This window comes from Peromyscus californicus, unplaced genomic scaffold (genome assembly GCF_007827085.1).
Source record: "Peromyscus californicus insignis strain IS unplaced genomic scaffold, ASM782708v3 Scaffold_14__1_contigs__length_90479793_seg_2, whole genome shotgun sequence".
Classification (NCBI taxonomy): Eukaryota; Metazoa; Chordata; class Mammalia; order Rodentia; family Cricetidae; genus Peromyscus; species Peromyscus californicus.
The window spans coordinates 57,190,786-57,245,498 of NW_026294436.1; the positions used below are offsets into that span (position 1 = coordinate 57,190,786).

The 54,713-nt window shown below is 41.7% G+C and overlaps 1 protein-coding gene across 2 annotated transcripts; it reads left to right on the top strand.

Annotated features, from left to right (window-relative positions):
* The first annotated feature begins 1,741 nt into the window (after window positions 1-1,741).
* Cd84 (CD84 molecule) lies at window positions 1,742-43,755 on the top strand. 2 transcript variants are annotated; one of them, XM_052737636.1, is made up of 8 exons: window positions 1,742-1,841; window positions 20,792-21,130; window positions 33,567-33,818; window positions 34,164-34,298; window positions 38,916-39,007; window positions 39,907-39,969; window positions 40,516-40,581; window positions 41,804-43,755. In XM_052737636.1, exons 1-7 carry the CDS (start codon window positions 1,796-1,798, stop codon window positions 40,579-40,581), a joined length of 993 nt encoding a protein of 330 aa, XP_052593596.1. In that variant the 5' UTR covers window positions 1,742-1,795; the 3' UTR covers window positions 41,804-43,755. The 2 variants fall into 2 exon arrangements, with proteins under 2 accessions (XP_052593596.1, XP_052593595.1); XM_052737635.1 differs by having other exon boundaries at window positions 40,516-43,755.
* The last annotated feature ends 10,958 nt before the right edge of the window (window positions 43,756-54,713 follow it).

A 54,713-nucleotide genomic window follows, 5' to 3' on the forward strand; every position in this document is an offset into this window, starting at 1 on the left:
AAACACCAGTCATTAACTTTGACTTACCATCTCAATTCCTTACTGTGCCTCCAATCCCTGCCACTCTCTCTGCCCCCGGGATCGATAGTTGGCGAGGCTTTCCACTGCATTATTTATTTCACTCAAGTTTGTCATTTCCAGCATCATTTCAGTTTGGCTTTTCTATCTCTTTCTTTAATCCCACTTTCATATCTGACATTAGCTTCCTTATTTCCTTAAGCTATTTATTTATGTCTACTTTCATTTCTTTAAATAGGTTTTCACTTCTTTGAATATGTCAAGGAAATGAGAACATATTCATAATGATTCTATTAAAAATTATTTCTAAGTCACTTTGATCAGGAGTCACTACTCTGGGGTGTATAGTTTAAAGAAGAAACAGGATTTTTGCCCCTTATTTTCTAGGTATGTGTGTGTGTGTGTGTGTGTGTGTGTGTGTGTGTGTGTGTGTGTGTGTGTGCGCGCGCGCGTGTGTGTGTGCATCACATGTGTGCACTGCCTTCAGAGGCCAAAGGACAGTGTTTGATCCCCTGAAATAGGAGTTACAGACAGTTGTAGGTTCTGGGAATCAAACACAGATCCTCTGGAAGAGCAGGCAGCCCTAACCACTGAGCCATCTCTCCAGCAAGAGATAAGTTGTCTTGATTTTTCATGTTATTGGTGATTTTGCACTGGAGCTTCCAGGTCCAGTGTCAGACTTAATTTCTCTTAGGTCACTTTTCTTGTTTTAATGAGTGTTTGCAGTGTTCCAGAGGGATTAGGTTATAGTAAAGTTATTGTTTCCCTCTGTGCTTAGGGTACTAAGCTCTGTCTCTCTGATCCTATTCTGAAAGTGGGATACCATCTTCAATAATAGTTACTACAAGGAGTAGGTCCATTTATTGTTGGAGATGACCGGTCATCTCTCGTGTTCCTTTCCTGGTTCCTAGAAACCTGTCTTGCAGCTTGGAGTTCCTCGGGCACTGAGCATTCCTTCCTGTGCTCTCTAATGGTGAGCACCTGTCTGGACCAGCTCTGGGGTTGAATCTGTTTACACTCTGGCTCTGGCTTCTACTCTAGATCTTGTTTGGCTCTGGCTGACTTTAGATCTAGCCTTGGCTCTAACTCTGGCTTGCCATCTGGAAATGTGTGTCTGCCTTTTGGAATGAGTTTGGCACACCTACACTGAGCGTTTAGACTGGGCCTTGGTGTTCTGTCAGCTTAGCTGGTCTTGTCTCACTAAGTGCTACATGTAATTCAGTCTGAGAGACAATTGATGCCCATTCATGAGTTCGGGAGTTAACTTACCTGGGTGATGGTGGGTCAGTGGGAGGGATACAGTGCTTATGGACAATTTATTCTTGTGATTCAAAATATAATTAACCCTTTGACTAATACTGCTAATTCATTCTGCATATTTGTCTCAGCTAAATTGTCAATTCCTTTCAGAAATCTCTACCTCACCCCAGCCTGGAGTAGGGGCCTCCAGTCTCAAAGGTCCTTGTTTTTCTTGCTGCTGCAACACATATCACCATTTATTGAAATTTCCTGTGTAATTATCGATCCCTCTAAAAAGGAAAAAAAAAACCCACAAAAGGAAAGCAGTCAATTACATTATTACTGTTGAATAATTAATTAATTAACAGCTAATAGGCTAGTGGGCACTGGAGTCATGCAGTGGAAAACACTAGTAAGCAGAGCAAGAGCAAACGCCTCTTAATCAGCTCACACTTCCTCTCTCAAGCTTCCGGAAACACCATACGTGAAATAAAGAGTCTCCTAGACTTCTCCTCGAGAAGACTCCAGCCTGCCGGAGATGGCTCAGCACCCCCTGTGGATCTGGTTCCTTTGCCTGCAAACCTGTAAGTTCTGAACCTTGTTAGAATTAACTCCTCCTTTCCCCATAAAATTTTAGAAAGTATGCTTGAGAAGGCATTGACATGTGCCTTTGATCTATTTTCAGCAGCACATCCTGAGTTGCTGCTTGTATTATACTCACAACATTTAACTACAGGAAGAACTTAAGATCCAAACTATGTGCTTTATTTCATTAAACCAATAAACCAATCACCTTCCACTTGATAGTTCAGTTCCTAACTATGTCTTCGACTCCTGATACTCTCTCCTCCTCCCCATGATCCAATTTGTTGGTGAGGCTTTCCACCAAACTGTTTATTTGACGTAAGTCTTTCATTTCCAGTGTCATTTCAGTTTGATTTTTCTTTTGCATTTCCATCTCTTTATTTAATCCTCTCACCTTAGCTGGCCTTGTCTCCATAAAATGTCTGGGACGTAGTAGGCAGTTAATAAATGTTTTGTTGGATAGTTAATTAGTTAATGCTAGGCACCAGAATCATATAATGGAACGCTATAGCAAGTAGGATAAGAACCAATGCTTCTTGTTTTTTTATTAAGAAATTTTATTATTCATTTTACATACCAATCACAGATTCCCCCTATTCTCTCCTCCCACCCCTCCAGCCTTCCATCCCACTCCCCATTCCCTCCTATAAGAAGGTAAGGCCTCCCTGGTACATTCAGTAGAGGCAGGTCCAAGCCCCTGCCCCTGCATCAAAGCTGTACAAGGTGTCCTACAGCAGGTAGTGGGCTCCAAAAGGCCAGCTCATGCACCAGAGATGGGTCCTGATCCTACTGCCAGGGGGCCCCTTATGCAGATCAAGCTACACACAGTCTCGCTTATGCAGAGGGCCTAGTCCAGTCCCATGCAGGCTCCACAGCTGTTGGTCTAAATTTCATGAGTTCCCACTAGTTTGCTTTGGTTGTCTCTGTAGGTTTCCCCATCATGATCTTGATATCCCTTGCTCATAGAATCCCTCTTCTCTCTCTTCAACTGGACTCCCGGAGCTCAGCCTGGTGTTTGGCTGTGGATCTCTGCATCTACTTCCATCAGTTACTGGAGAACCAATGCTTCTTTTTATTTTCTTTTTTTCCCATTTATTGAAAATAGATGCTTTGCTCATACAATATGTCCTGATTACAGTTTCCCCTCTCTAAACTCCTTCCAGTTCCTCCCTGACTCCCCTCCCCTCCAGATCCACTCCCTTTTTGTCTCTCGTGAGAAAAGGCCAGGCTTCTAAAGATAGCAAACAAACATTACAAAATAAAATATAATAGGAGGAAACAAAAGCCATCACACTGAGGCCGGACAATGCAATCCAAGAGAAGGGAAAGAGCCCAAGAGCAGACATAAGAATCAGATCCATTAGTTCAACACACAGGAGTCCTGTAAAAAAGACTAAGCTGAAAGCTAGAGAATCTACGCAGAGGACTCGGTGCGGCCCCATGAAGACCCTGTGCTCGCCGCATCAGTCTCTGTGAGCTCCTATGAGCCTTGCTGAGTTGACTCCGAGAGCCTTGTTCTCCTGGTGTCCTCTGTCACCTCTGTCACTTATACTCTTTCTGCCTCCTATTCCGAGGGGTTCCCTGTGCTCCCAGGGGAGGGATTTGATGGAGACTTCCCATTTAGAACTGTGTGTGTGTTCCAAGGACTCTCTCTCCTCATAATGTCTGGCTGTGGGTCTCTGCCTCTGTTCCTGTCTGCCACAGGAGGAAGCTTATCTGATGAAGGTTAAGAAAGGCACTTATCTATGAGTAGAGCAGAATATCATTAAGAGTCATTTTATTGTGTGTGTGTGTGTGTGTGTGTGTGTGTTTTAAGACAAGTAGTGTTTGGTTTTACCCTAGGTCTCTGGGCTATCTAGTTTCTGGGTCACACAAGCAGTGGTCAGTATGGGCTCCATCTCATGGAGTGTGCTTTAAGTCAAGTCAGACATTGGTTGGCTACTCCCACAAGTTCTCTGCCACCATTGCCCTGGCACATCTTTCATGCAGGACAGATTGTAGGCCAAAGGTTTTGAGGCTGTGTCAGTGTTTACTTTCTCTTTTGGTAGCCTGCAGAGTCCCTTCCAATACCAGAGACACTAGAATATAGGGGTAAAGGCTCAACATAGGCACCAGCTAGGTTTCTCCTAGCTGAGTTGTGTTGGTGTTATCCTCCAAAATGGGGCCCCACTATCAGTTTGTGGAGAGCAAACCCTTGTCTTAACAATAGCCTGGGTCATTTGGGGATTTCCATGGGACTCTCTAGTCCAACAACTCAACTAAAGGAAACCCAGTCATAGTACTGGAAGCCACATTTGGTGACAAGAGATGGCCAGTTGGGACCCTGTCTCCCCAGTTATCAGGAGGCCTCATTAGGATTACCTTCATACATTTTAGAAAGTTTCCACTGCACTATATTTCCATGTTATCCCTCAAATGCCCCTCAGTTCTAGCTATCTCTCCCTGCATTCCCTTCCTCAACCCTATCTCCCTTCCCCCTTCCCAATGGATCCTCCTCTCCTGTTTCTGTCCCAACTCTGTACCCAGTCCACCCATAAAATCTATTTTATTTTCCTCCTCCCAGAGAGATTCATGTGTCCCACTCTTTTACCTTCCTCTGTACCTAACCTCTCTGGGTCTGTCAATTGTAGGTTGGTAATCATTTATTTAATGACTAATATCCACATATAAGTGAATGCATACCTTATATCTTTCTGGGTTACCTCACTCAGAATGACTTTTTTCTAGTTCCATCCATTTGTATATAAATTTCATGAAGTCAAGTTTTTTTAAAAGCTAAGAAATACTCCATTGTGAAAATGTACCACAATTTCTTTATTCATTTTTCTGTTAAGGGACATCTAGGTGGTTTCTAGTTTTGGGCTATTATGAATAGAACAGCAATAAACATGGTTGAGCAGGTATCCCTGTAATAATATGAAGCATCTTTTGGGTATATGACCAAGAGCAGTACAAATGGATCTTGAGGTAGATAGATTCCCAACTTTCTGAAGAGCTGCCATGTTGATTTCCATAATGGCTGTATAAGTTGGCACTCCCACCAGCAATGGATGAGCATTCCCTTTATTCCATATCCTCTCCAACAAGAGCTGTCACTAGTATTATTGATCTTAGTCATTCTGACAGATGTAAGGTGGAATCTCAAAGTAGTTTTGATTTGCATTTTACTGATGGCTAAGGATATTGAACAATTCTTTAAGAGGTTTTTCAGTCATTTGAGTTTTCTCTATGGAGAATTCCCTGTTTAGATCTGTAGCCCATTTTTTAAACTGGATTATTTGGTTTTCTGATATCTGGTTTCTTGAGTTCTTTATATATTTTAGGTATTAGTTCTCTATTAAATGATAAGTTGCTGAAAGTCTTTTCCCACACTATAACATGAATTGCTAAACAGTCTTACTAATAAAAAACTCAGAGCAAGATATTGAGGTGAAAGCTGAAAGATCAGTGGGACAGAACAAGCCAACTACAAGTTCTTACCGCTAGGAAATCCTCAGCACAAGCAAGCTACTTCCTGTGTACTCACGCCTATATAACTTTCTGTGCCCTGACATCTTACTTCTTCTCTCCACCCAGCTACATCATTTCCTCTTTCTGCCAAGCACTATCACTTCTTGTCTGTCTGTACAGACCTCTAGACCTCTATGGTTAACTAGTGCTAGGATTAAAGGAGTGTGCCACCAAGCCTGGCTCTGTTCCCAGTGTGGCCTTGAACTCACAGAGATCTGGAATAATCTCTGCCTCCTGAATGCTAGGATTAAAGGCAGATGCTACCACTACCTGATCTCTATGTTTAATATAGTGGCTGGCATTTTCCTCTGATCCCCAGGCAAGCTTTGTTAGAGCACAAATAAAATATGACCACACCATTCTGTAGGCTGCCATTTTGTTTGAATGAAAGTGTCTTTACAGAAACGTCTCAGTTTCATAAAGTCCCATTTATTAATTGTTGATCTTAGTGCCTACATTATCCATGTTCCATTCAAGAAGTCTTCTCCTGTGCCAATGAGTACAAGGTTATCCCCAACTTTCTCTTCCATCAGTTCAGTATATCTGATTTTTATGTTGAAGTCTTTGATCCACTTGGACTTGAGTTTTGTGCAGGGTGATAAGTATGGAGTTATTTGCATTCTTCTAAATACAGACATCCAGTTAGACCAGAACCATTTGTTGACTATTCTTTCTTTTTTCCATTGTATAATTTTAGTTTCTTTTTCAAAAATCACATATCCATAGGTCTGTGGATTTATGTCTGGGTCTTCAATTCAATTTCATTGATCAACACGTCTTTTTTATGCCAATACCATGCTATTTTTATTACTATATCTTTGTAGTATTACTTGAAATCAGGAATGGTCAGACCTCACAAATTTCTTTTACTGTTCAGGATTGTTTTAGATATCCTGGTTTTTTGTTTGTTTGTTTGTTTTTCCATATGAAGTTGAGAATCGTCCTTCTGTCAAGTTCTGTTGAGAATTGTGTTGGAATTTTGATGAGGGTTGCATTGAATCTTTAGACTGCTTTTTGTAGAATGTTAATTTTACTATGTTAACCCTACTGATCCATAACCATGGGAGATTTTTCCATCTTCTGATATTTTTATCTATTTCTTTCTTCAACATCTTACAGTTTTTAATCATACAAGTCTTTTACTTGCTTGGTTAGAGTTAACCCAAGAAGATATTTTATATTTTTTGAGGCTATAGTGAAAGATACTGTTTCCCTGATTTCTATAGGAAGGCTACAGATTTTTATGAGTTAATTCTGTATCCAGCTACTTTGCTGAAAGTGTTTATTACCTGTAGGAGTTCCCTAGTGGAATTTCTAGTGTCACTTATGTATACTACTATATCATCTGCAAATAAAGATACTGTGACTTCTTCCTTTCCAATTTATATGCCCTTGAACTCCTTTAGGTGTTACTGCCCAGGGGTGGAGAAGTAGACAAGCTTGTCTTGTTTCTGATTTTAGTTGAAATCCTTTGAGATTCTCTCCATTTAATTTGATATTGCCTGTGGTGAAAACTGCTTTTATTATGTTTAGATATGTCCCTTGTATCTCTACTCTCTCCAGGATCATGAAGGGGTATTGGACTTTACCAAAGGCCTATTCTGCATGTAATGAGATAATCATGAGGTGTTTTTTTTTTTCTTTCAGTTTGTTTATATGGTGGATTACATTTATTGGTTTTTGTATATTGAACCATCCCTGAATTTCCAGGATGAAGCCTACTTGATTGTGGTAGATGATCTTTTTTGATATGTTCTTGGGTTCAGTTTGCAAGTATTTTATTGAGTATTTTCTACAAGTTTCTTAAGAATATACTTTTGATTATCTGGAGTTCCTCAGGTGTCTGTTTTTATGCTTCCCGTTTTCATTTCTGATTTTGTTAATTTGAATATTCTAGCTCTGCCTTTTATTTTGAATAAGTGCTTGTCTATCTTGTTGATTGTCTCAAAGAATCAACTCTGATTCATTGATTTTTTGAATTGTTCTCTTTGTTTCTATTTTATTGATTTCAGCCCTAAGTTTATTTCTTGCCATCTACTCCTCTTGTGGGTGATTACCTCTTTTTGTTCTAGCACTTTTAGGTTGCTGTTAAATTGCTAATATGAGATCTCTACAGGTGTTTGTTTGTTTGTTTTTAGGCCTTTTAGAGCCACTTTCAATTGTGTCCCTTAAGTTTGGTTATGTTGTGTATTCATTTTTCTTTCTTTTGTTGTTTTTTTTTTTTGTATATTTTTGTTGTTGTTTTTTTGAGACAGGGTTTCTCTGTGTAGCTTTGCGCCTTTCCTAGAACTCACTCTATAGCCCAGGCTGGCCTTGAACTCACAGAGATCTGCCTGGCTCTGCCTCCTGAGTGCTGGGATTAAAGGCATGCACCACCACTGCCTGTATTCATTTTCCATTGGAATCTAGAAAGTCTTTCTTAATTTCTGTCTTGGTCTATTTTTCATTCAGTAAACAGTTGTTCAGTTTCCATAAGTTTGTAAGCTTTCTGTTGCTTCTGGGTTTGGTTGGTTGGTTTGGTTGGTTGTTGTTTTTCTATATCCAGCTTTAATCTATGGTGATATGATAGGATATGGGGAGTTATTTCAATTTTCTTGTATCTATTGGGACTTGCTTTATATCCAAGTATGTGGACAAAGCTCCATGAGGTGCAGAGAAGTAGGTGTATTCTTTTGGGTGAAATTTATTGTAAATATCTGTTAGGTCCATTTGGTTTATAATGTGTTAGTGCTATCATTTCTCTGATTAGTTTTTGTCTGGATGACCTGTCTGTTTGTGAGAGTTGGGTATTAAGGTCTCGCACTATCAGTTTTTGAGGGTCAATGTGTGACTCAAGCTGTAGTAGTGTTTCTTTTACAAACTTGGGTACCCTTGTGTTTGGGCATCGTTGTTAACAATTGCAATGTCCTCTTGGTGGATTTTTCCTTTAATGAGTATGTATTGTCCTTCCCTATCTCTTTTGATTAGTTTTCATTTGAAGTCTAATTTTTCTGATACTAAAATGACTACACCAGCTTGTTTCTTAGGTCCATCTTCTTGGAATATCTTTTTCCATCCCTTTAACCTAAGATAATGTCTATTTTTGACATTGGGGTGTTTTTCTTGGATGCAGCAGCAGGATGGATCCTGTTTTCATATCCATTCTGTTAGTCTGTATCCTTTTATTGAGGAAATGAGATCACTGATATGAGAGATGTCAGTGACAAATTATTGTTGATTCCTATTCTATTGTTGTTGGTAGTGATGGTAATGGCGGTGGTGGTGATGGTGTGTGTGTATGTGTGTGTGTGTGTGTGTGTGTGTGTGTGTGTGTGTGTGTGTGTGTGTCTGAATATGCTTGAAAAATTAGCCAAGTATGGTGGTATACATCTTTAATTCCAGCATTTGGGAGACAGAGGCAGGGGAATTCTAGGCCATTCTGGTCTACATATTGAGTTCCAGGCCAGTCCTCTATACATAGTGAGACAATGTCTCAAAATCATGTATATGTTAGCTAATCCTGTTGCTGTGTTTTATACTTGTGTTTCACGCTTTTTAAGAAGGGTCTGAGTTCTGTTGTACAGAGATCCTGGACAGGACTTGGTTATTTGTGGGATGGTTCAAGGAAGCTAAACAGGAAGAAAAATGGTAGCAGTTTGAGCTTGAGTACAGGGTATTGGGGTTCTGTAAAGGAAACCAGGGATGAGATATTCATTTTATCAGGGATACTTAAAAAAAAAAGTGAGGCCTTGTTTTCAAAAAAGTCAGGTACGGATCACCCTAAGTGTACCTATGTTTCCCCTCTTATGGTTATTTCACAGATACTTCCTGAGGGCAAGATATGTTCTAGATTCCTCCTGCTGCTGTCCCTGGTAGAGTGGTCCCTTCTATTCAGTGTTGGGCATGGTCCTGCTTTTCTGCCCTTCCCCAGCAATCAGAGCAATGAGACAGCCAAGGGCTGAAGGAGAAATGCATGTAGACATCTCCATTTTCCCTGGAATCACTGGTTCAAGGAAGTTGGAGACAGTGAATCATGACTTCTTTGTGCTGGAGAAGCTTTTTCAAAACGAAGACTTCCAGTCTTATGCTCTGATTCCATATTCTCATTGCTTAGTGAACTCTGTGACTGATTGTCCTCCATGTGTCCTGGAGCTACTTAGTCAACCTCCAGGGACAGACCATTTTACAGAAGAGTCCACCACCTTGCTTCTTGCTCATTCTCTCTACAGGTCTTTTCTGTATTGATTTGATCATTTTCCTTTCTCCTCTCATTTTTTATCTATTTGTTCAACCCTTCCCCTCTGATTTTTCTCCTATCTCCCATCAATAAGAGCAAACATTAACCGTGTATGAGGCAATCACTATATGTCTGACATAATTTTAAGTCCGCTACAATTATTACTTTGTTCAATCCTACGATACCCTATAAGATGGAGAGTACTAATAAGCCCATTTTCAGATGACAACATTGATACATAGACACTCAGAGGTACTTTGGTCCAAAAGTGAGGAATTTTCTTTTATGCAAAGTTTAAGTATGTGCTAATAGGAAAAGTACTAGTAAAGCAATGGATGGCCATGTCCCCACCTGTTTGAGATTTGTGTTTGATTTAGATTGTTAAAGTATTGATTCAGAGTAACCTAAATCTTAATAAAGATGACATAAAGTAAAAACCTCTGGGGAAAAAATGGTATACTGCTGTGCAGGTTGTAGGTGTCTTTAAAAAAAAACTGTGACATAAGAATTTCTATAGTTATGAAGAGTGACATAGGATTTCTGCTGTCCAGTCCTTTCCTGCCTCATTGCTCTCAGCATCTCTTGACTTATTTTGACTAATTATAACTGACTCTTATCTGAGTGTTGTATACTCACGCTGTGTCTGTTCATCCTCCCAGGTCTCAAATATAGAGGGAGCTAGTCACACTGTTAACTCTGGAATGGAGAACAAAGAAAAAAAGAGAGTTTAGTTACTGCCCCACCCCCGAAACAAGAACAAGAAATGCTTACTTAAAGAGCCACGAAGAAGCAATGGGTGGCAATGAATGTTAAGCAATATTCAACTGTCCCTACTTCCTCTAACATAACCTCCCACCTCACCCCAATGTCACCAAACTAAAGTATTATTTTAGTCCCTTCAACAATGATTATTTGTTTGGTGATATTTATGAGTGGTGTGTGTGTGTGTGTGTGTGTGTGTGTGTGTGTGTGTGTGTGTGTGTGTATGCATGAGTATATCTGCCCATGGACACAAGTGCATATGTGTACCTGCATGAGGAGGTCAAAGGTCAACACACAATGTCTCTCTTGATTCCATTCCACCTCACTTTTTAAGACAGGTTCTCTAATTGAACCTGGAGTTCACTGATTCAGCTAGATTGGCTGGCCAATGAGCTTCCAGGGATCTGCCCGTCTCTTCCCCGCTCCCCCATGGTGCTGGAGTAACAGATGTGCTGGAGATCTGAATTCAGGGCCTCATGCTTACAAAGCAGTTGCTTGACAGACTGAGTCATCCCTCCAGCCTCTCATTTGTTTCGCATTTAATAAGCAATACAGTGGTCAGGATATGCCAGCCCACAGATACCAGCTTGTTTAGCTCTCATGACCCTTCTTTATTAATTAATTTATTTATTTTACATCCCAACTGCAGCTTCCCCTCTCTTCTCCTCCCACTCCTTCCCCCTACCTCCCCTTCACCACCACCCCTTCAACCCACTCCTCCTCTGTATTCGCTCAGAAAGGGGTAGGCCTCCCATGGGCATCAGCAAAGCATCTCCTGACACTTTTATGAGGTCAGTGTTATTCCTAGTGCCATAGTAAAACTGAGGAAACTGAGGCATGAAGGAGTTGCTAAGTTTTCCTAGGACTGATGACTAGTATCACATAACACTGGTAGTCACATCCAGGAAGTTATGTTCTTAAACAGTAGGTCAACAGTGACTTACAAAGGGGCAGGCCAAGGAGGCTCCTCAAGGCAAGACCTCCTGAGGGTCTCTGAATTCTTCCCCATTAGTACACAAACTGGAGAGATCTGTCACATTATCTAGTCCTCCAAGTACCTCGAAATGACAGCTCTGCTTAGTTTCATTTACCAGCTAGGACCCTGAGACTTAGCTGTTCAGTACATTCTTGGGTGTCTAGCTAGTCAGCAATGAAGGGGGCAGACAAAGGCACCTTGGCCTAAGAACTGCCATTTTCAGATTCCATTTTACCTGCAGGGTGAAATAGAGTTCAGGTTCCCAAGCCCTAAGGGAGCGGAGAACTTTCCAATGGCTGACCAATAGCCTCCTGAGATGACAAATAGTCTGCTATGTCCCTTAGTTCTCTAAAAACATTATGGCTATTCCTAACAACAGAAAGAACACATGAGTCTGATTGGTTGGAATGAAAAGCCCCCGTTGTGTGTCAGTTGACAGTGATGGAACACACAAGGAAAGTCCCTGATCTTTGACTTCTGATTGAGAAAATTCTATCTGTAACTTGGCAGCAAATATTTGTGATTTTTGTGCTTACAAACCCTGCTTCTGCCCCTGTTTGGGGCTGCCAGGAGAAGCAAGGTTCCCGAGGCCCTGTCCTGAAGCCCTGGTTGATCAGTGACTGTTTTATGTAGTGACTTATTAAAGTCTTTGGAACCCATAAGTGCCGTCTCTCTCCTTCCTCGTGGATCATGAGGGACTGGGTGTAACCAGCAATAGAGCCTGGCATGGAATATGTTTCTTAATCTGCAGTTTGCGGCACTCTTGCTAACTCGTGGGTCCCCATTCTATAGTTTTCTATGTGGATTTTCCTTTCAAACAGAGCAGATGTTCCAGTAGAAGAAAGCTACAATTAGCTAACTGACCTTTCTTATTAATCAGTTTAAACTCTGACCAAGACCGAGAGACCAGTGAAGAGTTTTCAGTTTTGCTGTCAGATTTTCTATCTTGTTTTATCTCATATTTCTATTGACAAACGAGAGGGTGATTGTACCTATAGGAAGAAAAGGTATTCATGTTTATTCTCCACCCTCCCCACAAGAAATACTTAAAAACCATCCACTGGTTATAGGAGAAATATTAGTGATGAAAGCAAAGACTATGCATTAAACGAGGCTGTGTCCAGGGAAGGAGGGGTGATGATAAATTAATATACATATTTGAGACTTCAGTAGGGTTGTCTGGCACAAAAACAAAACACAAGGAGTGGGCTGCTTGAGCACTGGTGGTCAGGTGTCAGAACACAGTCCATGAGTGAAGCTGTGTGAGAAGAATTATGAGTGCTTGTGAGAAAACGCCAAGAAAACAGCACAAGAGTTTTGTGACGTCAGTCCTCCAAAGCACAGGATTGTTCTTGGAATGTGCTCTTGTGCCCCTCCTAGGTGTAGCAAATGGGAGTGGGTTTGCTTCCAATTACCCATTGCATTGACTGTAGCTTGTCCTTGTAATTATATGTAGCCTGGACTTGTGTGAGCCTTGCTTACATGATGGCCTTGCTTAAAGCTCAGAACAAAAATTATCTGAGGCTCTAAATAAACTTAACTATTGCATGAGACGTTAGTCTGTCTCATTATTAGACTCCATTATTCCATGTCCCAGTGCTGTTAGGTGACGGTCAGGAAATCTCCTTCTGATGGGAGGATGTTAGAGTCAAGACCTACATAAGATGAAGGAGTGCTGGAGAGTCAGCTAAGAGAAGAGAAGAGAGCATCCACATGCTCGGAGATGAAGTGCTCCTGGCCTATATGGCTGTTGGGGGAGAGAAAGGATGGAGGTGAGTGACTGAGGTCTGATCTGGCAGGGACCAGACAATGGTGAAGTGTGTGAAAGGAAACTAAGTGATTTCACAAGCCCACCAGACATGGTGTAAGTTCCTCATAGAACTTAAGACGATCCACAAGGAGACAGTCTAGCCCATCAAGTTCTCAAACTCTTTTTTTTGTTTATTCTTTTTCAAATGTCTTTTCTCACCATCTCTGTCATCTACTTCCAGTAGCAGCTTTTGGCAGCTACATATTCATGAAATGTGCATTTGTAAAGTCCACCCACAGACACAGAATATATCATCCAATGAAACACAGGTCACTGTCTAACCAAACCCATGAAATGATCTGTCACAACAGGAGAAGTACTCCAGCCTAAAGAAAGAGCAGAAGGAGAGGAAGGCTGCCTTTTACAGAGGGTCTGTCCACAGTGCTCTGACCATGCTGGTGTCATCCCATGATCTCTGCTCCAGATTCCCTCTTCCCCAGAGCTACCTAAAGGATCACTGCAAACAGACTTTTACTGTGTGTTGTAGTTTGAATATGCAATATCTGCCCCCCAGCCCCCAAATCTCATATGTTGAAGCCTTAGTTTTAATCTGTAGGGCTTTGGGAAGTGATCGTATTACAAGGGTTCTAACTTCACTTATGGGTTAATCCTTTGATATATTCTAAATCTGATGACAGTGTTGGGAAGTGATAGAAACTAGGAGATGGGGTCTTATTAGGGAACATTGATTACTGGAAGTTATGCCCTAGAAAGGGAGACCTTGTTTCCAGACTCTTCTGTTCTTTCTCTGGTTACTGGGTACCATGAGAAGAAAATCTAGCCTCTGCCACATGCTCCTTGCTGTGATATTCCACCTTGCCTCAGCTTGTAACAGTGGAAGCAAGTAACTATGAACTAAAAACTATGAACTTGGAGCCAAAATAAATCTGCCCTCCTCTGATGTATGTTATAGGTTCTCTCACTATGGAATCTGAACAGACATCATTCAAACCTGCCTCAGTGGTAGCCTTTTCTAGTCCTTTCTTCTTTGTGGTCTGTCACTCACTCTTTCCTTTTGTGATCTACTATATGAAAGTTTGAAAATGAATCTGGTCAGCTGATGTTGTAGCTGTAGTCTTTACACTTCTTCACTTGGATCCCAGGGTTTCTGAAACCATTTAGCCTGTTTCATCAATCTCTTGTAGGCTTATAAGACCATGTCTCAAAGTTTTCCCATCAAAATAATTGAAACTACCATTTATATGTACCACCCAAACATTGTGCTAAGTGTTATTTCATCATACATTATTAAATAGTTATCCACATCTAGAAATGAAAAGTTGAGGATCATTGGATTTCAATAATTTTTTTTTAAATTATACTAATTGGTTCAAATATATCTAAATTCAAAACATGTACCTATTGTCAGACTTCCTAACAAGTTTGACCCTGGTCTCCTTATTCTTAGCAGCTGGTCTCACCTTCTACATGACTGAAGGGGTGAAACCATCAAGAATGATTATCTTTCAATTTGTTCATCTACACTAAATGTTTACTGTTTTAAGCATCTTCTGTGTGCTATGATAACAGTTCTATGAAACAGACTTTATTACAGTCCATATTGTAGTCAACTTTAAAAAGGGGCTCATCAAATGAACACAGACCCAGCTGGCTCAAACCCCTGTCCCTTCCACCTCCCCAAGAAGGATAATATGGCTTCCCATTGGATTGTCTCACATGCTTTCCAATCTTAAAGATCATCGATACACTTCTGTCTTGTTAGGGTTTTTATTGCTGTGAAGAAACACCATGACCATGGCAACTCATATAAAGAAAATATTAAATTGGAGTGGCTCACTTACAGTTTTAGAGGTTAGTCTATTATCATCATGATGGGGAGCATGGAGGCATGCAGGCAGACTCCTGCTGAGAGTGCTACATCTTGCAGGCAATAGGAAGTGGACTGACTCACTGGGCAGTATTTTGAGCATAGGAAACCTCAAGGCCCACCCCCACAGTGACACACTTCCTCCAACAAGGCCACACCTCCTAGTAGTGCCACTCTCTTTGGGATCCATTTTCTTTCAAACTACCACACCTTCCAATACATAAATTTAAAAGCTGTTTTCAGCCTTTGAACACTCTGAATCATTATATCACAGACAACCCCTTCTTGAGACTATAGTAGGTTCCCTGCTGATGATGCTCTTGCCATTTGGCCTGCTTGTTTGTTTTGTTGTTGTTTTGATAATTCTTCTATAACTGTGGACACTTCTCACAGGCTCAGCTCCAGACTTTTATCTTTCTATATCACCAACCTCAATAATTGGTTTTCTCATTATGATTCCTAACATTTCTCAGGGGCCCAGCTACCATGACAAAATAAAGCATAAAGAAAAAGAGATGGAGAGAACATTTTCCTTCTTCTAAAAGACATTGGAGGCATATATAGTACCTTTACTTATATTTTATATTCAGTTGGCCAGAACTTAGTGGCATGATGACACTTCACTAGCAGAAAACAGGATAATATAGGCTATTCTGGTGGTTATCTACCCTTTTAACCATCAGGGATTCTATCACTATGATGAAGGAGAGAACAAATATTGGAAAATAGCTAGCAGGTGTAATAAGTCTTTTTCTGTCCCACCAACCAACTCCCAAATAATGACACAGAAACTTCTTATTAATTATGAAAGCTCAGCCTATAGCTTAGGCTTGCTCCTAACTAGCTCTTACAACTTAAATTAACCCATTTATATTAATGTTGTTGGAATTTCTAAAGGTCTTTTAATGAAAAACCTGGAGCCAGATATTGGGGTAAATACTGAAAAATCAGAGAGACAAAGGAACCAGCAACTGCCACATCTTACCTCTAGAACTTCTCAGCCTGAAAAGCCTCAGCTGAATAGCCTCTAGTTCCTGTCTCCTCAAGCCTTATATACCTTCTCCATTCAGCCATATCATTTCCTATCTCAACTTTCCTAAGGCTGGGATTAAAGACGTGTGACTCCCAAGTATTGGAATTAAAGGTGTGTGCCACCACTGCCTGACTCTGTTTCTCTCCTAGACTGACTCAATCTCATGTAGTTCAGGGTGGCTTTGAACTCAGAGATCCAGAAGGATCTCTGCCTCCTGAGAGCTAGGATTAAAGGTATGTGCCACCATTGTCTGGACTCTTATGTTTAATCTAGTAGCTTGTTCTGTTCTCTGGTCTTTAGGCAAATTTTATTAGGGTACACAATATATCACCACATATTAATCTATATTCTATCGTGTGGTGTTACCCCTCTTCCATCTTGCACTTCCTGTTTCCTGTCTGTGTCTCTTGGCATCTCCTTCACACCTAGATTCCTCCTCCTCTACCTTTCTCTACCCAGAAATCCCACCTATACCTCCTGTTTGGCTATTGGATGTTCAGCTCTTTATTACACCGATTACAACAATATGTCTTTATACAGTATACAAATATCCCATGACAAGCAGGTTCTGTTGCCACTCTCTTCCATCCAACAATACCTCTAGACCATACTTTCTCCTATCATCTTTCCTTCCAACTGCTTACTTAGGTAGTCCAATCTCATCTCAGATGTAGCACTTCTAACACTAGCCTTGTCTTTTCCCTTTGACATCTTTCCTGCATATCTGTTTCCTAACATTAGGTTTTCACTGACAGAAAGCAAAAACTAAAAATAAATAGCAGAACAAGTGAATTTTATTAGGTGCCTATTTCTTCATTTCCCTTCCTTGCACTATCTCTCAAACTTAGCCCTTCCTTTCCTTCCCTATTATAACTCCCTTGGTTCATGCCCTGATGGCTACATTAGCCTCTTAAAGTTCTCTCTAGTTTATTTACAGCATATCTATTTCCTCTATTACCAAAGCTTCTTTTTCTTTCTATACATCATTAGTATTTTAAATTACCCCAACATATTATCTTAATCTTAATCCTTAAAAACTTTAATAGATCCCTCTACCTATTGGATAAACTCAAATTTAAGAGTGTCCCAAATCCAAACATAATTTATGTTTCTAATGTTCTTCCCCCCTCTCTCATCACCTCCCCTATCATGAAAATCTGGACTCAATTGACATCAAAACTTGTGAACGGGGATTCAGAACCCAAAGACCTGAGACACCTTTCCTTCTCTATATCTTTCCAATAAGTTTTTTTTAACAGCCACAGTTCAAAGTACTCTTTCTCTTTTTTGAGTTTTGACTGAAATTGCCATTGATGAATGTCATTCATTTGCCTGACATTTCCCACTTCACATTGCAAAGGAAAGTTGTGTGTGTGTGTGTGTGTGTGTGTGTGTGTGTGTGTGTGTGTGTGTGTGTGTCATCACCCCAACTTGGTATTAATTCCCCTGAGGCTCAAACGTGGGGCCTCATACAGGACATGCACATCTCAGCCCCCTTTCAAGACATTTTTGTGCCACAAGTTCTCTCCAAAATTGAATTTTGCTGAGATTCCCTGCAGTGATATTATACTATTGGAGTCTCTGTGGCATGTAGAAAAATAAATATTGGAGTTGATTGGCAGACAATTCCTTTCTTTGAAAACTGAAGTGTTTTAAGAGCAGATTGAGATCCGCCAAGTAGAGCAGTTAAAAGCATCCAGATGAGCTTTACTTGAACTATACCACAAACCTGTTTAAGGGAGATCCAATATGGCCTCAGCATCACTGAGCCCTCATAGAGAGGGGCCATGCAATCTTGAAGATGCATGTACCACTTGCTCGTGGTCAACACCAGGAATAACCCACATTAGTTTCACGTGGACAGTTAGCAAAGCACCTCTGCTCACATTGCACTGTTTGCTGCTCACTGGTTGTGGTTGGTTGCTTTGGCTCTTTTGGAAGGCCCGCCACCCAGCTCCCAAAGAAGTCACACATGGAGGATTGTTTTTAATTATAAATGTCCAGTGTTAGCTTTTCTTAAATTATCTCATCTACCTTTTGCCTCTGGGCTTTTTCCTTTTCTTACTTCTATATATCTTACTTTCACTCTTACTCCATGGCTGAGTGGGTGGCTGGGTGGCTGGGTGGCTGGGTGGCTGGGTGGCTGAATGGCTGGGTGGCTGGCCCCTGGCATCCTCCTCTCCTTGTTCTCTTGCTCTTTCTTCTTTTTTTTTCTCCCAGATTTCTCCTAATTACTCTCCCTGCCCGACAGCCCTGCCTGTCCTTTCTCCTGCCTCGCTATTGGCCATTCAGCTCTTTATGAGACCATCAAGTGTTCCAGACAGGCAAAGTAACACAGCTTCACAGAGTTAAACAAATGCAACATAAAAGAATGCCACACATATTTGCACCATTAAACAAATATTTCGCAGCATAAACAAATGTAACACATCTTAAAATAATATTCTACAACACTGAGTAGATGGGGCCAATGTTACAGCTATTTTAGACTGAGAAAGGTTTTGTAACTGTGTTGAGTTTGCCCCATTTGGAAGCGGTGCCCAGTCTGGAGCCTGTCTCATATATTTTTCAGCTACTTGCTGCAGCCCCAAAGCTACCTCTCTTGGAGCAGTTGTGTGCCTCTAAAGGCAGCAGAAAAGTCAGTTCACACCTATTCAAACTCTTTGGTTTTTTCTCCGAGAGCTCGAGGTCTTGCAACAACATCAGCAGTGCAAAGAGCTGCAGTATTTCCCCTACAGTGTCACCTACACATCACCCTCCCCGCTCCATTGCTCTTTGAGAGCCTGGCATCATTTCCTGAATGATGTGGGGAGTGGAGCATAGCTTAACACAAACACCACATTCAACCACTTGTGATTGCATGACTGCTCTAATACCAAGAAGTTCTCAGCCCTAGCAGATGGCCCCCATGTTTCAGAAGGCGATAATGGAATATAGCCAGAATTAGATATAATATATCTGATTCATCTCATACCTAACTTAAACCCAAAGAGTCAAATGACAGTTAAGCCATAGGACGTCAATTCAAAAAAGCCTTGAGACATGTAGGAGATCTGAGACAGGGCTTGGCTATGGCATTTGCAGGACCCAATGCCAAACTCTGGGGCCCTCTGTTTGAAACGCATTGAGCATTTGGAAGTCACACAGCAGGAGAAAACAAGTTCAATATCCTTTGAGCCTAGCTTCTGGCATCCATACCTGAGACAGAAGCTAAGGTGTTCCAAGTGCCCTCTGTGAACCCTATCAGCCCAGTAAGATAATTGATCTGGTGACAGTTGGTGTTGGGGATTTCTGCAAAGTGTGGCTGCCACAGACAGCATTAGCCTAACTTTATGTCCTCTGTATGTTTTCTTCCTGTCATCCTTTCCCTTTGGCACTCATCATGTTAGCCTTTGTATTCCCTGGGCTCCTCAGGGCTGTAATGGTTTCCTATTATCCCTGTGGTCCTAACATAGCATGGATGCGTAGGTAGTACGTAATAAATGTTGGTAGGTGAAGTGTCCCTACTTTCCTCCTGTCCCATCCTTCCTTGCTGTAGTGCCCTAAAACATATTGACTTGGCTTTCCTATTCCAACTAAGTCACCAGTACATTCCTCGTGATGGAAAACCTTCCACTGACCCAAACGGAAAGAGATTCATGTTAGCAGTCCTGGGATCCTGCAGTAGCTACTGAGCTGAAGGGCAAAGGTGGCCATCAGTGAGAGCACCACCAGGTTAAGAAATCCTTTCATTTTAGTGATTTGCATTCTCAAAAGACCCTCTGTATAGCAAGCCCTATGCCAAATTTAGGGTTAACCAGAACCCACTTATGTGGAAATCATGGCTTGGCCATTGGGGCTTACACATTACCAGTTCACATCAAAACAGCTCGGCTAGTTGTTCAGGATTAACACCATTTCTGGCTGCTCAGTTCCCATGTCATATCCATTATTGCATACTTCATGTATCATCGATGCCAATCTCAAACACTACTAATCATTAAAGAATCCCCAATAAGAGATCTGTTATATTAAAAACATGTTTTCCTAGATGCATAAATTCTGAAGGCTAGAAGGCATTCAAGGAAAAAAGACCAGAAACCTTCATTAGGTCCAAGATATCAAGTGCATCCCTTTTCTGATCCTTCTGCACAATAATGGAAGAATTTTGGATGAGTTCCGGGAGTATGTGGGTTACTGCTTTTTTTGTTTGTTTTTTGTTTTTTACTGTGGTCCTCAAAAAAAACACGTAACATTTTTTCTTTTATCCTTAGAAGACACAGGCAAAGATTTCTGGCAAAATTATTCCCTAAATTCACACTTACAGAGTGAATTAAGTATTGGAATTCACTCTTGTGCTGCATAGACTGTCTTGAAGCAACTTACAAAATAGGCTAAATTCATTTCTTCATTCATTCATCTATGAAGGAACACATGTATTTCTTCAGGGACAGTTTTGTTTCAGACAAATTTGCAGGTATTTAGCTAAATTTTGGTTGCCATAGCACATTAAACATACCTAGATTAAGCTGGGCAGTGGTGTTGTATGCCTTTAATCCCAGCACTCTGGAGGCATAGGCAGGCAAAACTCTTTGAGTTCGAGGCCAGCCTGATCTACAGAGCGTGTTCCAGGACATCCAGGCCTACACACACACACACACACACACACACACACACACACACACACACACACACAAACACCTAGAATGAAAGAAGAAATCCTCAAGACACAGGATGAACAGTGTCTGAGGAAGTTCCTCAGTGATTCTCAAGAAAGAAGGAACACAAGTGGTTCAACAGTCCGATGGTTTATGATTTTCTATTTATATCCTCAGGGTCTGAAGCAGCAGGAAGAGGAACAGATTCATTCGTGGTGAATGGGATTCTTGGGGAGTCGGTTACTTTCCCCTTAAATATTCAAGAGCCACAGAAAGTTAAGATCATTGCCTGGACTTCTAAATCATCCATTGCTTTTGTACAACCCGGACTCGAAGGAGCACCACCTGATGTTACTGTGACCCGGGATGTTTATGAAGGACGAGTAGGTGTCATAGGTCAGAACTATGACCTAGTCATTAGAGACCTGAGGATGGAGGATGCAGGAACTTACAAAGCCGACATAAATGAAGAGAATATCCCCACCACCACGAAGCACTACCACCTCCATATCTACCGTAAGTTATGGGAGAACAGAGGGCAGACTTTACTTTTGCTTTGGAGATTTCTGACCTAAAGCACACCCATATTTCTGAGAATGGTTTCATAACTCTTTCATACTCATAACTGTATATCAGCACCTCGAAAGGTCTAACTTTAGTGCTGGCCAGCACAGACTTTAGCTGCATTATTTTTCCAACAGAATTTGTCCTTGGATCTTCATTTTCCTATCTTACACAATGTCAGCAATCATACTATTCAATTCACAAGAGTTATTATGACAATCTAGTAAGATACTATCTGCAAAGTGGTCTTTACAGAGCTTCTTGTTTCAAAATAATTGCAGAATGCATAGGAAAGTTCAAAGAACCATGAAAGGGGGTGCTGTGTGCCCTCCATTTCCCCTCTTCTGTTCCTTTAGATCCAACAACCCACCCGTCTGATCCCCAGTGCTATAGCAGACCCTCTGGGGTGACATCTCTCCACTATCTTCCTGATTCCAAGGAGATGAAATGCACAAGTGCTGGTTGAACACTTTCCTCCAGTAAGAGTTAATACTTACAAAGCTGCAGTTCAGTGTGCAAAACAGGAAGTTGATGTTAGCGCAGTTTGCAGAGCTTACTTAGAAGGCTCCACCTGTATCTGCGCTTATTTATGAATGGAATCCCTTGTAGTCCTATAGAACTTAAGTGTGTAGCACTGGAAACCACCATCAAGGTAGTTAAGTGCACCATCCCAAGATTCCCTTGCCTCAGCTTGGAGGGTGGAGATCTGTCAGCCCTGACTCTGGTTTTCTCTGCTCAGCAGCTTTGTGCAGATAACATCTCTGTTCCTGTTGAGAAAATGAAATGAGATTTTAGTTTCACCATTATGACTGCACTAATACCCTCTACACACACACACACACACACACACACACACACACACACACACACACACACACACACACACAATCTCCCTGAAAATAGATGAATATGTATAGTTTTCACCACTATGACTATACCAACACACACATGTCGCTGGCTCTGGAGCGGGGGTCCTGATGTCTCTGATCCCCAGGGCAGAGGGTGAGCAGACCCACAGTCAACAACACAGACTCCTGGAGGTTTGCAAGCAAGTTCTCATTTATTAAACAAAGGGCTGAGGTTTATATATGTGGTTTTTGGTGGGCTCTGCTCCTAGCTACGGTGACGTTTCTTGGTTGGCTCTAGGGCTGCATGTCATCACCATCCAGTTTGGAGTTTATGGGTCAGATTTCCTCTGGTCAGAGTGCTCTCTGCGCATGTCACAGCTCTTTGTTTGCTTAAGGCATGACCCAGTGCTTTCGGCCTCAACAACCACACACACACACACACACACACACACACACACACACACACGCGTGTGCACATGTGCACACACACACAAACAAACATAAAGTCTCTCTAAAAATAGGTAAATATGGTCTTTTGCTTGGGCTTCAGCTATGGTGGAGTATTCAGGGTCTGCTGTGGTAGGGTTGCTGGGATGCAGTGGAGACATATTACCCTGCCTGTTATTGACTGTGCTTTGATGCTGGCATCTAGGCATCTGAGATTGGAATAATTATAAGTCTAGGTGCTGATTTAGGGATTTGTCTTTGTTAGGTGGGTGTTTTGTTCCTTATTTTTATTTCCTCTCTGGATTTTCAGAGACTATGATGGATATGTGTTGTCTGGTAGGAAATTTTCTTTGGAATTGATAGTTGTGACCACTGGGGGTTTCAGGTAAAATGTGTTTTTGGGTATTGGGAACTGACAATTAGGACCTGGGATAGGCTAGGGGTCTGAAGAGATTCACAGAAGGGAGGAGAGGAGAGGAGAGGAGAGGGGAGGGGAGGGGAGGGGAGGGGAGGGGAGGGGAGGAGAGTGTTCAACCAGCATCTGCTTATTTCATCTCCTTGGAATGGGGGACTCAGTAGAGAGAGGTCACCCCAGAGGATCTGCTATATCACTGAGGACAAGACTAGGGGATTGGATCTAGAGGAACAGAAGAAGATGGGAAGATCTACAGACAGCCTACCTGCTTCCCCGGCAGGAGTGGCCTGTGGATTAGCAGGAAGTGCCTGCTGGAGTTGGGGGCTGGGATAAAGCAACAAGTGGGGAGAGGGAGGGTGGAGCAGAAGGTCTGTGGGAGCCACAAGATATGTGGGTGGGAAGTTAGAAGGAAGCAGGTGTTCCGTTGTGGACCTGGGGTTGAGACTGGGGTATTGGGTTTGGAAGAGAGGAGGGACTGGTGAAGGTCTTCAGTTAGCTTACCTGTTTTCCTGGCCTGCTCAACTGGTATGTTTGCAAGGAATGCCTGCTGGTGTTTTCTGGAATGCCTATTGGAGGATGGGGTACTAGGATAAGTTGGGGAAAGGAATGTTGGAGGAGAAGATAGAGGTCTTCAAAGAGGAAATTAACAAATTCCTTAAAGACGTGCATAAAACCACAAACTAACAGTAGAAAGAAATGAATAAAATTATTCAAGACCTGAAAAGAGAAATAGAATCAATAAAGAGAAAACCCAAACTAAGGGGAATTCTGAAGAGGAAAAATTTAGGAATTTGAACAGGAAGTACAGAGGCAAATTTCACCAACAAATATGAGAGATGGAAGAGAGACTATCAGGTGTTGAAGATATTATAGAGAAAATGGATAAATCAGTCAAAGAAAATGTTAAATAGAAAAAGTTCCTGACAAAAAAAAATGTGTAGTGGTATTGTGTTCCCCAAAATATTGTGCACCCTAATGAGCTTATCTGGGGTCAGAGAATAGAACAGCCACAATATTAAACATAGAGGACAGGCAGTGGTAGCACACACCTTTAATCCTAGCACCCCAGAGGCAGAAATCCCTCTGGATCTCTATGAGTTCAAGGCCACATTGGAAACAGCCAGGCCTTTAATCCCAAGAAGTGAGCCTTTAATCCCAGGGAGTGATGGCAGAAAGCAGAAAGGTATATAAGGCGTGAAGACCAGGAACTAGAAGCATTTGGCTGGTTAAGCTTCAGGCTTTCGAGCAGCAGTTCAGCTGAGAGCCATTGGGATGAGGACACAGAAGCTTCCAATCTGAGGAAACAGGATCAGCTGAGGAACTGTCGAGGTGACGAAGCTGTGGCTTGTTCTGCTTCTCTGATCTTCCAGCATTCACCCCAATAACTGGCCTCAGGTTTGATTTTATTAATAAGACCGTCTAAGATTCCTGCTACAAAAAAGGGGCAAGAAAGCTACTTTTGCAGTGGTATCAGTGACTGAACAAGGACATAGAAGGTTTCTGTAACAAACCCTACCCCCATCCTACCCCTCCAAAAAAATGTAACAGCCTAGACAGGGAACTATTGAAGAGAGCTCTAAAATTTGTGACAAGGATGCTGATGTGTAGCTCACCACAACTGATGGCTTCTTATGAAGTTGCGGGTGGAGTAGGACTCATTTTTCTTTAAGGGGCTCGCTTTAAGTTTAACTATGCTCCAGTGAATATATGAACAACAAAAATTGGACTCCTCCTCCTCCTCCTCCTCCTCCTCCTCCTCCTCCTCTTCTTCTTCTTCTTCTTCTTCTTCTTCTTCGTCTTCTTCTTTTCTTCTTCTCCTCCTCCTCCTCCTCCTATTTGGGGGGACACAAGGGTAGGGGCGGACCTGGGAGGACTAGGAAGTGAATGTGACCAGGGTGCATGACGTGAAATTCCAAAATAATAAATAAAAATATTATGTTTAAAAAATACAGGAAATTTGGGACACTATTAAAAGGCCAAACCTAAGAATGATAGTATTAAGGAAAGAAAAGAATCCCAGCTCAAAAGCCCAGAAAATATTTTCAACAAAATCATAGAAAAAAATTTCCTAACCTAAAGAAAGACATGCCTATAAAGGTATAAGAAGCTGAGCTGGATGAGTGGGCTTTTTCGAGCCAACTACCTGTGATGGGACACCTCATGAAGCCTTGAGGCAGGGGGAAGGGCTTGGACTTGCCTCTACTGGATGTGCCTCCCCATGGGAGGCCTTGCTTTCTTGTGGGTGAGAATGGGGGGTAGGTTAAGAAGGGGAGGCTGGGGGGTGGAGTGGGAGGAGAGAAGAGGGGGACCTTTAATTGGTGTGTAAAATTAATGAAAAAAATTCTTAATAAAAAAAGGAAAAAAAAGAAAAAGAAGAAGAAAGAAGAAGCTGAGCCGGGAGGTGGTGGCACATACCTTTAGTCCTAGCACTTGGGAGGCAGAGCCAGACAGATCTCTGTGAGTTTGAGGCCAACCTGGTCTACAGAGCGAGATCCAGGACAGGCACTAAAACTACACAGAGAAACCCTGTCTCAGGGGGGAAAAAAAAGATAAAAGAAGCTTATAGAACACCAAATAGACTGGACCAGAAAAGGAAGCCTCTTCAACACATAATAATCAAAACACTAAATCTATAGAACAAAGAATATTACAAGTTTCAAGAGGAAAAGACCAAAGTAACATATAAAGGCAGACCTATGAGAAGCACACCCAACTTCTCAACTGAAACTCTAAAAGCCAGAAGGTTCTGGACAGATGTGCTGTAGACACTAAAAGACCATTGATGTCAGTCCAGACTACAATAACCAGCAAAAGTTTCAATCACCATAATGGAGAAAATAAGATATTCCATGATAAAACCAAATTTAAGCAATATCTATCACAATCCAACCCTACAGAAGATGCTAGAAGGAAACTCCAACCTAAGGAGGTTAACTACACCAATAAAAACACAAGGAATAAATAATCTTAGAGCAGCAAAATCAAAAGATGGGAAGCACACACACATACAAACACACACACACACACACACACACACACACACACACACACACACACACACACACACACACACCTGCCAACAACAAAAACTAAGTGACAGGAATGAAGAATCATTGGTCATTGAAATCTCTCAATATCAATGGTCTCAATTCCCCAGTAAAAAGACATAGACTAACAGAATGGATGTGAAAACAGAATCCATCCTTCTGCTACATCCAAGAAACATACCTCAACATCAAAAATAGACATTACCTCAGCGTAAAGGGTTGGAAAAAGATATTTAAAGCAAATGGACCTAAGAAACAAGCTGGTGTAGCCATTTTAATATCAGACAAAATAGACTTCAAACCAAAACTAATCAAAAGAGATAGGGAGGACACTACATACTCATCAAAGGAAAGATCCACCAAGAGGACATTGCAATTGTCCTTATGTTGGGAACCCAAACATAAGGGTAGCCAAGTTTGTAAAAGAAACACTACTACAGGTTAAGTACCATACTGACCCTCAAACACTGATAGTGGGAGACCTTAAATCCTCATTGTCATCCAAGCAAAAACTAATAAGAGAAATTCTGGACCTAACAGACTTCATAAACCAAATGAACCTAACATATATTTACAGAACATTTCACCCAAACAAAAAAGAATATACCTTCTTCTTTGCACCTCATAGAACTTTCTCCAAAACTGACCACATGCTCAGACACAAAGCAAGTCCCAGTAGAGAAAAGAAAATTGAAATAACTCCATGCAGCCTATCAGACCAACACAGATTAAGGCTGAATATCAACAATAACAAAAGCAACAGAAAGCTTACAAACTATGGAAACTGAACAACTCTCTACTGAATGGAAAATGGATCAAGACAGAAATAAAGAAAGAAATTAAAGATGTTCTAGAATTCAATGAAAATGAATACACAGCATATCAAAACTTACGGGACACATTGAAAGCAGATCTAAGAGGCAAGTTCACAGCACTAAGTGAACTTTAAAAAAAACTGGAAAGATGTCATACTAGCAACTTAAGAGCACACATGAAAGCTCTAGAACAAAAAGAAGTAATCACACATAAGAGGAGTAGAAGGTAAGAAAAATGATCAAACTCAGGGCTGAAATCTATACAATAGAAACAAAGAGAACAATACAAAGAATCAATGAAACAAAGAGTTGGTTCTTTGAAAAAACCAACAAGATAGACAAGCACTTATCCAAATTAACTAAAAGGCAGAGCAAGAATATCCAAGTTAACAAAATCAGAAATGAAAAGGGGACATAACAACAGACACCTAGGAAATCCAGAGAATCTTAAGTATATACTTTTAAAACCTGTACTTCACTAAATTGGAAAATCTAAATTAAACAGATAATTTTTGTCGTGGATACCACTTATCAAAGTTAAACTAAGATATATAAGCAATTTAAATTAAAGTAAAATAAAAGCACCCGTTAAAATCTTTTAACCAAAAAAAAGCCCCGAAGCCAGATTTTAGCAAAGAATTCTACCAGAATTTCAAAGAAAAGTTAAGGTCAATCATCCTCAAATTACTTCACAAAATAGAAACAAAAGGAACATTACCCAGTTCATTTTATAAGGTCATATACCCAAACCACATAAAAACCCAACAAAAAAAGAGACTTACAGATTAATTCCCCTTATGAGCATAAATGCAAAAATATTCAATGAAATACTTTCAAACTAGGGCTAGACAGATGGCTCAGAGGTTAAGAGCACTGGCTGCTCTTCCAGAGGTCCTGAGTTCAATTCCCAGCAACCACGTGGTGGCTCACAACCATCTATAATGAGATCTGGTGCCCTCTTCTGGCACGCAGGCATACATGCAGGCAGAACACTGTGTACATAATAAATCTTTAAAAAAAAATTTCAAACTGATTGCAAGAACACGTCAATAAGGTCATCCACTATGATCAAGTAGACCTCATCCCAGAGATACCATCGTAATCCACTATATAAACAAACTGAATGAAAAAAAGACATGATCATCTCATTAGATGCATAATAGGCCTTTGATAAAATCCAACACCCCTTCATGATAAAACTCCTAGAGAAATTAGGGATACAAGGGGCATAATTAAACATAATAAAGGCAGTTTACACTAGGCCTATAGCCAACATCAAACAGACTGAAGAAAAACTCAAAGATTTCAATTAAAATCAAGAACAAGAGAAGCTTGTCAACTTCTCCATACCTATTCAATAAAGTATTTCAAGTTTTAGGTAGAGTGGTTAGACAACTGAAAAAGACCAAGAGTATACAAATTGGAAAAGAAGAAGTCAAAGTATCTATATTTGTAGATAGTATATAGAAGTGACCTTAAAAAACCCACCAGGGAACTCCTACAGCTAGTAAACACTTTCAGCAAAGTAGCTGGATATAAAATTAACTCAAAAAAATTAGCAGAGCCTTCTAGGTACAATTGACAAATGGACTGAGAAAGAAATTAGGGAAATAACACCTTTCACAATTGCCTCAAATAATATAAAATGTTTTGGGGTAACTAACCAAGCAATTAAGAGAATTATATGACAAAAACTTCAAGTCAGCCAGGCGGTGGTAACACATGCCTTTAATCCCAGCACCAAGGAGGTGAGGCAGATGGATCTCTATGAGTTCAAGACCAGCCTGGTCTACAGAGCTAGTTCCAGGACAGTCAGGGCTACACAAAGAAACCTTGTCTCAAAAAAAGACAAAAAACAAAACAACAGCAACAACAAAATAACTTCAAGTGTCTGAAGAAAGAAATAAAAGAAGATATTAGAAGGTGGAAAGATCTCCCATGCTCAAGGATCTGTAGGAATAATATAGTTAAAAAAGATGGCTATCGTACCAGAAGCAATCTACAAATGCAATACAATCCCCATCAAAAATTGAACACAATTCTTCACAGAACTTGAAAGGACAGTTCTGAACTTCATATGGAAAAACAAAAAACCAGGATAGCTAAAACAATTCTGAACAATAAAAGGACTGCTGGAGGTCTCACCATTCTCAATTTCAAGTTGTACTACAGAGCTATAGTAATAAAAACAGTGGGTATTGGCATAAAAACAGACACGATGATCAGTGGAATCAAAGTGAAATCCCAGACATAGATAAATAGAGCTATTGACACCTGTTTTTTTTTTTTTTTTTTTTTTTTTTTTTTTTATAAATAATTCTTTTTTTTTTTTAGATTTATTTATTTATTACACATACAGTGTTCTGTCTACATTCCAGAAGAGGACACCAGATCTCATTATAGATGGTTGGGAGCCACCATGTGGTTGCTGGGAATTGAACTCAGGACCTCTGGAAGAACAGCCAGTGCTCTTAACCTCTGAGCCACCTCTCCAGCCCGACACCTGTTTTTTTATATATATATATAAAGAAGCCAGAAATACACACTGGGGGAAAAAAGACAGCATCTTCACCAGATGGTGCTGGTCAAATCAGTGGCTGCACGTAGAAGAATACAAATAGATCCATACTTATCACCCTGCACAAAACTCAAGTCCAGTTGGATCAAAGACCTCAACATAAAACTAGACACCTTGAACCTGACAGAAGAGAAAGTAGGGAATTGAACTTGAACTCATTGGCACAGGAGACAACTTTCTGAGAAGAACACCAATAGCACAGGAACCAAGACTAATAAATGGGACCTCATAAAATTGAAAAGCTTCTGTAAGACAAAGGGCACTGTAATTCAGACAAAGCAGCAGCCCACAGAACTGGAAAAGATTTCTTAGCAACTCAATGTCTGACAAAGGACTAATATCCAAAATATATAAAGAACTCAAGAAACTAGATATAAAAAACCAAATAATCCAATTCAAAAATGGAACACAGATCTAAACAGAGAATTCTCAATAGAGGAAACTCAACTGGCTGAGAAACACTTAAAGAAATGTTCAACATCCTCAGGGAAATTCAAACCAAAATTATTTTGCGATTCTATTACACCTATCAGAATGGCTAAAATCAATAACACAAGTGACAGCTCATGCTGGTGAGGATGTAAAATAATAGAAATACTCCTCCATTGCTGGTGGGAGTGCGAACTTGTACAGCCACTATGGAAATCAATATGGTGGTTCCTCAGAAAGTTGGGAATTGATCTACCTTAAGATCCACTTATACCACTCTTGGGCATACACCCAAAGGACGACTCAAATACCATAGGGCCACTTGCACAACCATGTTCATTGGTACCCTATTCATAATAGCCAGAAACTGGAAACAATGTAGATGCCCCTCAACAGGAGAATAGATGAAGAAAATGTGGTACATTTACACAATGGAGTATTACTCGGCTGTTTAAAAAAATAACATCATCAAATTTGCATAAAAATGGATGTAACTAGAAAAAAATCATCCTGAGTGAGGTAACCCAGACCAGAAAGATAAATACAATATGTATTCACTTATATGTGAATATTAGGCATTAAAAAAATGATAACCAAGCTACAGCCTGAAGACCCAGAGAGATTAGGTATTGTGAAGGGCCTAGGAGAGACACATAGATCTCCCTGGGAGGGGGGAAATAGAATAGATTTGTGGGTAGACTGGAGGTTGGGGAGATGAGAACAGAGACAGGAGGATCAGGTAGTGAGTGAGAAAAAATGGGGTTGAGAGAAAGAATGCAGGGAGAGTTAGCTGGAATTGAGGGGCATTTGAGGAGTGGTGTAGAAACGTAGTGCTGTGGAAACATATTAAAGTATATGAAGGCTATCCTAATGAAGTCTCCAATAATGAGTGAGATGAAGTACACTCTTCAAGGCTGGGACTTGAATTTTCACTGTCATTCAGCCTCCCTTTTAATGAGGACTTTGGTTTGACTTTCCACAACTTGAGCTCTGTGGCTGCTGGAGAGAAGAGTCTCTTCCAGAGCACCCTTAGAAACCTTTAGACTATTTATGTGCATCTGGAGCTGATCAGCTTTATCATTAAGTTCATTGTTTTTCTTCACCATATTCTGAGATGCTGGAAGTTGGTTAATTTTAGCACAGAGTTCATTCTTATCCTTTGTCAATTTATCCAGAGATGCTAAGAGCAAATAAAAAGCAATATCATTTTCCTTATTTTCCCACAAACTGTCAAAAGTTTTATATACAGTCACCAAATCCACTGCCACCCATGATTAGTGAATCAGAATAATCAAATGTACTTGTCTCCTTAAGTTCATAAAATAATTCAGACCATGGACTTTTAGTACTCTCTGAGCTCCTGGGAGAGGCTTCAGTAACTGAGGAGGGTTCAGTACTTGTAGGTATTGGCAAATTGGAAAGCCTATTCCCAATACTTAAAATATTCGTCTTTATACTTCTGTTATTTTAGAACCACTTCTGGTACCAAAAGCTGTATTAGCCGGGCAGTGGTGGCTCACGCCTTTAATCCCAGCACTCGGGAGGCAGAGCCAGGCGGATCTCTGTGAGTTCGAGACCAGCCTGGTCTACAGCGCGAGATCCAGGAAAGGCGCAAAGCTACACAGAGAAACCCTGTCTCGAAAAACCAAAAAAAAAAAAAAAAAAAAGCTGTATTATTCAGGGTTCTTTAGAGTCTAGAGTAACAAAACTTATAAAACGAATCTCTCTGTGTTGAAAGAGGATTAGAATGACTTACAGGCTGTTTTTCAGCAAAATGAACAATGGCTGGCTATAAATAAGATGTCCAAGAATCCAGAAATTTCCCAGTCCACAATGCTGGATGTCTTAGCTGGTCTTCAGTAGACACTGGAATCCTGAAGAAGTAGGCTCTAATGCCAGTGGAGGAGTAGACTTGCTAACAAGGCAAGAGAAACCAGGCACAGAGAAAAGCTTCCTTCTTCCATGTCCTTATATAGGCCTCCAGCAGAAGGCATGGCCCAGATTAAAGATGTCTTCCCACCTCAAGATTCAGATTAGAAGTGGATCTTTCTACTTCAGATTAAGCAAAATTCCCTCACTGCTGTGCCCTCCACTTTTGAATTTTAGTTAATTCCAGATGTAGTCAAGTTGACAACCAAGAACAACCATCACAGGGTGGAGTTCTTCTTCTGTCTTAGTCACTGTTCTATTGCTGTGAAGAGACACCATGACCAAGCCGACTCCTGTAAAAGAAAGCATTTAATTTGGGCTTTGCTTACAGTTCAGAGGTCTAGTTCGTTATCATCATGGTAGGGAGCATGGCAGCATGTGTGGGGCTGGAGCAGGAGCTGAGAGCTACATCCTGACCCACAGGCCAAGAGGCAGAGAGAAATGCTGGGCCTGGTGTGGGCTTTTTGAAACCTCAAAGCCCACCCCCAGTGACACAATTCCTCCAACAAGGCCACATCTACTCCAACGAAGCCATACCTCCTAATCCTTCTAATTGTTTCAAATAGTTTCATTCCCTGGTGACTAAACATTCAAACATATGAACCATTTTCATTCAAACCACCACACCTTCAATGCTCATAATTTTCACATTCAATCTTTTTTGGTTTTTGAATGGTTTAGTAGGTATCCCAGGCTGGCCTCAATTTCATAATCTTTCTGCTTCACACTCCCAAATGCAAAGATTATAGGCACTCATCTGCATGTCTAAATACAAGCAGCTTCATTGCTGGGACCAAGGGAAAAAAATGTTTTACAGATACTGGATCAGTAGAGGGTTTTGTTTTATATTCATGATATAATGGCTACAAATATGATATGCTTTTTGATATAATGGCTACAAACATGATATGCTTTCAAGTTTCATCTGTTTTAGTATCTTTCCTCTATTGCTTTCTCAAGTGTAGAGCATCAATGACGAAAAGGATAAATCAAGCCCAAAGTTACATTTCCAAATTTCTGTGGTTTAAGAACTTCTGCCATGACTAGTTTCCCCTCCCTCTACTCCTACCAGTTCCTCTCCACCTCCCCTCCCTTTCTGTCTCAGGATAGATCAGATGAGAAAATAATCTATTTTCAATAAAAGGGAAAATAAGCTGGGTGGTGGTGGAGCATGCCTTTGATCCCAGCACTTGGGAGGCAGAGGCAGGTGGATCTCTGTGAGTTCAAGGCCAGTCTGGGCTACAGAGTGAGTTCCAGGAAAGGCTCCAAAGCTACACAGAGAAACCCTGTCCCAAATAAATAAATAAATAAATAAATAAATAAATAAATAAATAAATAAATAAATAAATAGGAAAATTGAAAAAAATAGATATGTATATATGAGTGTGTACATATATGCATGTAACAGCAAATAATGAAAAAATAGGCCATGAATTTGAAAAAGGAGAGGTATATGGAAAGGTTTGGAGGGAGGAAAGGGAAGAGCGAAATAATATAATTATATTATAATCTCAAAAAGCAAAGAAAACAGTTCTTGTGAAATGCTTAATGGGAGTGACAGAAAAATAAATAAATATAGGAAAAACATTTAAAAAACCATCTTCTATCGCTGATTTTAAGATCTACAGTGTTGAAAGGACATACTTATTTATATGTCATTACAGAGCATGGATGTAATTTGTACAACTCACTGCCAACACATAAACTATAATAATATATCAAAAATAATTTAAAAATAATTAAGTTGTTGTCATAACTTAATTTTTAATACTGTGTTTAATATCTATCATACAAATCCCTGAAAAGGTAACAATTGATTCTCAGGAGGTTATAAATGCTGGTTTTAGCTCACTGTAGGCTTGTATGTTTTCTCCTCATAGCTCGGCTTGGAAAACCAAAAATTACACAGAGTTTAAAAACATCTGCAAACAATTTTTGTAATGTCACACTGACTTGCTCTGTGGAGAAAGAAGAAAAGAATGTGACATACAGTTGGAGTCCCTCGGGAGAGAAAAGCAACGTCCTTCAAATCTTCGAGTCCCCCAAGGATCAAAACTTGACTTACACATGTACAGTCCAGAACCCTGTCAGCAACAGCTCTGACTCTGTCACTACCCAGCAACTCTGCACAGGTAACCAGCTCCGTCCATCTCTTCTGGAAAGCATCAGAGATCACTCTGAAGAGCTTCAAGGCTCTTTACACATATGTGCCTCCTCTATGCTGACACTAGCCCTAGGTATATCTTCAACCAGGTAGCCTACTGGGTGAAAAGACCAAAGCCTTCTATAAAACACTAAGCATTCCCAGGTATTTTGAGGAGCCGCTGGTTGACTCTGATTCATATTGTAAGTTGAAGAACTTTGGCACTCTCTGAAAGGCATCTCATTTGGACAGTGGCCATGAATATGGACAATCCTGCACAGAATCTTGGCCCTGTCTTCTGATAGCTAAGACTCACAACAATTTCTATTTCCAGACAATCCAAGTGACCACCTTCGCCCTCGTATGTTGCTAAGTGGACTGGCAGCTCTCCTGCTTATTCTCATTCCATTTTCAGTATTTCTGTTGTATTGGTGGTACAAGAGAAGACAAAAGAGGATTGACCTGGAAGGTAAAATGTGAGAATGTGTCTTCTTTCTTCCAAGGAGTAAAGTCTTTTATTTAGCTGGGATGGAGTAGAGAGTATCATTTTGGGAACCATAGTAGCAAGCCAAAGGATCAGGGGTAAAACTGTTTGCCAGTCTAGAATAAACACATACACACACACACACACACACACACACACACACACACACACACACACACACACACGATTTAACAAAGAAAATATGCTACAAGAGAGAGATGCAGTAGGTAGTCTCAGAGAGAGACTATTCCATGAGAGAGAATGGAGTTCTTTTCTAACAGTTAGAAGAAATTATTTGGTCTTTGGTCTTATCTTCCAAGACATTTGCATGTGGTCCATATCTGGGCATCTCACTATCTTGTTAAGTAGTAAATTTTACAATATCAGCTGTCTTTCTTAACACTAGACATTTGACTAATCATAAGATGTCACAAGTCACTGAGGTCAGGCCCCAAGGGTCTAACTGTTAAAGGGTGAGTGTTTATGCTTTTGAGGGAGGGGACATTTTGTCTCTACATGTTTAATTTAAATATTTATTTACGTGTGTATACATGTGTGTGTGCATGAGTGTGCATGCACATATGAACACCTACATGCCTGAAATGGCCAGAAAAGGGCATTAGATCCCCTGGAGCTGGAGTTTCAGGCAGTTGTGAGTCACCCAACGTCGGTACTGACGAACTCAAGTCCTCTGGGAGGTGAGGCAGGTCTTGAACAGCTGAGCCATCTCTTCAGCCCCATCTCTACCCCTCACCCTATAAATCAACAAGCTCAAATAACTGACAAGAGAAGAAAGTCTTTTTTTTAACTAGAGCTGCTTCAGAGCTGATGGGAGTGACAAGGGGCACTGGTTGGGGCTTCTGATCTGCCATAGGGTTAAAGAACCATAATGCAAAAAAGGATTAAGTAGTAGTATAGAGAAGAAAGTATCGAGAAGTTCAAGGACAAACTAAGGAATCATTTATTGACTAAGAGGTCATCATGATGGAGAACGGTGCTAACATTGATGATAATGGTTGATACTCCCACGACAATGCCTTGTGGAATTTAAAGGCTTCTAATCTGAAGGATATCAATTATACCAGAAGGCTAAATAAACAAGGACCAGCCGGGCGGTGGTGGCGCACGCCTTTAATCCCAGCACTCGGGAGGCAGAGCCAGGCGGATCTCTGTGAGTTCGAGGCCAGCCTGGGCTACCAAGTGAGTTCCAGGAGAGGCGCAAAGCTACACAGAGAAACCCTGTCTCGAAAAACCAAAAAAAATAAAAAAATAAAAAAATAAACAAGGACTAGAAAGAGTAAGAGTTCTGCTGGTGAGCTGACCCAGGAAAGGTAATAAATGGGAAATTCAGCCCCATGTGCCCTTCAAAAGGAATCATCCTTCAGAGGCTGGCTCACTTTATCTATTTAATCTATACATACACATATGTATATATGTATATAAATGTGTGTATATATATATGTGTGTGTTCATTTAATTTATAGGTGGATACATAGATAGATATAAATATATAGAAACTCCTGGTCATTAAAGACTGTGTCTCATAAAGAGAAGAAAAGAGTCTGGGATTCCTGGTCTAGTTTTTGAAGGTTTTGTTTAATATCTAGAGAGGCTTGGTGTACATATGTATCCAAATGGTGCGAAGGTCTCCATTAGCCACATTGTGAAGGGGAAGAGTTTTCTCGAAAGAGAAGATGGCTTTTCATTCTTCCCTGAATTCCCTATATGAAGTTCTTAGGACTCTGTGAGGGAAAAGGACCTGGGTAAGGAAAGGTGGTGGCTGGAGAGAACCCCACATGGAGAGAGGAGGGAGGGAGCCAAATAAAATTTAAAGGGGAGGAGGAATCATAGTTGCTAGATGGAGTGGCTGGTGAGCAAGGGCTTGAGTCCAACAAAGGAAGGGTGACCAAAGATGTCCTCTGTGGTTGAGTGTCGGAATGTGGTCCAAGAATGGAGTCACCTGAGGAAAAGTCTCAGTGCTTATGAGAAAACTTCAAGAAAACAAGACAAGAGTATTGTGACTCCAGCTTCTTTAAAACACAGAACTGTTCTTAGAATGTGCTTTTGTGTTCCTCCCAGGTATAGTGGATAGGAGAGAGTTTGCTTCAGATTATTCATTACAACTGGCAATTGTTATTTGTTTATATGCTTCTATGGGAAAACATGTCTTTGCCACATATGGCTTGTCCTTGTGATTGTACACTTTACTCAGCTGACTCTTCTTAACCTTCAGAGTATAAATTGTCTGATGCTCTGAATAAAGCTGGCTATTGCTTGACCCTTGAGTCTGCCTCATTTTTAGGCTCCATGCTTCCAAGTCCCACCACCTCTAGAGAGGTGAACAGTCAAGTTTAAAGGAGATGGACTAGTGTGAGATAATCTAGTAAGACACATACAACATCCATCTTGCAGCTTGAGGCACTGTGATGAGGTCATAAAGGCTTAAATAGAAAAGATCTATGCCCTTACCTAAATTGTGACAAAAGAGGTTTGATTTTAATACCCAGTTTTATAGCCCAGTGTGCCATGAGGTGATTAACATTCTTGATCTGAGAGTGTCTATTAAGGGGCAAGTTTTATTGCAAAGTAAAACCAAGGGACATATTTTTCTTTTGGATAATCTGTGATTCAAATTTCTTTTTCAGAATACATCTCAGGGCTAAGTCAGAGGGAATAATGGGCATGAGACCTATCATGTGGGCTCTACCAGGGGTGAAGTTTTTACCCAGAATGCACCACGTGTGGGAGCGACAGAACTCTTGTGTCAAAGACAAGACCTGGTCACACTGCACTGACTCAGTGGAGGTAGATGTGCTTATAAGCTAAGGTTTCCCTTGAGAATAAAGACTCTTGGGCTGGAAAAATAATGGCTCAGCTGTGAAAAGGCTGGACTTAACAACCAAAATATAAGAGACTATAGACTCTCCTGGTTCGTGGAGGTTAAATTTGGTTTCACTCAAGAGTTAAACCTCTCCAGCTAGTGAAGCCAAACCAACCTTGAAGGTAAAATTTTACAATGTCACACTTGCTGTGGATTGGTCATAAGGGAAAGAAGGGGACTCACCATCCAGGAGAAAACTAGGTTACCTATGGGTCTTTTGGATCGGGAAGTATTGACAAGAGTCAGAAATTATAGGGGAAAACACCGTCAACCACTGGTTCTGCTCCCACCTGCTCTGGAGAGTAACAGCAATGCCTGAATGGGGAAAAGGAATGAGAGAGGAGAGGAAAGAGTAAATCCTCACCATATGTGCACACTCACCCTGGACAAGCTGCTGCTGCCCACTGCACTACCCTTTGAGAGTGAGGTTCCTCTTCATTCTTGCAAACTGTAAGGGGGCTGTTCTCTTTCTGATTTCCTCATGTCCTACTAAAGTACACCCTTGATGTATGAGTTACTTTTCCCATTACTGTGGCAAAATACATGTAGGGATGAAATCCCACCTTGACTATTATTTGGCCAGTTATTTTAGCTCTGTAAAATTCCATTTCATCAGCTGTAATGAGGATTACTGCATGCACTTATTAAGTAGACTACACACATGCAATAGTCAGCCTGGCCCCTGGTACATGGGTACTAGGTAAGTGTTAGTTCCTGGGTGTATAATTGGCAGGCCTCAGTATGGTACAGAGGCGGCATTCTAAGGGAAAGGTTTTGTGACATGCATCATAAATCAAATGAATTCACAAAAGGGAAATGTCATCGTCCATCAGGCATGATCTCCAAGTTTAGTCATAGAAACATCTGTCTTCCTCTCACAACCAAGAGAGTAAGGAGGAGAGAGAGAAACAAAGTGAGATAGACGAAGACAGACTATTCTTTGCACCCACAAATAAGATTGAGAGCACTTTGTCTGGCTCCCTCACCACGTCTGGGGCAGAGACAAGACTAGCTGTGAAATACTGAAGCCTGTGATAATCTCATATCCAACCCATTATTTGTACAAATTTTGGTGTCCTGTAATAAGAAGGCACAAAACTCTGGCTATCTCTTTTTAACTTGAACCTAAAACACTGTGTTAATATTAAAGAAAAAGAATACTTGAGATTAATGCCTCATCTAGCTCAGAAGTGCTTGCAAGTAAGGATCTATGCACCCTTTCTTTGTTTCTCTGGGGCCTCCAATGGAGCCTGGCACACACGAGAAGCTTAATAAATACTAAACTATCTTGTGAATGTTTGTGGTTTAGTTGGCTATGCACCAGGATAATAAAGCACTGACTAAAATTAGGATCAATCAAGTTAAACAACTAAGATCCTGACGTGGAAAGTCCACTAGCCATGCAAGGTCATCAGTGCCAGAGCTCTCTTTGAATTCCATACAGGACTGGGGAAATTCTCTTTAGGCTAAACTAGACCTCAGGAATAAAAAAGAATTCCCACTGGGCTTTAGGGGAGACTTGAACAAGATGTGTCCTATTACACATGCAACCCTTGGGATGGGAAGACCATCTGAGGATCCAAGCACCCTTCTCTGTAGGGTGGGGGCCATTTAACCTTTGGGTTTTATTCTTTTTCACAGAAAGATAAAATAAGACTAAGCAGTCTCTAAAAAAAAAATCTATCTTTCACAGACTGTTGTTCTATGTTTATTTGTGGCAGGTGATGTCTCAAAGGGAACAATATATGCCCAAATTTCAAGAAGTGATCATCCCACAGAGTCAAGAATCTATGATGAAATCCCTGAGTCCAAGGTGAGCTGGTGCTACTCATGAATACACCCTACCATTACCACCAGCAGACTAGGAGTCTTGGGCAACAATTGTTCTCTATTTGCCATTGCATAGAAAGAAGCTACAGCTAAGAATCTGTAGGAACCAATCAAGAAACACTATGCTAAGGAAATGATGCCATGGATCTCCCCATGAAAGCAAACATAGTCCATTGTCTCCTCATGGCAGCCTCCATGGTATATAAGACCCTGAGTTTCACATGAAGGCCTAGCTGTGGCTTAGATGTGATTTGCGTCTAAGAAGCTCTCCCTGGAGGGATCAAACAATGAAGGAGTCCTTACTGTGAGATGAGGGATACTAAAGGGTTTCCAACAGGGCAAAGTCATTGCTAAGGTTGTACCAAGGACACATAATAGACACCCTTGAAGTACACTAGCTGGTCTATCAGAGGCTTGTTTTCTCAGACTCTTTATTCATCTGACCCACACCTTTTGCCTTTTGTCTGCCTGTTGTGCCTCACCTCCACCAAAGATCACCTTCTGTGTCTACACAAGCCTGCTCCCTTGGGGTCTGCAAGGACTGACAGGAGACACTCAGGTTTCTCTGGTTAGTTTGACCCTGCACTTGAACTTTCAGGGATACTATTAGAGATTCACATAAGTCGCAGAAAACTAAACTCCCAACTGAGCAAGACTCAGTCTAAACTACACAGACCCCCCCTCTTGGCTCTTGGACGTTTTTTGCCAACTGCCACCCATTCATCCCTACCTCTAATTAACCCAATCCAAAAGCTGGATGGAACAAGAGCTGATGTTGGAGGCTATACTGTAAAGTCGGATCAGAAATGGGTGATGGAGAGAGTGGAATTAGGAAGGTTTGTCTTCTGCAATCTCACTGAGGAGAAAGTATTTCTTTTCCAGGTGATGACCCACAAAGAAAAGCCAATGAACACCATTTACTGCTCAGTGCAGCTTTCTGAGAAGGTAAATCCTGTATGGTTTTTTGCCTCTCTTTTTCCATTTGTTCTATCCACCTTCCACCATCCATCAATATTTGATTGAAAGTCCAAGTCTCCTAAAGGTGATGGGGAAGTTGTTCACAGCGTCCTAAGTACCAGGTCACGTGAGGCATTAGTAGGGATGAGATGCCAGCAGTTACTTGTCTCTATGTGGGGGTGAAAACGGAATTGTTGAAGAATAGAAAGCACTAAGACTGAACTAGGAACAAATAACGCAGCCTGGATGTTGCCTGAAGCCTAACAATCAAACCAATTTCAAATACCCCTGTTTCCTTCTACTTATCTTTTCTAGGCTAAGAAGTTCCCTGAGACTCCCAAATGGGGTGGCTGGAGCAAAGGCAAAGGGCTCACTAAAGGAAATAGCCTTGCCATCCAGATTTCCCAAAGCACAGGGGAAATCTAAGACATCACCCTTTGCCATTTTCTTAACTCTCCTGGTACCTCATGGGATGGGACTTACCCAGGCACACCTTATAGCCTACATGTTTTCATATTTCTCTCTCTTACACAGGTGCAGAAAAACAGCACAAAGGACGACAGCCCTCCCAAGAGTCTGGGTAATGAAATTGTCGTCTAGGTGAGCAGGCAGAATTCTCCCACTGAGAACCGATATAACCAGTGATGGGGCAGGAGTCCTGGAGACCTAGACCTTCTTTGGCTATCCCTTACCAGGGCATTGCAAATCACCATATCCAAACACACAAGCAGAGCATGAAACCTGTTGGTGGGCACTGTTGGTACCCAGATGGACTTATGGACACTTGCCCTTACTTATCAAATCCTTTCTATGTGAACAGCAAGAAATTCCCTAATATGGTGCCTCCCGAGCTTCATAACATCATGGATCATGTAAAGTTATTTTTATAGCACACTGGATGAAATCATCAAGGTTGCTCATGTTTAAAGAAGACTGGAGATAGCTGGAAGATTCTCATGTCTAGATGTAGCATCACTATCCAGCAGCTGTGGGGAGATACCACTCAGTATTTTGGACACCTGGAACACACCATAGCATACCAGCTAGATGTTCTGTGCAGATTCCACATGTGTAAAGAACCCTGATGCGAGGCCTCCACTGTAGATTGAGTTTTCCTGACTGGCCCACAGTCAGGACAAATCTCTGACACCCGCCAGTCACACAGCCTCTCAGACCCGATCAAGTAAACACAGCGACTTATATTGCTTACAAACTGTATGGCCGTGGCAGGCTTCTTGCTAACTGTTCTTACAGCTTAAATTAATCCATTTCTATTAATCTATACCTTGCCACATGGCTCGTGACTTACCGGCATCTTTACATGCTGTTTGTCATCATGGCAGCTGGCAGTGTCTCTCTCACTCAGCCTTTCACTTCCCAGCTCTATTCTCCTCCTTGTCCCGCCTATACTTCCTGCCTGGCCACGGGCCAATCAGTGATTTATTTATTGACCAATCAGCAACACATTTGACATACAGACCATCCCACAGCACTCCACCAGTTGCTACAGACCTTAAGCAACTTAGGAAAGACATCCTTGGAGGATAAGTAATCCCTCACTTGAATGCATGGTATGGGAAGCCAAGTGTAGGCTACATGGCAGCCCCTACTCATTCCTCAACTCAGGAACCATTATGCAGGACACAACTGCCACTATTTTTTAGCCCAAATATAGGTGGCTATGCTACCTGGAAAGCTGTGAGTTGTGGCCCTAAGTCAGGCAGATACATTCTCTAAGTGTAGCATTATAATATATTCTTTCTGTAAGGACTAAGACTGCTGGAGATCTTCAGAAGCCTCATAAGATTTCCTTTCTGGCCAGGTTTTCCTTCCCTGTATATTACTTCAGTCAGCCTCAGCAAGAAGACACCATGCCCAAGAGCCTTACTCTCCAAAAAGAATTAGCCAACGACATTTCTGACACGCTGGGAGAAGTGGGTGCAACCAAGCCATCAAAACAAGAGATCTTGAAGATCGCAGTCATCCACGTATTAGGGAACCCGAGAGGTGACAGTACAGCTGCTGAAACTGGATTCCTCCCGGCTCCTGTGTTTCAGCCAGCTCAGAGAGGCATAGGGTTCAAGTTAGGATTGAGTTCCTTCACCCCAGCACCCCCACACACTCAAAACCAGCTGACTAGCCATGAGGAAGAATCTTCTAGCTGGACAGGACAGCATGTGATCATTTGAGGACATTGTGATCTTTTGCATCCATCCTCACCAGCTAAATCTCCAATGCCCATGAACAATCCCAGACTGCACAGCAGGAATAAGCTGTATTTAGGTATAATAAAATTGTGTGTCTCACAAGGGTCTTGGGCATTTGAAAATGTGAGAGGTACTGCTAAATTGTCCTCTGAAAAGGTTAAATTGACTTTTATTTCCAATAAGTGTGCTGGTGTCCATATATCTTTGCTCTGCCTATCTGACAGGGGAATTTTTCTCCTGTATTCTAACCATTTGTAAGTGAAATGCAGCTCATGCCCAAATGCTTATTGATGACTGTATTCATTCTGTGTTGAAAATCTGTTGATACCTGTCAGGTCCCAAAGAAACCTGGGACAAATGGATAACTGAGGTTCCTATTAACATACCAAAGAGCACACTGGCCAGGCTCACTCAGTACCTGTGACTCTTCTCTGCTCTTCTCACCCCACTCCCATCCTAACTCTCTTCAGTCCAGGAGCACCACTTCCCTTCCCCCAGCTTCTGATTCCTATATAACCCAGCCATTTGGCAATTGCTCTCTCTTGGTTATTCTCTCTGTGGGTCTGTTTCTCTGTAGCTCTCTGTCTCTCCCTCTCTGTCTCTCTGTCTCTCTGTCTCTCTGTCTCTCTCTGTGTGTGTGTGTGTCTCTCTCTCTCTCCCTCTCTCTCTTTTCTTCCTACTCTCTTGGTCCTCTTGGCCCTCTCTCTTCTCTCTTTTCTTCCTCTCTCACTCTACCCTTCTTTCTCTCCTTTCATGGTCTGGTCTATTCTGCTGGTTATGTTCAATCTGCTACTTTCTCTCTCTGCTCTGAACTCTTCCAGATGCCTCTAGATGTACTCTCCCTCATGTCACAATAAAAACTTCTCTCCTTCTCCTCAATCATGCCTAGGAGCAATCATGTCCTCATGTTCATTCAATACCTTCTGTTCATTTCCCTATTTGTTTGTTTACAAAGTGTTCTCTTGTAAGAATTCTCACTATATGGAGGAGACAGCATTCAGAATGCTTGAAATTGTCCAAGAACAAATTTAATAAAAAGCTTTAAAAAGTAAAAAGAAGAACAAGAACAAGAAGAAGAGGAGGACGAAGAGGGGGGAGGAGGAGAGAGGAGGAGAAACAGAAGCAGAAGGGGAGGAAGAGGAAGAAGAAGAAGAAGAAGAAGAAGAAGAAGAAGAAGAAGAAGAAGAAGAAGAAGAAGAAGAAGAAGAAGAAGAAGAAAGGATCCATAGAGCATTCTAGCACCAATTACTGTTTCTAGGGCTGAAAGGACCCAAAATATAAGATGACCATTATATCTTGCTGCTATGGATGATTGATTGATAAATAAAACACTGATTGGCCAGTAGCCAGGCAGGAAGTATAGGCGGGACAAGCAGAGAGGAGAAGTGAGAGAACAGGAAGGCTGAGGAGGAGACGCCAGCCTGCCATCCAGGGAGCATCATGTAAAGGCAGCAGGTAAAGCCACAGAACACGTGGCGACATATAGATTAACAGAAATGGGCTGAGTATAAGTATAAGAGCTAGACAATGGTAGGCCTGAGCTACTGGCCGAGCAGTTTAACGATTATGAGCTTCTGAGTGATTATTTTATAAGTGGTTGTGGGGTTCGTGGGGCTGGACAGGACTGGAGAAAACTCCAGCTACATCTTGGCCTTGTCTAACTGAAGAGACAATTCCAGCACTGACACTAACTACATCTAAGTCCTAAACTGTAACATGAGCTAAAACAGAAAAGACCTAGTGGAGGTACAAGCCTAAAGCCAGACCTCAACACATAGAAGGGAATGTGATAGAAAAGGCAGGGAATCCAATGAGGGAAGCAGGAAAACTAACCAGAGGTCTGCCCCTGTGGGATGCATTCTGGGAAGCTCCTCAGATACACCACACATGGTCTCAAGCTCCTTGCTCATTTGTAACACAGTGCCTCAGCCAGGATATATGCCCCCACCCTAGTCTACTTACATGTCCTCCAATTCCCACCTCAAATGGCACCTCCTCGATGAAGCTTCCCCTGGCATAAACAATTAAAATGTTTCACCTTTTCTCCCTTTGTTGGTCCTTCTTTCACTTTAACTCATTGCATTTTTGACTTAGAGAAGAAGTAATTATTTGCTTTCCTCTGGGTGTCAGACACAATTTAAAAAAAAAATCTGTTATTTTTATTTATTACTTAATTTCTCTTTGCCTTTGCCAGAACCCAACGTAACAATACACTGTAGCCTGTGTAAGAGCAATAAATGCTGTTGGATAGAAATCCAAGTGAGGCATCAGCTCAGAAGACACACGTTGAAAGTAGAGATAGATAGAAGCCAATAGACAGAGAGGAACCAATTGACACTCAACATTAATCTTAAAGATGCAGACATCAGCTATCGCCTTAATGTAAGGGCATCTGGAAGGAAAAGACCTTACCACAGGCCAACTAAGAGGCCAGCTAAAGCCAAGTATAGTGATGAAAGCCTATAATCCCAGCACTGAGGAATCAAAGACAGCTTAAGCTACACAACCAATTCAAGGCCGGCCTTGAAAAATAATTATTATAGTTATAAAAATATATAATATATAACTATATTAAAAATAGTTATAAAATAATATATTTTCCCATTTAAATCTTCCTAAATGAACTAGGTTGTGGCCAATAGGCCCATGAAAATAAAAGTGTACTTTCAATAGAACAGAATCTCTTTGTTGTTGTTGTTGTCATATTTTTTTGTTTTTTTCCTTTTTTTTCTATTATTGGGAGATTTTCTATTCATTTTACATACCAACCACAGATTCCCCTCTCCTCCCTCCTTCTGCCCCCCCAGGCTCCCCACCCAACCCACCCACCCCCCATTCCCACCACCTCCAAGGCAAGGTCTTCCATGGGGAGTCAGCAGAGCCTGGTACATTTGGTTGAGGCAGGTCCAGGCCCCTCCTGCCTGCACCAAGGCTGCACAAAGTGTCCCACCATAGGCACTAGGCTCCAAAAAGCCGGCTCATGCACCAGGGATGTGTCCCAATCCCACTGCCTGGGGGCCCCCTAAACAGTTCAAGCTAAACAACTGTCTCGCCTATCCAGAGGGCCTAGTCCAGTACCATGGGGGCTCCTCAGCTATTGGTCCACAGTTCATACTTTTACTAGTTTGGCTAGTCGTCTCTGTATATTTTCCCGTCATGATCTCAATGTCTCTTGCTCATAGAATCCTCCTCTCTCTCATTGATTGGACTCCTGGAGCTTGGCCAGGCATCTGGCCATGGATCTCTGCACCTGCTTCCATCAGTCACTGAAGGAGGGCTCGATGATGACAGTTAGGGTACTCAGCCATCTGATCACCAGAGTAGGCCAGCTCAGGCACCCTCTCAACTATTGCCAGTAGTCTATGGTGGAGTCATCCTTGTGGATTCCTGGGAACTTCCCTAGCACTCTGTTTCTCCCTATTCCCATGATGTCTTCATTTATCATAGTATCTCTTTCCTTGCTCTCCCGTTCTGTCCCTGTTCCAGCTCAAACCTCCCATTCCCCTATATTCTCATCCCCCATCCCTTGCCCTCCATTACCCCCACCCCACCCCCAGTTTGCTCATGTAGATCTCATCTATTTCTCCTTCGCTGGGTGATCCATGTGTCCTTCCTAGGGTCCTCCCTGCTAGCTAGCCTCCCTAGAGCTGTGGGCTGCAGTCTGGTTATCCTTTGCTTTACATCTAGTATCCACTTATGAGTGAGTACATACCATGTTTGTCCTTCTGAGTCTGGGTTACCTCACTCAGAATGATGTTTTCTAGCTCCATCCATTTGCCTTCTAATTTCATGATGGCATTGTTTTTCTCAGAGCAGAATCTCTTACTAGCCTACAGTGTGCCCACACACACACAAAATTGAGAGGTCCTACACAGTGCCCTCTAGTGGAAAGTGCTGGTGAGCCAGGATGATCCCTCTTCACAAATATAAGGCTTCATCAGGGACTCAACTAAGTAAATGAGAAGGTGCAAATCATGCTCCCCAAAGAATGGGAAAATTGAGCTATTTAAAATATTTTTAATCTAAAAAAATCCATAAACTAGACATCCTACAAGAAAAGAGTTTGGCTGGACCTCCTTGGAAATATGACTACAGGCACAAAGAAGCCCGTGTGGTTTAGTCTATGTCAACAGAATTCAGTCTTAGCTAAAACCTCGTGAGAAGAAATGATTGGCCCCAGTTTCTTCCAAATTTATATCTATTTTTCTGTTTGATGTTTTCCTGAATTTCTCTTAATTTGTATTCTAGAGAACATGGTCTCTACTGGGTATAAATGAAGCTTGAAAAACAGAAGAAAACATGAATGATCAGAAATGTGGGCTCTCACATTGGAGCACCTAAATCTAAAAATCTAGTTTCCTAGTGACCTTGGAGCAAATCACTTTAACCTCCTGTGCCTTGGGTTGCCCATCTGTAAAATGGAAGTAGCTAACAGTATCTACCTTAGCAGGGTTGGTTGTGAGCATTAAGTGAGGTGTTACTATAAGAATGTGCCAGAACACAGTAAAGTCCTGGGTCCTATTAACTAAGGCTATTTTGTTACAGGCCCATGTATTCCTTCTGTCATTCACACACGCCAGTCTGTCTCCAAAGAGACAGAAAGGACAAGGGCTATATCTAAGTAATAATTAAAATGAAATGGGGAGCTCTTGCAGGGCAAAGAGTTTATAACAATTCACTGAGAGCTTATGTTGCATGGCAACTGTTACTACATTGTATATTGTGAAGTAGAAATTAATTCTTCTAGTTTGCATTAAGACTAAGGGAATAAATATGTTGGCAAAATCAGAAAGCTGGGAGGACAAGAGTCAGATGTGAAATTTCATGCATTTGCACCCTGACTCACAGCCTCCAGTTACCTGCTGTGGATCCCCAAGGCTTGACACTTGGCCTCAGATGTAACACACATCTGGCATTTTTGCATAATAGATGGATCATCAAACCTCTGTTGAATGAATATTTGCATAGACTATTATTGTAAAGGTACCAGAAGTATATCAATGCAAATATACTGGCACGTTAACTCCATTGTACTGTAGTCAACCACACAACTTCTCTTTTGGCAATGCCTATCAAACTGAAGAAGCTTGTATAGAGCTCTCGGCTGCCTCTGAGCAGAGATGCTTTCGTATCAAACAAGAGAGCATAGTCATGTGTGTTTCTGGTGAGTATTACGATATGAGGGGAATAGTGTGTGTATTTCCACCATTAACATCATAAGAATAACAGGAACAGAAGAGGTAAGAATTTGCAGGATTGCACCGCACTACTTAATGCTTGCTAGTATGAGAAGCCTTTGAGATTTTTCAAAATACATTAAAGTGTTAAGATATTTTGACAAATAACAGTTAGTAGAAGTCTTGACCTCTAACCCAAGGAAGCAAAATAATGAGCAGAGTATTATCTGAGGCTTTCAGATCTTGAGAGGTTTACTTTAAGAATGCATAAAAAATGCATGATGGCAGTAAACTTTTGCTGGATGATGGTCCAGTCTGTTCTCAACAGCCCTATACAAGTCTCTGGGTATAGGTGGGTCCACCCTCTGACCTCAACATGGCTGCCTTTGAAAATGAGAAACTGAAACATGTCTTTTCTTATAAGTCATCTGTCATTTCTTAAACATTCCCCAGTCTCAACGCTTTCACTTTTGTTTATTTCCAACCCTGATCTATTTATAGATGTCAAAAGTCACCCCTAACTTAATGTGCCCCAAATTGAACTGAGTCTTTCCTGACCTCCCCACCTTGCACTCCTGTTTCCCCTGTGCTAGGTAGCTAGCACAGGGGAAGCATAAAGACTCACATACACTCAGTGCACAGCACGTGTCCCTCCCTGTGCTCTTTTGCATGTAAATCACTTAAAGCTCTTGAGAAACAGGAAAACCATCTGCTTTCTTAAGCAGATACATCCTCCTGTGTCCTGTGGATTAAGAAGCTGAGAGTCACAGAAAGGTTAAGTCACTCATTTAACTGAATAGGCAAAAATCTCGACCCTTCCTTCTTCCTGACATCACAGTTCCCCTTTGTATTTAATCACTTACTGGATTCTGTTGACCCCAACTCTTCCATGTGGTTCATCTCAAGCTCATGCCCTCCATCTGTCTGATTCTCAAGCAGACCTCCTTTGCATGCCTGCTAGCCTTGTCATGTGCTACCTGAACTGTCGCACATAAAAAGCAATAACTTAATTTCCTCTTCCTTACTGGAATTCACTCCCCACAAAAGATGAGGGAACCTGCTGCTGCCTGGTTCCAGTGGCAGAGAATTATCATGGGTCCATAAACTGCCAAATCATTACTCCCAATACATACATTTGCTCATATCATCTCTGTCTTCGGAGTCAGTCTCAGTAGCTTCTCTTTGTTATCCCTCCCAAATTCCCCAGCCAAAGCTAATTATATATCGTTCTACTTTTCACTCCTACAGTATCTCATACCTGAGTATGTAGTGGTAGCACTCACCACATCCTGTGACGATTCTATAGCTGTTAGATTTTCCGAACGGTCTCTCTGACTAGTCAGTGAATTGGTTTTTGGTCAGGAACCTATCCTACACCATTTTTTGAGTTCTCTGGGCTTAATGAATATTAAATTCTCAAAACGATTTTTTTGTTAGATTAGTTCATGACAAACAGGAAGACCATGCTCAGCAATAATAAACATGCTACTAAACCTGTCTCAGAAGTTAGCAACACAGTGTCTTGTCTTCTCTTCATGTCACCTTTTATATCACTCATTTGTAAATTTCCTTATCTATGAGTTTTACTTTGTGAGTGTTTAAGACATTGGACTATGAGCCCCATTTTATCAGGTAAACAAAATAAGCATTGTTTTGGGGGTTTTGTTGTTTTGTTTTCAGGTTTGGTTTGGTTTTAGGGTCTTGGTTTTTTGGGGGTTGGGGGGGTTTAATTAAGAATTTTTTAATTCATTTTACACAGCAACCACAGACCACAAATCCCCCTCTCTTCCCTCCTACCGCCCCCCCCCCAGCCTTCCCCCCAACCCAACCCAATTCCCTCCTCTGGCAAGGTAAGGCCTCCCATGGGGAGTCAGCAGAGCTTGGTACATTCAGTTGAGGGAAATCCAAGTTCCTGCCTCTGCATCAAGGCTGCGCAAGGTGTCCTACCATAGGCAGTGGGCCTCAAAGAGCCAGCTCATGTACCAGGGATGGATCCTGATCCTACTGCCAGGGCCCCTTAGGCAGATCAAGCTACACAACTGTCTAACTTATACAGAGGGCCTAGTCCGGTCCCAAGGAGGCTCCACAGCAGTTAGTCTAAAGTTCATGAGTTCCCAGGAGTTTGGTTTGGTCGTCTCTGCAGGTTTCCCCATCATGATCTTGATGCCCATTGCTTATAGAATCCCTCTTTCCTCTCTTCAGCTGGACTCCTGGATCTCAGCCTGGTGCTTGGCCCTAGATCTCTGCATCTGATAAGGATTGTTTTATGATGCTTCTTTTGATTTGTCTGACTTTTTTTTCCCAAGGAAAGAAGCAATGGACTGAAACAGCAAAAGACAATCAACATAACATAAGCCCTGTGCAGTCTGAAATCCCAGAATACTTAGATCTGAGACTAGGGAGCCAGAGATTTGTCACCCATAATACCACTTAGAAGAAAGGGACTGAGAAATTGGGCTTTAGACCAAGACAACCAGGCTGTGATTCCCACAAAACCTTCAGGACCTGAAGGTGTGTTGTGAAGCTCTTAACAGGAAATGTCTTTGTCCCTTCTCTCTCTCTCTTTTATTTTTTAATTATTATACTTCATTTATTTTGTATGAGGGGAGGCATACACATGCCACCACACATGCAGAAATCAGAAGACAGCTCGTGCGAGTCCGTTCTCAAGTCATCAGGCTTGACATCGAATGCCTTTCCCCGCTGAGCCATCTTGTCAGCACATGCCTTGTAAAGCCATCTCCCTCGGCTGATTGTGCTTTACATACATTCACTGAAATAGATCAGATCGGTGAGTATTCTTATGCACTATCCAAGGGTTGTGTGTCTTTTCCTGGGGAGATATGCAAAAGCATCCACTCCTACCAGATAGTGCACTGATAATAAACCAAAGAAACCATTTCATCCAAGGTTAGCTTGGTGAGGCATGAATGTACTGGGATTGCTTTCAGGTGCACAGGTGACAGGTCACTTACAGTCACGTGGGTGACTCAAGGGCAGATGACTGCGTCACTGAAAAGCCCACCCAGGCATGGCTGATAACTCGTGAAACCCACATCACCCAAGTCCCCTGAGCAGGCTTGCAGGAAGCTCCACTGAAGAGTCCCCTTTCCTCCCCGGTTGTTTGCTGCTTGCATAAACTTGGTGGTGGGTTTCCTGGGTCTTCTAAGTTTTTAATGAGCTTCCTAAACCTTGTAAGTTGTGCCTTCTTCTTGATGAGTTTCCTGGGTCTTGTGAACCTTCCTCCTCCTCCCTCCTGGAAGAAATGTTTCAGTTCAGAGGAAACAATTATGCGACACCTCCACCCCTTCCTCCAGGTGCTACATTCTTTCTACCTTCTCTTCCACAATGTTTCTTAAGGGAGTTATAATGATGTCTGGATATTCTCTTCCATTTATGGCTGAGTACTGTGGCACTCACCGTTCCACAGCAAAAGTCACTTATTCTCAGTATTTTGACTGGTTTTCAACTTCTACAATAATCACTACCTATGTGTGTGTGTGTGGGGGGGGGGGGGTGAATTCTGCAGTAATGTGCTGCAGTGATGTATGGGTATAAACATAAATATTTAGAAGGCAAATTAAGAGATACAAATACCTGTTTAACAAAACAATAACAGTAGCCTCCCTCAACCTTATAATCCCCCAGTCATAGATTTTACCCTGGTTTACAGCACCAAATATGAGTTTGATCCTGTGAGATGGGCCTCAAATCCAAGCAGAAAGCAGCTGGTTGAGCCTCCATCAGCTGTGCCACTAATGAACCAATGGCATGTTCTGACTGGCATGTCAATAGTAGAGCACACAAGGTCCATAGCCAAGCAGGACTGTTGGTCACAATTCTCTTCCATAATCCTGTTATAGTTCCTTCAAGTTACTACAAAAGCTAGTAAACAAGAAGTAAGCTTTCAATTTAGTCCAAATTTGATTTCTTAACATCCTGCAACCAAAGTACACAGTGTCTTCAGTTGTAGAAACTTAGCATCTAGTTCTGACATGTAACTAACAGCAGTGGCAATATTTTCTATTTTATGGGGTCCTCGTGGACTTTCCTGGCCAATAATTGCTCAAGAGGTAATCTACTCCTGACACTCATTTCTTTAACTCAACAGCTTTGTGTTCCTAGAAGTGCCTTTTGCCCCACCCACACAGGGTGCACTCCTTAAGACTTTTCAACTACTATTTTTACTGCTCTTCTAGCTGCTTTTCCAAATCTGTAACACACACAGAGTTTAGCGTCATGTAATGAGTCCTTTTACAGAGGGTGGGCAGGGCCTCTGAAGGTCCATTACTGTCTCTTCTAAGCAAATGCTAATTGATCTTGGAATTCAGCCTGAAGGGATATTTTTAAAGTTAGCAATATAGCCTGAAAAACATCCCATCCCTCTTGTCAACTGTTTTTTTTTTTCCAAAATGCAACTTAGATACAAGGATGGGGGTACCACATTACTTAGATCTTTATCATCCACAGTCGTTATAATCTGTATGTCATCCAGTACCTCATCCTGGGGAGCTACGCATCTCCCCAACCTTGATAGGCTCCATGGGGCTGGTTTGTGATGCTCTGCACAGGGGCAAGGGAAAGCCGATCCATGCTGTCATCCACCTCACCCACTCAGGGAGCCTCCACCCTGGATCCAACAGGTTTCAAGCTGCTTCATTAACCGCCACCTCCATCAGTCACCCCTGACCTCTAACAGAACTCCATCCTGAGCAATCTCTACTCCCAGCGCCCTTTCCTGCAGGAGAAAAATGTACCCTGTACACTGGATGAGAACTGCACAGTCCTAAGACAAGCTTCTCCACTTGCACTGATCTGTCATTCACTCCTTCTTTCGCCCCTTTTGTGAACTGTTACTCGTGTTTTAAAGCCTTTCACAAGCACAGAATTTGTCTACATTTGCGTCGGGGCAATAGGCTCCATTATCTGCTTTCCTCTCTCTCTCTCTTTTAAAAATTGCATTGATTTATTTGTTGTTCATTTATAGGGGTGGGTGCTGAGACATTTTGTGTGGGGATGGGGGTCAGAAGACAACTTTCAGGAGTCATTTCTCTTCTTCTCCCACGTGAGTGCTAAGTATGGGACTCAGGCCATCAGGCTTGGCAGCAAACACCTTTACCCACTGGACCATCTCACCAGTCCAGGTTTCTCTTTTTCTAATCCCTCCCTAAATACCTCAGCAACCATACAGACACAATCTGTAGTCAGATCCATATGGACTTTCCAGTTTTGTAAAGATCATAACACAGGCTGGAGAGATGGCTCAGAGGTTAAGAGCACTGGCTGCTCTTCCAGAGGTCCTGAGTTCAATTCCCAGCAACTACATTGTGGCTCACAACAATCTGTAATGAGATTTGGTGCCCTCTTCTGGCATGTAGGCAGAGCACTATATACATAATAAATAAATAAATCTTAAAAAAAAAAAAAAAGATCATAACACAGCATCAGACTCAGCAAAACCGCTTGCCCTATTCCAGTCCCAGGGTGGCTCCTGAATCAGTGTTTTTAATCTCTCCTGTGAACAAAATCCCATCTGGCTTGCTCACCTGGCCATCAGACACCTTGTCTTGCATACACAGTTCTCTTGACAATGTCTGTCATTCCTTCGTTGTCTTCTAGTCCCTGATATTCATGGAGATGGCAGCCAGTGGTAGTCAAGCATCCCTAATTGTTCATATAAGCCCGTTCATTGGGAATGGTTTCCCTTACATTGACTCAAACTTTGCAGCCTGTGTCTGAAAGAGAAAAATCAATGATATCACTCAATTTCTCACTTCCACAATGTCAAGCTGATCCCATCTGCCTCCCCCATGTCCCGTGGCCTCCCAAGGCAGGCTTTGAAAAGTTCTGCTATTTCTTATTTAAAAGTCTCTCCCTGTTGAGGCAGTTTAGGGGCCAAATATCCCCTGAGTAGCATCGTTTCCTGGGCTGAGAAATTACTAAGGCTTCTATCTGCATAGTGAATCACAGATTTTTCCTTCTTATGGATTAAAAGTCAGGCCTGAAGGATATCTTCTATCATTTCTACTTCATCTCTTCACTCCTCACTGTCTAATTCTTCTCACGGATCAAGGTTTTTGAGTTCCAGGAAGAGTTCTCTAGTCCAGGCCTTATGAACTCTCTTTAACTGACTGAAAGGAGGGAAAAAAAGAATGGGAAACAATCCTTCTTTTCCCTCCTTTCCTGCCAAATCAGAAGGCAGTGTGGAGTATAGCGTCCATGTGTCTCTTCTATTGTAATCCCCCCCCCCTCTTCTGCTGGCACTTCCTTCTGGGCAGAAATCGTAGCCTCAGTAACATCTCTTATGGCATCCAGCGGAGACCACGTGTCTATTTCCATGACCTGCTTATAATCACATGCCATATGTATCATTTGGGGGGATTACAATAGATTCTCTAGTCCATCAGCCACCTTGGGGGCATTCCTGTACTTGAGCAACAGACCACATTCATAAAAGGGGTATGCCAACCACACCACACAGAGGAAGACAGCCACTCTGGTGCTCGGCTTGGCTTCAGCTGCATGTCTTATTCATACCAGGGGACACATGAGACTCCAGCAAGGAGGCACACTGTCCCATACCACCGGGGAAGACTTATCCTATCAGGATTGCCCCATGGATGATCTACCTGCAGCTGGATAAGTCACTATTGCACGTGTCTCACCCATGGGGGGGTCACCCCTCCTCTGGACTCATCTTTGTTTTGTTTGTCCCAGCTCAGGCACCAATTGTGACTTTTTTTTTTTTTCTGGAGAGATTTGAAGAAGTATCTCTATTCACCCCAGATAGGATATTGACAACAAAGCAAAGAAAGAGCCCACGCAAAGTTTAGATTAGTTCTTTGGGTTTACTTACCGGTGCATGAGTGAGGGGTTATCTGTGAGCGTACGGGTGGTTCAGAGGCATTTGCACACCTGAAAACCCACTGTCAAAGCACCTTCAATAACCTAATAGTCTCCCCTTAGGACCCACTGCTCAGAGATCCCACCACCCCTCTGCGTCTCTACACTGGAGACCAAGCCTCCAGCAGATGAATCTTCTGGGGTCAGAACTACAGGAAATGTATAAATAGAGGACCTGAGCAATGCTACAAAACACTAGGATCTGACAGACATTTCAGAAGACAACTCATGATACAAGTCTCCCTAAATTTTTTAAGTTAAAATTATAAAAGTGTTTCTTTTTTAATTTATTTATTCTTCTCTTATATATTACATCTCGACAACAGTTTTCCTCCCTCCTCCCCTCCCAGCCTCCCACTCCTCCGCCATTTCCCTTCAGAAAAGGGCAGGCCTCCTGTGAAAGCCCATTTTCGGGTTCCGAGTGGCTTTACCCAGCAGGTCCTCA

Bases quoted from the DNA above. Each gene is read 5' to 3' on its own strand.
- Cd84 (XM_052737635.1), top strand. From the start codon at position 1,796: ATGGCTCAGCACCCCCTGTGGATCTGGTTCCTTTGCCTGCAAACCT. The intron at 21,131-33,566 runs GTAAGTTATGGG...TTCTCCTCATAG, and splicing joins CTACCACCTCCATATCTACC to CTCGGCTTGGAAAACCAAAA. The intron at 39,008-39,906 runs GTGAGCTGGTGC...TTTCTTTTCCAG, and splicing joins ATGAAATCCCTGAGTCCAAG to GTGATGACCCACAAAGAAAA.